Source organism: Podarcis bocagei (assembly GCF_964188305.1).
Source record: "Podarcis bocagei genome assembly, chromosome: 8".
Classification (NCBI taxonomy): domain Eukaryota; kingdom Metazoa; phylum Chordata; class Lepidosauria; order Squamata; family Lacertidae; genus Podarcis; species Podarcis bocagei.
Window position 1 is genome coordinate 89,581,407 of NC_138133.1, and position 60,905 is coordinate 89,642,311.

At 46.5% G+C, this 60,905-nt stretch overlaps 3 protein-coding genes across 3 annotated transcripts; all 3 read left to right on the plus strand.

The window, feature by feature from the left end:
* The first annotated feature begins 1,815 nt into the window (after nucleotides 1-1,815).
* Nucleotides 1,816-11,203, plus strand: PSCA (prostate stem cell antigen). Its single transcript, XM_081205307.1, has 4 exons — nucleotides 1,816-1,956; nucleotides 4,954-5,083; nucleotides 9,298-9,405; nucleotides 10,909-11,203. Exons 2-4 carry the CDS (start codon nucleotides 5,032-5,034, stop codon nucleotides 11,121-11,123), a joined length of 375 nt encoding a protein of 124 aa, XP_081061433.1. The 5' UTR covers nucleotides 1,816-1,956; nucleotides 4,954-5,031; the 3' UTR covers nucleotides 11,124-11,203.
* A 17,975-nt stretch (nucleotides 11,204-29,178) lies between these two features.
* On the plus strand, nucleotides 29,179-35,309 carry LOC308593073 (ly6/PLAUR domain-containing protein 2-like). The gene is made up of 3 exons (XM_081205302.1): nucleotides 29,179-29,394; nucleotides 32,311-32,430; nucleotides 35,040-35,309. Exons 1-3 carry the CDS (start codon nucleotides 29,343-29,345, stop codon nucleotides 35,249-35,251), a joined length of 384 nt encoding a protein of 127 aa, XP_081061428.1. The 5' UTR covers nucleotides 29,179-29,342; the 3' UTR covers nucleotides 35,252-35,309.
* Nucleotides 35,310-37,514: 2,205 nt separating this feature from the next.
* On the plus strand, nucleotides 37,515-55,390 carry THEM6 (thioesterase superfamily member 6). Its single transcript, XM_081205232.1, has 2 exons — nucleotides 37,515-38,314; nucleotides 53,110-55,390. The coding sequence occupies exons 1-2, from the start codon at nucleotides 37,805-37,807 to the stop codon at nucleotides 53,221-53,223; spliced, it is 624 nt and encodes a 207-aa protein (XP_081061358.1). The 5' UTR covers nucleotides 37,515-37,804; the 3' UTR covers nucleotides 53,224-55,390.
* Nucleotides 55,391-60,905: the final 5,515 nt, after the last annotated feature.

Here is a 60,905-nt window from a genome sequence, read left to right on the forward strand (position 1 = left end):
TTAAGCTGTATAGAAAGCTATGAAGCGGCGTATAAATTAAATAATGTTGCTGGCACCCGTCTGTCTCAGGAGGCGGGAGAGGAGAGCACCTTTGAGGGTACAGTCATACTGCTGAAAGTCAAACTGTCTCTTTCGTATTGGTCTCTACAGCCGCAGCTTAGCCATGCAAAGTTTTATAGACATCTGTCATGTCACTTTTATAGACTTCTGTCATGTCATTTCTTCCTCATATTTTTTCTGAACTAGGAACTCCCAATTGCTACAACCTTTCCACATGGAGGAAAATGCTTTGACCATTTGGCTTGCCCCTTTCTGAATTCAGAATATGCCAGAATGACAGAATCCATTTTTAAAAATTCAAAAAGAGAGAACCAAATGGATACTCCTAAGAGTCTTGAGGAACAAGAGCTAAGAAAAAGTGAGACAAAAACAAGACAACTCCATCAATAAAACTAAGCTAAAAAAAACCACCTAAACTAAACTAAACAAGTTAGAATATCCAATTTATCCAAATAGCCTAGTCAAACTGTTAAGTTGTGGGTGAACATATCAGACGACACAGCGATTCTTCAAACAGCTCTTGTTTATTCACAGGCCAGAACAGAACTGAACTGAAGGGTTCAGTCAGCCTGCTTATATAGAGCTCCAGTACAACGTAACTGTAACAAATTTCTAAAACTATACAATCACTGAACGTCACTTTCGATCCCTTATTTGCATAACTATCTACAGTATCCCCCTGCTGGCCCAGGGTGAGAACTTCAGTACATAACACAAACGAACAGGACCTCCAACAGATTAAGTAAAGAAAATAGATATAGCTCCCACCCCATCTTTTGTGTGGTGAGTTCCCGACACCCCCAGGTGGAAATAATGACACATGACAAAATTATTAAGGTTAATGGGCGAAAAAAGGCCACAACTTTATTGGTTACAAGTGATGAGCAGTATTGGCTTAGGCATTGGTCCTAACCGACTATATCCGACTCCAGCCTATCCGCTTGAAGTCCTGAAAGGGTTAACCACCAGTAGGGGGAGTCCTGCTGATGCACATCAACTAGGAACTCCCCCGGGGTCACCGCTAGGGGGCGTGCCTTAGGCCCTCACCTCCTTAGGCTTCGGACAGGGCCACGCCCCTCAGAATCCTTTAACGGACTACCTCTTCCATCTACAGAATGATACCAATGCCTACCCGCCAATACCAAGAAAGTTGTAATGATTTGCTATGAGGTAGGCAAAAACCGTGGCTGGTGCCAATTTGCCAAGTGGGAAAATTCCTAGCAGGTCCCTCAACGGTAACCGACTGAGGTCCATGGCAAGGTCAAGGAACGAAAACCTTATAGGGTGGGAGGGTGGAGAAAACAGGAACAGCTGGAGGCAGCAAAAGAGGGAGATCCCCGGCCGCGTCCTGCTTTAAATAGGGCAGGCCACGCCCCCAGAGCCAGCTGATTGGCCGACCAGGGGGTGATGCGGCCAGGAATTCCCCCAATCGCGCGGGGCTGGCCTCCACCCACCGTGCGCATGGAGGGGCCGTGAAGCGCACAACCCCACCTCCTCCTAAGGCAGAAGTGACTTTACCTGAAGCAGTGAAACTTCTCCACAGAGACAGGAATACATATCTCATTTTGAATGCTGCTCTGCTGCTTAATTCCTTATTTCTTTTCTTTTTTGAGAAAAGCAGAGAAATTTAATAGTGGGCCAAACAAAGAACTATGGAATTGGGGGTGACTCAGTGTCGATGTTGTCATAGATTCACACTTTTGCACACAGTGAAAAGTGGACCAGGCTAACCGGGCAGCACCTGTGCCCTGGCTGCCTGATGATACAGATAGCAAGTATTTATGACACTTCACCCAGCGCTGATGTCAAATCCTAGCAGGCTGCTGAACCAATAGGACTCAAAGCCCAAGAAGGACCCTCCTTTGCAAGACAGACAAGCCACCCAATGTGTGCCCAGTAAGTTGGCTGGATTCGGCCGTAGTTCAGTGGTAGAGTCCCTGCTTCTCCATGTGGATGGTCTGTGGTTGAATCCCTTGTCTCTCCAGTTCAAGGATCAGGGCCAAAAAAACAAACCTTCTCTGGCTCACTAAAGGAGGATAGTATAAGGGGCAGTATTGTAAAACTTGCTTTCCTGTAATCTCTGCATTGCTGTTCTGAGTTACAGGCAGCTGCAGCAACCTCCAGGTCTGGGTGTGAGTTCAGGAAGCCCCCGGTTCAGATCTTACCACACGAGGCTCGGCCTTCCATCTGTAAAATGGGCGCAACGTTGCCAAATTTACAGGGCTGTGTTGCAAAACATAATGAAATTTGAAATAGACTATGGGAATTGATGCTGTTGGTGATGATAGCTCATCCACACAGGTCTGCCACACACAAGAGCAGCTGCAACAGAAGGACTATTACTGCCTCTACAGTGGTACCTCAGGTTAAGTACTTAATTCGTTCCAGAGGTCCGTTCTTAACCTGAAACTGTTTTTAACCTGAAGCACCACTTTAGCTAATGGGGCCTCCTGTTGCCGCCGCGCCGCCAGAGCACGATTTCTGTTCTCATCCTGAAGCAAAGTTCTTAACCTGAAGCACTATTTCTGGGTTAGCGGAGTCTGTAACCTGAAGCGTATGTAACCCGAGGTACCACTGTATTATTGTTTGCATTGCATAAATATGGACTCTGTGTTCTCAAAAGCCAAAGTGGTGTTTACAGCTATGAGCATAGAACGTCGTCAAAATCCTTCACCAAGGGAGACCCAAATTTGGCAGTAAGGGAAAAAAAACGGATCTCCGTAACACATACAAATTGAGCGAATGCACATAATTTCACTCATTTCACATAATTTGCTCGACAAATTTGCAACATTCATTCAGTTCTATGGTATTAATAATAATAATAATAATAATAATAATAATAATAATAATAATAATAATAATAATAATTTATTTGTACCCTGCCCAGCTGGGCGGCTCCCAACAGAATATTAAAAGCACAATCAAACATGAAAAACTTCCCTAAACAGGTCCGCCTTCAGATGTCTTCTAAAAGTCAGATAGTTGTTTATCTATTTGACATCTGGTGGGAGGGCATTCCTCAGGGTGGGTGCCACCACCGAGAAAGGCCCTCTGCCTTGTTCCCTGTAGCTTTGCAGGGAGGGAGCCGCCAGAAGGCCCTCGGTGGTGGACCTCAGTGTCCAGGAAGAACAATGGGGGTGGAGACGCTCCTTCAGGTATACTGGACTGAGGCCATTTAGGGCTTTAAAGGTCAGCACCAACACTTTGAATTGTGCTCGGAAATGTGAGTAGACCTGCATAGAATTGCACTGTCAATGCTAGAGTAACAGAGCAATTACCGTATTTTTCGCCTTATAGGACGCACTTTTTCCCCTCCAAAAATGAAGGGGAAATCTGGGTGCGTCCTATGGGGCGAATGCAGGCTCTTGCTGAAGCTTGGAGAGCGAGAGGGGTCGGTGCGCACCGACCCCTCTCACTCTCCAGGCTTCAGGAAGACATCCGCAGCCTAGGCAGGCTTCAGGAAGACATCCGCAGCGTGGGGAGCCCTGCAGGAGTTCCCCGCAAGTCTCCCCATGCTGCGGATAGCAGCCTGCTGCCCAGCGCGAGGGGTGCCCTGAAGCAGAGCGCCCCCCCCCCCGCGCTGGGCAGACATCCGCAGCGTGGGGAACCTTGCAGGAGTTCCCCGCGGGGCTCCCCACGCTACGGATAGCAGCCTGCCCCGGGCGGGGCGCCCTGATGCAGAGCGCCCCTCGCGCTGGGCAGACATGGGCCAGCCCCACAAGCTCGGGAAAGATGTCAAGTCCCGCAGGGCCCTAGTCTCTTGTGGCAGAGCGTTCCACCAGATCGGGGGAAAAGCAACTTCATCATAAAGTTTTGCCAAGCCCCTCCATTAAATATCTCCACAGTTGCTCCTTTCCTCAAGTACAGTGGTACCTCAGTTTTCGAACCTAATCCATTCCAGAAGACCTTTCTGAAACGTTCAAAAACAGAGGCACAAAAGGCGGTCCGCAAATTCAGTGGAGAAATTGGTGGGGGGGACTTCAGCCGTTCGACTTCCGGGGCACGTTGGAAAACAGAAGCATTTACTTCCAGGTTTTCAGCATTCGAAAACCGAAACGTTTGGCTTCCGAGACATTAGACAACCAAGGTACCCCTACTATAAACTTTATTTCTTTAAAGGAGAAAAAGAAAGTCTGAAACGGCCATTCTGCAGCAGCTGACCCCTGGCTCAAATCCTGTGGCTTTTTCAGTGTGTGTGGTGTCGTGGCAAACATGCCGTGATTCCACATGGTTTGTGGCAGGGAGTCTTCAGCTGGGCATTGCAGGGGGTTGGACTAGATGACCCCTGGAGCCCCTTTCAGCTCTACCGTCCTATGACTGTATGCAATCTTCCTCTTGAGTCCAACCAGTTCTTCCTCCGTCTCCTTTGGATACCAACTCCTGATGGCAGCATGTTAGCAGCAAGGCCTGTGGACTTTGCATTGCTTTAAGGTGTCTTAAGGTGTGGAAATAGCTTTCAGGTATAGATAAAGCTTAACCTGTTCTGACTTAGATGCCCTCAGGCATCCTCCAACCCTAAGCCCAGATTGAATTCGGCGGCTCATAATTGGCATCTATGAAAGCCAACAGACCAAGGTATGCAGGTCTGGGTGGATAAAGCGAGTGTCATAGCTTAGACATGTGAGCAGGAGAAATCTCACCCGCCCTGATCAAGGAGGGAAGGGACCATTTGCCCAAAAAAATAGCCACCGCACCCTATGCCCACCTCATTCTTCATCTGCTTAGTTCCACTGCTGTGCTCTGAGTTGCCTAAGGGCACCGCAAGGGCAGGCAGGGGAACTCCTGTTTAGAGAGGAGGGTTGGTGATGCCTCACATTCCTGGTGAGAAGAAGCCCCATTGGTCCTGCCAGAAGCTGGACATGACCCTCCCAGTCTCATGTGGGCCAACAGTTACTTTTCAGAGTATATAAAGCAGCCCCAAGACGTGAGGATGTTCCATTCCCCGCGTGACGAAGACATCCACCAGCGATGAAGGCCCTTCTGATCTTCGTGGTGGCTGGAAGCTTCTTCATGCAGCCAAGTAAGTCTTTCAGGTGGTTTTTCTTCATTCTGAGCGTATTTCTTCTAGGAAACTCAGCTCTGTGAGCTGTCAAAACCTTAATTCGTCCTTCAGAAGCCAACCAGAGCCAGTGGAGTGGAGTGGAGTGGTTAAAGCGTTAGACTAAGACCTGGGAGTTGTTGTTTAGTCGTTTAGTCGTGTCCGACTCTTCGTGACCCCCTGGACCAGAGCACGCCAGGCACTCCTGTCTTCCACTGCCTCCCACAGTTTGGTCAAACTCATGCTGGTAACTTTGAAAACACTGTCCAACCATCTCGTCCTCTGTCGTCCCCTTCTTCTTCTTCCCAACATCAGCAGCTTTTCCAGGGAGTCTTCTCTTTTCATGAGGTGTCCAAAGTCTTGGAGCCTCAGCTTCAGGATCTGTCCTTCCAGTGAGCACTCAGGGCTGATTTCCTTCAGAATGGAGAGGTTTTATCTTCTTGCAGTCCATGGGACTCTCAAGAGTCTCCTCCAGCACCAGAATTCAAAAGCATCCATTCTTCGGTGACCAGTCTTCTTTATGGTCCAGCTCTCACCTGGGAGACCAGGGTTCGAATCCTCACTCTGCTATGAAGCTCAGTGGGTGACCTTGGGCTGGTCACTGCCTCTCTGCCTAACCTACCTCACAGGGTTGTTGTGGAGATTAAATAAGGAGCGGTAGAACAGTGTTTCCCAACCACTGTTCCGCGGCACACTAGTGTGCCGCGAGATGTTGCCTGGTGTGCCACGAGATGTTGCCTGGAGGGAGGCGGGCGAGTCGGGCGGCAAGAGGCGGGGCGGTGGCGGCGAGGAGAGGCCGCCCAGCGCGGGGCTCTCGTCGTCTGCCTGCCTGGCTGCCTGCGAGCTCGGCGGGCAGCGTCTCCGTCCGCAGCGCCCGCCTCGCGGCTCTCATTCCCTGCCCCTGCCAAAGCTCACCCAGCCAAGCCGCGCTCTCCTTCCTGCCTCACTTTGCTGCCTCCTCCCCCCCACCCCCAAAGCTTGGAGGTTCCCCGGCAAGGGGGAGGGGAAAAAATTGAAACTTACACTTTCGTGCGTCCCTCCCAGCGTGACGCTGCGCGCTGACGTCACGGGGCTGTAATGGTGGTGTGCCTCGAGATTTTTTTCATCAAACAAGTGTGCCTTTGCCCAAAAAAGGTTGGGAAACACTGCGGTAGAACTATGTACACCACCTCTAACTCCTTGGAGGAAAAGGTGGGATATAAGTGCAATAAATAAATGGATTGATCAATTGATCGATTGATTGCATTGCATTTATACCCCCTTTTTTTCCCTCCAAGGAGATCAAAGTGGCAAAAATTGTTCTCAACCTCCCTATTTAATTCCAACAGCAACTCTGTGAGGTGATTTGGGTTGGGAGACACGGACTGGAACCCAAGGTCACCCAGTGAGTTTCACAATGCCCAAGTAAGGATTGAAACTCTGGTCTCTGGCACTTGGAAGTTAAAGACCTCCAAAACATAACTTAAACGAGTTTGCTCCCACAGCCCTTATTAGGGTTATTTCCTGTTAAGATTCCCCAAGCATTCTCTGAAACTTTGACTCTTAATCAAACCTTCGAGACGGGAATTTTACAAATGCCTCAAATGTCAATATTTGCCAGAGTTTTATCGCTGGCGTGCAATGGAATTTAGCATGTTACGGTTTTTTATATTTGGCATGCCAGATACTGTCGTTTGAAATTACTGTGTTAGATACTTGGCACCAGAGATGGGGTAAGAATTCAATCCGGTTCACGTTGAAAGGAGAACCTAACTAATTTGCAGTTTCTGAAACAATCTGTGGATGGGAATAGAGCCGTCCTTCAAAATCTGGAGAAATGCAGTTTTCCAGCCAAACGATACGTTTTTAAAAAAAACCAGACTAGGGCAAGGTGTGCATAAAAATGGATATATACAGGAATTTGGGAGGGAGGATTGGGCTATCCTGCTTGCTCTGAGTGCCACAATATCTCCCCACCCCAGGCCTCCCTATTTCTCACCAACAGCTCCCCTCAAAAATGACAATTGTATCTCTTCTCCTCAACTTCTGAACCCACAAAGGGTTCTGATATCTTCTGCAGCCTCACCCCCTGGCCACCCTCTCTCCCACCCAGAGTTTTCCCCAAAGGACAATGATGTCTGCAGTCTCTCTCTCTCTCTCTCTCTCTCTCTCTCTCTCTCTCTCTCTCTCTCTTTCACACACACACACACACACACACACACACGCACACGCACACGCACACACACACACACACGCCTTCCTCAGCACCAGCAGAAAGAGAGGGAGGAGAGCCCCCCTTCTAGCTGCTCACGGCCGCACCTCTTCTTCCTCCCGAGGTGACCCATTCAAGCTCTGAGGTATATCCTTGCAAGAGCCTGCTTCTAAGTCTCAGCTCAGGCCTTGCGCCTCTTGCCCCTCCTGGTGGCTCAGACTGTCATTACAGCATGACAACGATCTAGTGCAAACATAGTATAGAGGGAAGCGATATTCAGACATTCATTCTATTGGGGGGAATTGGTTTGAAAACCTATGTGTGCTAAGCTTAAAATTGCATTGTGAAATGTGCGTATTTTGGCAGAGGCGTCCAGTGCCCTAACACACAGGAGCCGAGCCAAAGAACTTGTTGACTGGTTTACCCCTGCTTCCCCTTAACTGTGTCATTTCCCCTGGTTTATTTTTTGATTATAAGATTGTCAAGGGACGCTCCTATCCTCTTGTACTCACGCAAAGCACTGGGAACACTGATAGGCTATGTATCAATTAATAAATACTAAGGTTCCAGGGAGGATGTAAGATTGTTCTTGAACTCTCTCCAACATATTAGATATGGAAACTGACAGCAGTCTGATTTTGATGGCCCGTAACCTTAAAACAGTTTACAAAAAAAGCGGGATAAAACAATCATTAAGAAAAATTGACAACAGTAATTGAAGACTTTTGAAAAGTGAACATAACAATAGAGGGGGAAACAGCTTAAAACTTGCACCAGTTTCCTAAACCTCTGGTAGACTTGCCCAGTGCTTTCTTTTTCTGGGAGGAACACAGGGTACGCATACCCCTAAACATTTTGTGAATCTAACTTTGGCCTCATTAAATTTTCAATATGAGTTGGAAAAGGAGAGTACCCCTAAACTTTTTCCTTTTTTTTAAGCACTGGACTTGCCTAAACAAAAAAAGTTTTTAACAGGTTTCAAAAAGAGTACAGTGAAGGCACTTGCCTGGTATTATTAGTGAGCACAGATCCCTAGCATGAATCTTACTTACATATTCTGTTGAAAAATATTAGCTGACAGAGACTATTACGAAACAGTAGTATCATTCCGGAGACACTGTCCTTTTGAGGCTTTTGAGACGTCTTCCGCTGAAACTGTTGAAAGACTCTTGAGAGATTTAGGAAGCTTTCGAAAGACTATTGTGAGATTGTCCTTAGACATCTGTTTTGAGTACACAGCTTGGCGGTCCTCGCTACCACTCTGTTATATTGTGCATATGAACTCTGATTGGCTTATTCCTATAACTTGAATGATATCATTATTCAATTATATATTCTCAACTAACTATTAGGCTACGTGTTGTGTTTGTATTGTTGTGATTGGTTCTTGTCAAAATTACAAATACCTAAATACAGACGGTCATTTACCCTCGCTAGATTCAACTTGCTGCCATCTGCCTTATTGCAGGGCAGATTTGAGGGTAAACCATACGCGGAACGAGTCTGCCCCTGCAGCTTGATGGAGGTAGAAACTGTCTCTCATGCAAAAATCTCCAAATGAATCCAAACTTCAGTGTCTAAAATCCCTGGTAGAGGACAAGGATCCTGAGATCACGTTAAGGGTAGCCAAATTCTGTGTGATTGCCATAAAACTTAGGGAACAAGCTGCGCTATCATAATGATTAAGATTTTAAATGATAATTTTAGGTTATATGTTAGTGACTAAGTTTTAATTTATACATTTTTTGACTGTTGCTATATCTGTATTGTCCCTGTTATACCTGATTGCAAATTCAAATGTATCTCTATCGTGTTTGAAGACTTCCTTGATATTATATGTGGGCTGGAACTGGTCTGTGACTGAAATAATAAAATTCAAGATTCAAGGTTCTTATTGCAACACAGGGGGCTTTTTTTGCTATTAATAGGCAGGAATTTCCAAAGTGTAGCTTCTTCACTTTGTTCCTCCCCACCACCCCCATTAAACCATTTCCCTCTCTTATAGCTGGTTCACTGAAGTGCTACACCTGCAACACCCAGGTCAACAACAATAACTGCAAAGGACAGCAAAACTGTGATGGAATTGGACAAGTATGCAAAACAGATGTCATTGGTAAGACCATTTCTTAGGTGCCCTTCTTCTTCTGTTGGGTTTGTTATAACTTCCCCAATTCCTCAAATATCGGAACCAAGCTGTTAAAAAATCCTGCTTTCAAAATAAACCTTTATGCCCCCTTTTTTAATACAAAAGCGACAAGGCAATTCTTTCTCTGTGTCCTTTGATTTTCGCTATTCTTATTTTCGCAAATATATATATATATAGACACGGGTGGCGCTGGGGTCTAAACCACTGAGCCTAGGACTTGCCGATCAGAAGGTCAGTGGTTCGAATCCCCGCAACGGGGTGAGCTCCTGTTGCTCGGTCCCAGCTCCTGCCAACCTAGCAGTTCGAAAGCATGTCAGAGTGCAAGTAGATAAACAGGTACCGCTCCGGCAGGAAGGTAAACAGCATTTCCGTGTGCTGCTCTGGTTCGACAGAAGCAGCTTAGTCATGCTGGCCACATGACCTGGAAGCTGTACGCTGGCTTAAATAACTGTTGGAAATGATATGTTTAAAAAAATGTATTAAAAAAAAGTTCAACATTTTTGGGATTTCCTAAAAAAAAATATCGGGTGATTTCAGGGTGTCCTTTTTTTTACTTTTTGGACTATGGCAACCCTATGCTTGCAGGTTTCCCACTGTTTGGTGAGAACAGGATTTATTATTATTTTTATTATTATTATTTTTATTAATTTTTTAACATATAAATTCCAACAACCAGTTAACATAACTTCTTATCTTATACAGTATTTTAGACTTCCATCAACAACCTCTGAAGATTTTCCATTCTTTATCACTTGTTCTGCATTTCTTAATTTCTCTATCACTTTAAATTCTCCTTAACTAATCATTCTCTTCAAAGTCTTCCTTGCAATATTTCACAAAGTCCTCCTTACAGAACTTCTTGCAGTCCTACTAGCGTAATCTGTTTATCACAACTGCTTTTCAAATAGTTCAAGTATTTACTCCAGTCCTCTATTGAAATATACTCAGAGTCGAGAGTGGATTTCATGCTCTTTATTCAGCTCATAGTTGTGAGGAGGAATGAAAGTTCCCCCAAAATATCTGCTTCATATACATTATTTACACAATGGGCCCCACGTGATTGGCCAATTCCGGGATTCTCCTGTAGGCCAATCATGTTGCGGATTCACTTCCATCTGGAGCTGGATTGGGTGGCTCCTGCGGACCAATCAGACTGCTGCATTGTTCTAAGGCCAATCAGACTGCTGCATTCTGAATCCTATTGTTCTAGGACCAATCAGGCTGCTGCATTCTGAATCCTATTGTTCTAGGACCAATCAGACTGCTGCATTCTGAATCCTTTTCAACTCAGTACATAACACCTATGAATCTCTGATCCCGCAGGTTTCGAATCCTTCCTCTTAATTTATCTAATTCTGCACCGTGCATTAATTTCATTTGCCATTCTTCTTTCGTCGGTAATTCTTCTTGCTTCCATTTTTGTGCCAATAATATTCTTGCTGCTGTTGCTCCCGATCTTCTTCTTCCCAGGTGTCGTGGGCCTTTTCAACGTCATCTCGAAAGAATGTACCGCGTCCTGTGAGCCTTACTTCAGCGACTTCAAGGTGGGAAGAAGGAATGTCTCCTGCTGTTCCACCGACCTCTGCAACGTCAACGGAGCCTCTGACTTCAAGATGGGTTACGTCCAAGTGGCCTTGGCCCTTTCCGCCAGCCTTGCCTGCATCCTTCTCAGAAGCAGGCTCTGAGGAGAGGGCTGCCTGTGTAGCTGTACAGAAGAGAAACCAAATCTAGATTCTTTCCCACTAAAGTGACATTTGAAACCTTATAGATCTGTTGAACGGCACTGACGGGTCTCTGCTGCTGCAAACATGGATGTCTTTCTAGAGTGACATATTAGGGATTATGGGAGTTGCTGGGCACACCCAAACCCCATTCCGGTGTAGGGCGTAGATGCTGGCCAACTTGACGATACTTCAGGTGTCCTAGCAAAGTATTAGAAAATAGAATTGTAGAGTTGGAGGGTCATCTAATTCAACCCTCTTCAATGCAGGAATTACAGCTAAAGAACCCCTCTGTTTGGAAACCTCCAACGAAGGAAAGTCCATCACCTCCTGAGATCCATTCCACCGTCAGACAGCTCTGTCAGAAAGTTATTCCTTGTATTTAGTTGAAAATCTCCTTTAATTGCAATTTGAATCCATTTGTTTGAGTCCTACACTCCAGAGCAGCAGAAAACAAGCTTGCTGCGTCTTCCCTGTGACCGCCCCATAGATTTTTGAAGATGGTGATCATACTATATTTAAATCGATTTTGGCTGATGATGTCCCAGTTTTCTATAACAAGCAGGGCTGTCCCCAACCCTCTGCAGGCTCAAAAGCTAGGGGTTGTGCAATCAAGTTAAATGCAACTTCTGAGTGATGTTGACAGACAGGAGTATTTGAGAACCTTTCACTTGGGCAGAGATGATCTTACCTTCTGCTCACCTTGTGAGTGAGCATGTGGTCCAGCGACAGAGCTCTGTCAAAAGCTGGATTTTTAAAACGTCTTCTAAAAAAACTCCCAACAGCCTAGGAAGCAAATCAACATACCTAGATGTTGCGGCTCTAAGCTCTAAAATATTCAGAATCCGCTCCCCTCTAGCAAATTTCCCAATAGGATTAGGGTAGTAAACTCATTCGTGCGTGATCTCTGCCGCTTCATACTGCAGGAAGTTAGATGTTGAAATTGTTGAGTGAAACTGGGAACTGACTTGTCTGTTTTGAGTGTCGGATCCATCCTCTTCAGGAAATGCAATGGCGCCCAGCGCGCTTTCACTGCGCGGTGCTGAGTCGTTCCGCTTCTCCCGGCTATAGCAGAGTTTCTTCAGCAGCCATGTGTCTGTGTGTAAGGATTTATCAGCACGGCAGTACAGTGGTACCTCTGGATGCGAGCGGGATCCGTTCCGGAGCCCCGTTCACATCCTGAAGCAAACGCAACCCGCGTGCGCGGCTCGCGATTTGCCGCTTCCGCGCATGCGCGTGACGTCATGTTGAGCGCATGCGCGAGCAGCAAAACTCGGAAGTAACGCATTCCGTTACTTCCGGGTCGCCGCGGAGCGCAATCCGAAAACGCTTAACCTGAAGCATATTCAACCCGAGGTATGACTGTAAAACTCTCGTACACAGCTTCTTCTATTCTGCGAAGCTTTAATGGACAGCAGCAAAACAATAAGTCAGCCAGGTGAGAGCGACAATCGGGGGAACAGGACGTCATTTCCCTTGAGCTATTAACCCTGTAAGCTCTGGGATTCCTCACGGAAATGCCCCTTCATGAAGGATGAGAATTAAGAACATCAGGCCAGTGGTCCATTTAGTCCACCATCTTGTTCTCACAGTGACCAACCAGATGCCTCTATTGGGAATCCCAGAAGCAAGATCTGAACATAAGATCAACACTCAACTGGTGTTGGAATGCATTGCTATGTCTATGGAGGCAGAGCAACAGCTATTGTGGCTGCTAGCAGAGGTTCAGGACTCCTAAGTCCCATGGGGAATTCCCAGAATGGGATGGAAAGGGAAAATTGGGAATCAATATTTCACAACGGTGGTGATGGGGTTGAGGGTTTTAGGCAGCGGGGAGTCTGGGAAGGAAACGGGCAAGGCAGGGAGGGAAGGAGGAAAATAAAAAAGGAGGTGTGATTAGGGATGGGAGACGAATTCAATTCATTCTGGATTTCAAGGCAAACATACGTAATTTGCCCTTTTTGGAACAATATAGGAGCTGAAATACAGCCCGCCTTCAAAGGGAGCACTTTGCTGGATTTTGCAACGTAGGTGTCTAGCTCAGCAATGTTATACTGGGATTAATGTAATAGGGTGAGATGTCGATGCAAATGAATCTGTTGATGAAAATAACTTAAAAAATTGCAAGGCTGTGAAAACTGTTCTGCAAACACGTGAAAGTCACACTAAAAAGGCTTGTGAATTTCCATGAGGAATTATTGGTACAGTTGGGTTTAAGATTGGGAAAATGAGAAAGCGGGAGAAAGCGAAATTGACAGATTAACTGCTATCCCCACAGAATGGTGGGCTTCCTTGCACCCTTTTGGCAACCTCTACCCGAAACAAACAGGCCACCCTAGATAAGGAATAAGAAGAAATTAAGCTGTTTTCATATTATCAGGCTTGACTCCCTGCTTAGACATTACGGTTGTTCCTGTGTTGTGTTTCCTCCTTCTTTGCATTTGTATTCTAAGTTGCAAACTACCCAAAAGCATACTACCTTTATGAGTGGCGTAGAAAACCTTTGTTTAAAAAAGTAATAAAGAATAAGATTTTGAAGGATCTCTACACGCTGGAAGTCGTGACTATTTTCCTTCAACGTAATTTTTCCTCGAGGAGGGCCGACGTATCAAAAAAGATACACACCCTTCAACTGACTCACTGCTCCCAAAACTTTCACAGTGTTCCTATAAATTCAAAAGTTTGCTTTGAGCAATTTCACTACCTTTTCCCAAACTCATAGGTAGGCAAACTAAGACCCAGGGGCTGGATCCGGCCCAATCACCTTCTAAATGCGGCCCGCGGACGGTCCAGGAATCAGCATGTTTTTACATGAGTAGAATGTGTGCTTTTATTTAAAATGCATCTCTGGGCATAAGAATTCATTTATTTTTCCCCAAAATATAGTCTGCCCCCCCCCGCAAGGTCTGAGGGACAGTGGACCAGCCCCCTGCTGAAAAGGTTTGCTGACCCCTGCCCTAGCTGGAAGTTCTCAGCACTGAACACAATGTGATGAGACTAATAGTTAGAGAGACATTCCTGGCTATCTGGAGACTGTCTCCTACCATTAACTCCCACTGATGAACCATCAGCTGTCATCAAGCGATTGACCTTTGAAAGGATGGCCATCTAGCAGCCATAAAACCATTTGGCCTGTGATCATAAATAGCTGCAAAGGTGGGTGAATTGGGGGAGTGTGTTCCAGAAGACCAAGATGTTCTTCTTGAGGGCACTGGGTCAGCAACCTTCCTATTGCAGGAATTTAATGTTAGGATCCTTGAACTGGGTTCCAGAGTTTGATCTGGAAGCTCCACAAAACATCCCTTTTTTACTGGTTCTTAGAAGTGTGTCTCTTGCCGGGTGTACAATGCAGTCGGAACAAAGGAGGTCATGGTTGACACAAGCTTTATGGCTGTTGAAAGATACGTGCACACAGCTTAATGCAAGCAACAAAAGGATAAAATCACACAGGCATGTGAAGAATGAATAAGAGGAATTTCTTACGCAGCAGAGATTAAAAGTAGTAGGGGTGACCTGTCAGCCAAGGGTCTTACACATGGGTAGGCAAACTAAGGCCCGGGGGCCAGATCCGGCCCAATCACCTTCTAAATGCGGCCCGTGGACGGTCCAGGAATCAGCGTGTTTTTACATGAGTAGAATGTGTCCTTTTATTTAAAATGCATCTCTGGGTTATTTGTGGACGCAGATGGCGCTGTGGGTTAAACCACAGAGCTTAGGACTTGCCAGTCAGAAGGTTGGTAGTTCGAATCCCCACGACGGGGTGAGCTCCCGTTGCTCGGTCCCAGCTCCTGCCAACCTATCAGTTCGAAAGCACGTGAAAGTGCAAGTAGATAAATAGGTACCGCTCTGGCAGGAAGGTAAACGGTGTTTCCGTGCACTGCTCTGGTGTCACCAGAAGCGGCTTAGTCATGCTGGCCACATGACCCGGAAGCTGTACGCTGGCTCCCTCGGCCAGTAAAGCGAGATGAGCACCGCAACCCCAGAGTTGGTCACGACTGGACCTAATGGTCAGGGGTCCCTTTACCTTTAAGGAGTCTCAAAGCGGCTAACATTCTCCTTTCCCTTCCTTCCCCACAACAAACACTCTGTGAGGTGAGTGAGGCTGAGAGATTTCAGAGAAGTGTGACTGGCCCAAAGTCACCCAGCAGCTGCATGTGGAGGAGCGGAGACGCGAACCCGGTTCACCAGATTACAAGTCCACCGCTCTTAACCACTACACCACACTGGCTCTGTAATACACAACCCTCAAGCAGGTCCTGAGTGGAAGAGCCACTTTCTCCTCCTTTGACTTCCTGCAACTGGGATTCAGACGTGTTCCAGCCTCCAACCATGGAGGCAGAGAATAGCCACCGTGACTGGTAGCTGGTGAGACCTTCCCACTGGGATTCCTGCTGGAGATGCAGCTTGTGATCTTCTGCCTACAAAACAGGTGTTCTATCACTGCAAAGTCCCCAAGTTCCCCAGGAAAACCAGGACATCCCATAGATAGATAATTTATTATGGTCAAAGACCAGCTCACATAACACAATAAAAACAGTTTTTAATAACAATAATATATACAATCAGAGCAGATTGCAGCAATAGCTCATGAGTTAAAATTGAGATATATACATACACCAGCACAACTGAGATTTGGGCTACCATGAAAATTGACCCTGAGGCACCCCAAAGGGCGACTTCAGCATTTCCCTAGTCAGCTATTTTATTCTAGAGGATGATCTGTGCCTACAAATCTGGGCGCAGAATCTGGCTACCAGCCAGGTCGTCTTGCGATCTTTGCCTAAGACACCCCATATTTCCCCACAAGAGAACGGCTGCCATTTTGCTTCCCACGATCTTGCATGATTTCGTGGCGCAATTCCTCCCCGAGGAAAGCTTTTGGGGGGCTGCAATCTCATGTGGTGCCCCAAAAAAGAATGTGGGTGGCGCTGTGGTCTAAACCACTGAGCCTAGGGCTTGCCGATCAGAAGGTCAGCGGTTTGAATCCCCACAACCGGATGAGCTCCCGTTGCTTGGTCCCTGCTCCTGCCAACCTAGCAGTTCGAAAGCACAAAGTGCACGTAGATAAACAGGTACCACTCCAGTGGGAAGGTAAATGGCGTTTCTGTGCACTGCTCTGGTTCGCCAGAAGCGGCTTAGTCATGCTGGCCCCATGACCTGGGAGCTATACGCCGGCTCCCTCGGCCAATAAAGCGAGATGAGCGCCGCAACCCCAGAGTCATTCGAGACTGGACCTAACAGTCAGGGGTCCCTTTACCCTTTACCTAATCTCATGTGGTTCCCCAAAATGTGTGTTCTTGGGCATTGTGCCCCCCCAAAAAAAAAAACTTGGGAGGGGAACCACAGTGCGAGATCACAGCAACCCAAATGGCCGCCATGTTCTGGTGATAAAAAACGGGAAGATGGCACCCAGGAAGATGGCGTCCCGGATTTTGGCTTCAAAGTGTTGGCTGCGGTAGTCGATACTGATCCTGCACTGCAAGGGGCTGGACTAGATGATTACCGGGGTCCTTTCCAGCCCTGTGATTGTATGAGAGACAAATACTCTGACCTTGCATAAGGCAGCCTTTCTTCATTGCAGCTAAATTTATCTCACCTGTCAAAGCAAGATATTATTTCGTACGGCTTGTTACCCTTTAACATTTCCCCATGGCTCTTGATTAGTCACGCAGACACCCTGGATCAAGACTCCAGGGTCCAGTGACTTTGCCGCCTGGTGCAGAGTCTCAGCGGACGGTCTTACGCAAGTGCAGAGGGCTGCAGGCGTTCATGGGTGGCGATGCAGAGGGAGAGGCGACATTCTGCTTGGGCGGCTTGGAAAAACACCAGCCGGCCTGCAACACCCTGCCCCAGGGACTGTATCGTGGCCCCTGCCTCGTCACCCAAACAAGAGGAAGAAGGTTCTATTGTTCTGCATAATTCTCCCTGGCAGAAACCGAGAGCTGTTTTACGAACGCCTGGTGAAAAGAGAGCCCTGCCCTTTCGTTACGAAACCAAAGCACTCATGAATGCAAACATTAATACCCCCAGAGGGAACATTAAGTCCAGAGCTTTGTTTTCCCCCAGCCGGAACTCACCAGAACGCAGTTCTGGCACCTGTCAAGGTAGGCACCATTGGCATTGTAAGTGAAGAAGAGAGGCATTCATAGAGAGTTTTTGCACCTCTTTTTCTAGAAAAATAGCACTGGTTAAGTCCCTTTCCAAGTTCACATAGAGATATCACAGAAATATCGCTGCATTGAGTGGACAAGCCCAAGTGTTGGCCCAACGGTCAAGAAGGTGGTTTCTGCATGTGCTATTGTGATGGCCTGGGACTTGGGCTCGGACTTGGAACCAGAGGAGTCTCACACCGGATCCTTTGCCTCAGGCATCACCTGAACCAAGTCTGGGGCCTGATCCTGAAGAGTCCCAGTCTGCACAGGTTCCCCTGCAACAAGTACCAGCTGGGCTGAGTCAGGGGCCTGAGCCTGCCCTGGCTCCAGATGCGGGGATGACCTCGTTGCCTCCAGCTGGGCCATCACTCACAGTTGCTCCACTACCAGTTGGGTCAGGGTAGGCTGAGGCGGCCTCTGGGTCTAGTAACCCACCGATGTCTCCCAAGCTGCAGAGACTCAGGTCTGAGAGAAGGAGAGACCTGAGTACTCGCAGGAGGAGTGCTTGCCTTTGGGCAAAACAGGGAGGTGAGTCGCCGGGGGATCAGGACTGGCCACTACCCTGACAAAGATAAAAGGCTGTCGGACCTCGCCCCAGGTTGTGGGAGCAACATTGCTGTATGCTAGATCCTGCCTGAGATCCTGTACCTGTCCCTGCCTGGTTTCCTGCCTCGTGTCCTGGCTTGGCCCTGTCAGACTGACTCCTAGTGGAACCTTCAGCTTCTGGACCCATCCTGGACCACATTTCATGGGTTACCCCCGGGCCCAGCACAGCTATGGAGGGAAGTGAGGGGCAGGTGGAGCTTGTCAGCCTGGAAAAGGAGCCCATCTAGAAGAAGGAGAACTCTGGTCCTCAACCTCTGCTGCATTGTAGGGTATCTTCAGGAGAAGAAAAGGCTAAGGAGTAAACGCTGTACACATCCAGAGTGGACTCCTTAAGGCTGGGTGGCACCTTGTACGCCTCCTTCCAGCAACTCCTGCAGCCAAGCTGGTCCCAAACATTTGGCTCTGCTTTCCTTTGGACCACAACAGCAAGGTAGAGAGGGGTGGGGGTTTATCGCCTTGGCAGCCTAGGACCCCCACACACTCTGCCCACGCTTCGCCCTCAATGATGCACTCCATTGTCTTTTGAGTCAGACGGATGCCAACAATTGCTCTAGTTATCTCCTGCTTGGACTACTGCAATGCGCTCTACGTTGGGCTACCTTTGAAGGTGACCCGGAAACTACAACTAATCCAGAATGCGGCAGCTAGACTGGTAACTGGGAGTGGCTGCTGGGACCACATAACACTGGTCTTGAAAGACCTACATTGGCTCCCAGTACGTTCCTGAGCACAATTCAAAGTGTTGGTGCTGACCTTGAAAGCCCTAAAAGGCCTCGGTCCAGTATACCTGAAGGAGCGTCACCACCCCTATCGTCCAGCCCAGACACCGAGGTCCAGCGCTGAGGACCTTCTGGCAGTTCCCTCACTGCAAAAAGTGAAGGTACTGGAACTAGGCAGATGGCCTTCTCGGTGGTGGTGCCCGCCCTGTGGAACGCCCTCCCACCGGATGTCAAGGAAATAAACAACTATCTGACTTTTAGAAGACATCTGAAGGCAGACCTGTTTAGGGAAGTTTTTAATGTTTGATTGTGCTTTTAATATTCTGTTGGGAGCCGCCCAGAGTGGCTGGGGAAACCCAGCCAGATGGGTGGGGTATAAATAATAAATTAGTAGTAGTAGTAGTAGTAGTAGTAGTAGTAGTAGTACATCTTTTCACCTCTCTCTCCCTGTCCACCCACCACCACCCGAGACCCACCTTCAAAATTATGAGCAACCTTCAAAACCCCCAAAGTGGAAGATTCTGCCTTACATTCCCACAAACACACTGACGCAAATAAATGTGTCATTGTCATTCCTTTTGCTTCCAAGGTGGGAAGGGGGTTGCAGGTGGGAAGGGGGTTGCAATGGAGTATCCTGGTAGTGGGCAGGGCTGACGTCAGGAACGTCAGGCGGGAGCAATCCACATTAGAGCATGGTTTTATACTTTAAAAAGCTGGTGAGTCTTAGGTCAACCATGGATGCTGTTCCCATCATCACCTCTTCCCAATTCACAAGTACTGGGGCTGAAGGGGACATTCTGTTCTGGAAAAACACTAGCTGGACTTCTCCAATCCATAAATCACGGACTGACCTGAGTTTAATGGACCTGTTTCATAACTTTCCCTCAAGGCTGCTGAGATAAGGCAGGCGTTTCAGGACCCCAGGACCCGAGAAATTATTACCTCTGATAATTCAGGAGGGTGGTTTTTTCCTCCCAGAAGACAGGGTTTACGCGATTTCCATCACCAAATCTTTACAGAAGCCGCTTGCCTTGTGTGTTTGGATCGCCTGCTCAGCGCTCAACATACAAGTGAAACTCGGAAAATTAGAATATTGTGGAAAAGTTCATATATTTCAGTAATTCAACTTAAAAGGTGAAACTAATATATGAGGTAGACTCATGATATGCCAAGCCTTTGTTATAATTGTGATGATCACGGCGTACAGCTGATGAAAACCCCAAATTAACAATCTCAGAAAATTAGAATATTTAATGAAATCAGCAAAACAAGGACTGCAAATAGAGCAATATTGGACCTCTGAGATGTAGAAGCATGCATATATACACAGTACTTGGTTTGGGCCCTTTTTGCATCAATTACTGCCTCCATGTAGTGTGGCATGGATGCTATCAGCCTGTGGCACTGCTGAGGTGTTATGGAAGACCAGGATGCTTCAGTAGCAGCCTTCAGCTCTTCTGCATTGCGTTCCAATATTGCTCTATCAGCTGTACGCCATGATCATCACAATGATAACAAATAAAGGCTTGACACATCTCGCTTTCCATGTCATGAGTCCAGTGGCGTAGCGTGGGGGGTGCAGGGGGGGCCAGCCGCACCGGGCGCAACATCTGGGGGTTAGGGTTAGGGGGCGCAAATCCACGGGTTAGGGGGCGCAAATCCACGGGTTAGGGGGCGCAAATCCATGGGTTAGGGGGCGCAAATCCACGGGTTAGGGGGCACAAATTACTTGCCTTGCCCCAGGTGCTGACAACCCATGCTACACCACTGCATGAGTCTATCTCATATATTAGTTTCACCTTCAGCCATTTCTCACCTCCTCACCCCTTGCCTTTTCCTGTAAGACCTATTACAGTCGTTAAGAGTCGTCAACAGGCTCATCTCAGCTATCTGCCAATCTCCCATTCCCACCACCCTTCTGAGAAATACCCCTCCCCACCTTCTCTCTATATAGAAGGATCTGGCAACTTCTGTCTCAGTGTATCTGAAGAAGTGTGCATGCACACGAAAGCTCATACCAAGAACTAACTTAGTTGGTCTTTAAGGTGCTACTGGAAGGAATTTTTTTATTTTGACTATGGCAGACCAACACGGTTACCTATCTGTAATTAGTTTCACCTGTAAGAGCAAGAGAAGAGCCTGTCGGATCAGCCCAGCTTCCTGTTCTCAAAGTGAACAACCAGGTGCTTGCGTGGGAAACCAGCACGCAGGAGTCTAACCTGAGAGCAGAAATCTCCTTTCCTGTGGTTTCCAGCAACAGAAGTATTGTGGTGGCCCAGCAGAACCATCAAACTGCACAAAATGTGATGGATGCAAACATGCCTTTCAGCTGACTGTATACTGGATGTTTTCTTCTGACTTGTTCTTGGTTTGGTAGGAATTATGGCCTATTCACGAATGTGTCCACCCACCTGTCAAATGTGGTCCATTGGGTGGGGTGGGTGGAGAAGGTAAAGATCTGGGTCACTGCCCAGATTCAGTCTCCCCAACCCTGGATTAAAGGGTTTAGTGAACGGCTCAAGCAGAAGAAGTTGGTTTTATTCATTTCAACCTCCGTGATCGAGCAGTGATGTGAAGCAGTCTTTGAGCTATCCCAGATCAAAGTTGCTAAGGACCTTGCAAATTAGTAGGTAAAGGTAAAGGGACCCCTGGCCATTAGGTCCAGTCGTGACCGACTCTGGGGTTGCAGCACTCATCTCGCTTTATTGGTCGAGGGAGCCAGCGTACAGCTTCCGGGTCATGTGGCCAGCATGACTAAGCCGCTTCTGGCGAACCAGAGCAGCGCACGGAAACGCCATTTACCTTCCCGCCGGAGCGGTACCTATTTATCTACTTGCACTTGATGTGCTTTCGGACTGCTAGGTTGGCAGGAGAAGGGACCGAGCAATGGGAGCTCATCCCGTCGCAGGGATTCAAACCGCTGACCTTCTGATCAGCAAGTCCTAGGCTCTGTGGTTTAACCCACAGTGCCACCTGCGTCCCTTACAAGTTGCTAAGGACATTGCAAATTAATACAAGACCCTTAAACTGGGCCAGGTAGCATATGGGCAGCCCATGGAAACATTTCAGAACCGGTCTCACACCCTCCAACATTTGGTCTTGCACTCTGGTGTGAGCCAACTGAGTTGCACCACAAGTCTGTACGAGAAAACACCTGACTTTTGGTCCTGCGCCTTGGTGCAGCCCAAGCATGGGAGCCAAAATGCAATCTCTGGGATTGCCATCCTAAACCGGGGAGGCTTCTGTCAATCCAGATTGCCCCCCTTAAAATGTGACAATTGTGTATTATGCTGTCTGCCCCCATCAACAATCCAGCCACAGTGTTTTGCAGCAGCTGTAGTCTCCAAGAGAGGACCCACCTAGAGCCCATTGCAGTAATCCAGCCTTGAGGTTACCGGAGGATGAATTGTGCATTTGAATGATTTGAAGGAAGAGAAAGAGGTCAAAGTCTTAGGAGGTAGTTTCAGGATTAGGGGTCAGCAAGGGAGAATGGGAGGTGTGGTATCAGAAATAATAATGATGATGATGATGTGTGTGGTATGGAAGCTGTACTACCCAGGACAGGATGGGGTTGTGCAGGGTTGTTAAGGCAGCAGAGAGCATTGTTGGCTGCCCACTCTCCACCTTAGAGCAGATTTATGCCACAAGGTGCCACAGGAAGGCACTGGACATAGTAAAAGATCCATCGCATCCTGGTCACTGTCTCTTCGAGCTCCTGCCGTCGGGACGGAGATACAGGACGATGAAGACAAGAACGAGTCGTCTTAAGAACAGCTTCTTCTCCAGAGCGATCTCGGCCCTGAATGGGAAGCCGGGACTTTGAAAGTCATCTAATCTCCCTTGCTGTATTATACTGTATTGTTTAATTAGTGTTTTTATAGAGCAGTCAAGTAATTTCGTTGTCCCCGAAGGGGGCAATGACAATAAAAATATGATGATGATGATGATGATGATGATGATATCCCGCCCTCCCCAGCCAAAGCCAGGTTCAGAGTGGCTAACAACAGTAAAAATAACACAGTTTACATAAAATCACAATCTATTAATTGAAATACATTCTAAAATCAATTCACTCTAAAATCAATTCAGAATCAAATTAATGGCAACCATTGGGCTAGAGTTCTGTGTGGATTACCGAAGGAGGGGGTCAGGCTGTGCCTCGGCCAAAAGCCTGGTGGAACAGCTCTGTCTTGCAGGCCCTGTGGAAAGATGTCAAGTCCCGCAGGACCCTAGTCTCTTGTGACAGAGCGTTCCGCCAAGTTGGGGCCACTTCTGAAAAGGCCCTGGCTCTGGTTGAGGCCAGCCTAACCTCCCTGTGGCCCGGGACCTCCAAGGTGTTTTTGTTTGAAGACCGTAAGCTCCTCTGTGGGACATACCAGGAGAGGAGGTCCCGTAGGTACGAGGGTCCTAGGCCATATAGGGCTTTAAACAGAGGTTCTTCCCGAGTTGGAGGAATGAAGCCAGGGGCATAGGGAGGGGGATGCGGTCCACCCCAGGTGTCATCCTTGAGGGGGATGACAAAATGGTACACCACAGGGGTCAGCACTTACCGTAGGGCCTGGCCTGCAGTGTGCCCGAGCCACACGTCTCTCCCAGGAGTGACATGGTGCCCAGGCGAACTCCATGGGCAGCTTGCCGCCTTGCCACTCTAGGCGGAGTACCACGGCACCCCAATGCGCGGATCGTCACAGCACCCTGGAGCACGAATCACCATGGTGCCCCGTGGGCGACTCGCCCCGCCCCCGCCGCTCCGGGTGCCAGAGCAACTAGCTACACCCCTGAGTGAAGGTTCCAGGCAGGGATATAACAGCATATCAGGGCAGGGAAATGTGAGGGGTGGGAGCAATGAATAGTGCTGGATACAGAAGGATCTACTTAATCTCAAGAACGCAGTAAGAGTTTGTTGAATCAGGCCAATGGGCCATCTAATCCTGTCCTCACAATGGCCGACCAGATACCTCTTTGGGGAAACCAGCAAGCAGGATTTGAACTCAAGAGCACTCTCCATACGGCTTCCACTTACCACTGTGCAATAGCTAAGATAAATTCCTGCAGGCTCCATGGGGTCTCGATTTATATTGATTATTCACAGTACAGCCATACCTCATGTTACGTCCGCTTCATGTTACGTTCTTTCAGGTTACGTCCCGTGGCGATCTGGAAGTACCAGAAAGGGTTACTTCCGGGTTTCACCGCTCGCACATGCACAGATGCACAAAATGACGTCATGCGCATGCACAGAAGCGGCGAGTCGCAACCCATGTGTGCGCAGACGCACTGCTGCGTGTTGCGTTCTTTTCATGTTGCAAATGAGCCTCTGGAACGGATCGCAGCCAGAGGTACCACTCTAGTGCAGTAATTTCCCTTCTACATCAGTCACAGCAGCAAACAGGGCCAACTTACCCATAGGTGCTAGGGGTGCGGGGCAGCCGGATGCCAGGCTCTCAGGGGCACCAGGCTGAGAGTCCAGGGCCAAGATTTGGAGTCCAGTGATGAAGAGCCAGGCCAGCCGACAGCCGCTGCCGAGTGGCGCAGAGCCCATCAGAACGCCGCAGGCTTTTCTGCTGCGGGCACTGAGGCCGCCGGCCGGCTCCGCCCTCCTGCGCGCCTGGGATTGGCAGACCGTCGAAAGGCCCGCATGCTGCTCACACAAGGCACGCAGCTTCCCTCCCAAGCCTCTGCAGGGATTGCTCTCCACCTGTAGCGGCATGGGAGAGTGTTGCATTGTTGTTGTTGTTTAGTCGTTTAGTCATGTCCGACTCTTCGTGACCCCATAGACCAGAGCACGCCAGGCACTCCTGTCTTCCACTGCCTCCCGCAGTTGGGTCAGACTCATGCTGGTAGCTTCGAGAACACTGCCCAACCATCTCGTCCTCTGTTGTCCCCTTCTTCTTGTGCCCTCCATCTTTCCCAGCATCAGGGTCTTTTCCAGGGAGTCTTCTCTTCTCATGAGGTGGCCAAAGTCTTGGAGCTTCGGCTTCAGGGTCTGTCCTTCCAGCGAGCACTCAGGGCTGATTTCCTTCAGAATGGAGAGGTTTGATCTTCGTGCAGTCCATGGGACTCTCAAGAGTCTCCTCCAGCACCAGAATTCAAAAGCATCCATTCTTCGGCGATCAGCCTTCTTTATGGTCCAGCTCTCACTTCCATACATCACTACTGGGAAAACCATAGCTTTAACTGTACGGACCTTTGTTGGCAAGGTGATGTCTCTGCTTTTTAAGGTGTTCTCTTGGTTGTGTGCCTCCCCCCAAACAACTCTGAGCTGCCCCCCTAAAAGACACTCAACAACTTTGGCCTCCCCCCCAAAAAAATAAAATTGGGTGCACCGGGCAGTTTTTTGCACTCTGGCGCCGCATATGCTAAAGGCATATGGAGAAATGATCTTAACACTTTGAACTGAAGCAGACCTTGCATGGATGTGACTTGAATCTGTACCGTAAAGTATTTCCCAAGCCCATTTTGATGCCATGTGTACGACTGTATGCAAGACTTAACATCTGTACATGCATTCCTCCCAGAAGACGACACTTGGTTGCTCTTTTTCATTTTTATTTTTAAAATAAAGTTTGTTTGTTTTTTTTAATTTTTATTTTTTACCAACAATCAAAACACAAACAGTGAACCACCACCCCCCAGGCGGCTGATACATTGGGTATACATAATCAATAATAACATAGTCAAATCAGCCATATGTACAATTTTATATACGTTAACACTCCTCCCTCCACAAAGTTTATTTAACTTTTAACATTTTTATTACCCCAAATTGTTCACACCTACCCAAATAATTCAATATCTTCTCAAACCAATCCTCTTCTTTCTCTTTGACCTTAATCCCTTTCATTCTGTGTATCTTCACAGTTAGATATTCTAAAATTATAATATTATTCAGTTTTTTCCTCCATTGGTTCACCCCTAACTCACCCCTACTTGCTATAACCTATCTGGCTGCAGTTACCATCCATTTTGCCCATTTACATTCCTCTTTTGTTTTTAACTCGGTGCTACTCAGACTAATAAGAACCATTAATTTAGATATTCTCACTTTCCTACCAAAACAATTAAATTTGTAATGAAAATTGTAAAAAAATCTTGCAGGCTCTTTGCTGCTCTGCATATTTTCGGTGGAGATTGGATAAGAACTTGCTGCGGACTCCAGTCTGCTACACCCAGAGCCAATTACCTGTTGCTTTTGGGGACATGAATCACCGTGAATCGGCATAAGAACCTGCTGCGGACTCCAGTCTGGGGCCCATGAGCCAATTACCTGTTGCTTTTGGGGACATGAATTACCGTGAATCGGCATAAGAACCTGCTGCGGACTCCAGTCTGGGGCCCATGAGCCAATTACCTGTTGCTTTTGGGGACATGAATCACCATGAATCGGCACAAAAATTAGGCGTTTTACAAGGTCACCCAGAAGCGCTTGTAAAAATATTGAACCTCGTGAATCATTGTCCTCGTAGCGGCATGTCGCTTTGGGTTTAGGAGAGGCCGTTCACAGCAGATGAGCACCAAAGCCTTGACAAAAGGACAGGTATTTGTGAGAGAGGTGTGCCCCTCTCAGGTGGGGCCCTTATCCTCTATCTCTCCAGATCACCCTGCCCTCCCAAAAATGTACCCAAAAAAAGGAGTTTTTTCTGGCCTGAGGCCTAGGAAGGTGTGTCATTTCGAGACAAAACATTTCGAGAGAAACTCAGCCAAGAGCAAAGAATACTTTTCTTTTTATTCCCAGCGTCTCCCCATCTTGGCCCTTAAAGACTGACTAGCGCTTAGGATGGAGTGATTTATTACCGTACAACAAGGCTGGGAAAAACGAGCAGCGAAAAAATATAAAGCACCAGCAGAGTTTAAAGGCCCTGGGGAAATGGAATAAAAAGTCTGCTGTGCTTAAGGCTGCAGTCTTACTTACTCCTGGGAGCATGCTGCGTACAGCCACGTTGTTATCGTTAATAATAATAATAATAATAATAATATTTTATTTATATCCTGCCCTCCCCAGCCGAAGCCGGGCTCAGAGCGACTAACAACAATAAAAGTAACACAATTTACATAAAATCACAATCAATTAATTGAAATGCATTCTAAAATCAATTCAGAGTCAAATTAATGGCAACCATTGGGCTAGAGCTCCATGAGGATTACAGAAGGAGGGGGTCAGACAGTGCCTCGGCCAAAGGCCTGGTGGAACAGCTCCGTCTTGCGGGCCCTGCGGAAAAACGTCAAGTCCCACAGGGCCCTAGTCTCTTGTGACAGAGCGTTCCACCAGATCGGGGCCACAACCGAAAAGGCCCTGGCTCTGGTTGAGGCCAGCCTAACCTCCCTGTTGTTATTATTGTTGTTGCTGCTGCTACTGCTGTTGTTTATTGAATTTATATAGTGCCTTATACCCGCAGGTCTGAGCTGCCTCTGCCACAGTGGGAATCTGCCAATGGAAATTTCTCCTGGTTAACCAGCAGACTGCTAGGTTCTGTACACATGCAAAAAACGGTCGCCAAGCTGGAAGGCTTTAAAAGAGGATTTGGCGGATTCACGGAGGGGGAGGGGACTATTGCAGGGGGTTGGACTAAATGACCCTGGGTGTCCCTTCCAACTCTACAATTCTGTGATTGATGGCTACCAGCCCCAGTGGCTATGCTCTTGCCTCCACAGAAGGAGGCAGCAATACTTTGGAATCCCAGTTTCTGGCGAAAAAAGATATAAAACAAACTGTGTAATTAAATCAAGACAATAGAAAAAGTATAATGAGAACGATTGGAAGACTTTATTGGATAAGACATGATGTTGTATAAATATCTGGTGCTTTTAGTTGTTATTTTCTTTTTCTTTTCTAGTTACTTTTAAACTTTTTGATGCGGAGAATTCTTTTTTTCCCCTCCTTTCTTTTTTCTTCTTCTTTTCTTTTCTGTGCTTAACTTTGTTGTGCTTACCTTTATTGTAAGATTGTATTTTAAACCAATAAAGATGTATTTATAAAAAGAAAAGGGAATCCCAGTTTCTGGAATCCAGAGGAGCTGACAGATGCTTTTGTGCTTAGATTTTGCTTGGGGGTTTCCTCATCTGGCTAGCAGCTGTGAGAACAAGAGACAGCTCTTCTTGTGTTCTTATGTACACAGGCTCTGATTTTATACTGAATTGTCCCACCTGAGGGACGCGGGTGGCGCTGTGGGTTAAACCACAGAGCCTAGGACTTGCCGATCGCATGCCCGGCGGTTCGAATCCCCACAGCAGGGTGCTCTCCCATTGCTCGGTCCCAGCGCCTGCTAACCTAGCAGTTCGAAAGCACCTCCGGGTGCAAGTAGATAAATAGGGACCGCTTACCAGCGGGAAGGTAAACGGCATTCCGTGTGCTGCGCTGGCTCGCCAGATGCAGCTTGTCACGCTGGCCACGTGACCCAGAAGTGTCTGCGGACAGTGCTGGCTCCCGGCCTCTAGAGTGAGATGAGCGCACAACCCTAGAGTCTGGCAAGACTGGCCCGTACGGGCAGGGGTACCTTTACCTTTACCTTTGTCCCACCTGGGTGTTGCGTTCATCCCTTCGAGATACTTCTGCCACCAAAAGCCCACCTTTCCTCGCCAAACCCTCATCTCCACATTTCCATCCCTCGAGACTCGTCTACTGTACGAAGTCTCTGTGGGCTCTGATTTTGTACGAAACTGACCCATCTGCATTCACCACCTGGAATAATAATCTTAATGGGCCAATATTGTCAGAATATCGCCTCTACTCAGCATTAACAAGGCTGCCTTAATAGAGTGTCTCATTTCAGGGGCCGAAACTTAGCATTTGCAAATTTCTTCTTGCAAAACGTGCTTTGGGTTTCGAGGAATTCAAATCTGCTTTTATTTATTTATTGTGATTGCACAATATCTAGCTTGGTTTGACGAAGAAGCACAGAAACAGCTTTCGCAAAACAAAAGACTTTTACTTTTCTCTCCTTGAAATGTCAGGCGAAACCCTAAATATAGATCAATCAATCAGTAACAATACATAGCTGCAAGTACTGGGGCTATCATTTTCAATGGTATCTGTGCAATTTTACACACCAAGCAAAACAAAATTGCATTGATTTGACCTAAATAGGCCAAAGTCATGCTACCAGTTTTTCGCACCCCTCATTTGGGGAAGTGGAAAGGTGAAAAATTCACCGGTATCGATAACCCTCACCACAAATGGCTTTTGCACCATCAGAAGCCCAAGACCCCAGCAGACAAGAAGGTGCGTCAGAGATATAGCTGTCAATGTTTTCCTTTTTTTAAGGGAAATTCCATTATTCCGAATAGGATTCCTCACAAGAAAAGGGAAAAGCTGATAGCTATCATCAGAGAGGACTGTCTGCCCAGATTTCCAGCACTGAGCTCCAGATAACCCTTCAGGTCTACTTCTGTCCCAGATCAAGCCTGCGTCCTTTTTACTTTTCTTTTTTTCTGACTGACACCTCTCTGTTCCCTCTTGTTTGCTCCTGGGCATGTCCCTAGAAGAACTGGGTGGAGGATGGAGGAGGTGTGGCCGCAAATAAAGGCATATCTTCTTCTCATCGACTGAGAGAGCCCTTTCCCCTTGACAGCACAGCTGAGCGCAGGAGAGGAAAAGGGCTGTGGCCAGGTATATAATAAGGTCCCAGCAGAGCCCGGCAGGGACTGGGAACGGGCGCAGAGGAGCCTCCTGGGAGTGTTCAGAAGCCCTCCAGAGTTTGCCTGCGAGGATGAAAGCATTCCTGGCTGTTGCGCTGGCCTTCCTGGCATCCTTAAAACTTGGTAAGATTCAATTCTATCTCGGGGTGTTGCCGGTGGCTTGGCTGTGAAACTGGAATGATTGTGTGAAGGAAAGAGAAGTTGAACCCTTCCCTGAAGGAGGTGTCGTGGCCGGCTATGGCCACCCAAGGACTGAGAATCTGGAGCTGCACTCTGTACAATCTCAGGGGTGCTCTGCGATTTCTTAAATGGCGTTTCCGTGCGCTGCTCTGGTTTCACCAGAAGCGGCTTAGTCATGCTGGCCACATCACCCAGAAGCTGTACGCCGGCTCCCTCGGCCAGTAAAGCGAGATGAGCGCTGCAACCCCAGAGTCGGCCACGACTGGACCTAATGGTCTTTACCTTTACCTTTACGATTTCTTAGAAATCGTGGAATTGTAGAATTGGAAGGGAACCAACGGGTCTTCTAGCCCAGGGGTCAGCAACCTTTTTCAGCAGGGGGCCGGTCCGCTGTCCCTCAGACCATGTGGGAGGCCAGATATATTTTTTTTTGAGGGGGAAATAATGAACAAATTCCTATGCCCCACAAATAACCCAGAGATGCATTTTAAATAAAAGGACACGTTCTACTCATTTGAAAACACGCTGATTTCCAGACCGTCCGTGGGCTGGATTGAGAAAACAATTGGGCCACATCCAGCCCACAGGCCTTAGGTTGCCTACCCCTGTTCTAGCCTAATAATAATAATAATAATAATAATAATAATAATAATAATAATAATAATAAATTTTATTTATACCCCGCCCTCCCCGGCCAGAGCCGGGCTCAAGGCGGCTAACACAAGTAAAATTACAATAAAAACATAAAGGGGGGGGACCAATTTAAAATACAGGTTAAAATGCAATTTAAAATGCAGCCCAAGCACCGTCGATGCTGAAATCACAACTAAAGTGGGAGGGGTGGGTTGGTTACTGGTTTTGTCCCATCCTTGTTTTCATTATGTGTTTTGTGTTTTTTATCTTGTATTTCTGTTGATCTGTTGTATATCTGAGATCTACAGATATACAAATAATACAAATAATATTAATAATAACAACAACAATAGAATTGATAGGGCTCAGCCTTTTTTGTGAAGCTGTGGGGTCCTCATAAGTAAGTTCTTGATTGGCTTCTGTGACAGGGGAATTAACGGAATTAATTATTAGTAATAATAAGAACTTTCAGTCTGTAATTTGATAGAGGGAAAGAACATGGGGTTGTAGCCGGTGATAGTCCTACTCAGAGTAGACCCATTGGCATTAATGGATGTGATCCACCTGGAATTATTAGTTTCAGTGGTTCTACTCTGAGTAAGCCTCCATGGCATGAACCCATGGTTTCTTGGTGCTTGATGTCTCAGGATGAAAGACAAAGGAAAGCTTCAACTTACGACTCATGAATCAGGGCTCACTAGATAGATTTGTCCAGGACGCAGGTGGCGCTGCAATCTAAACCACTGAGCCTCTTGGGCTTCCTGATCGGAAGGTCAGCAGTTCGAATCCCTGCGACGGAGTGAGTTCCCGTTGCTCTGCCCCAGCTCCTGCCAACCTAGCAGTTCGAAAGCACGCCAGTGCAAGTAGATAAATAGATACCACCGTGGTGGGAAAGTAAATCATAGAATCATAGATTCATAGAATCATAGAGTTGGAATAGACCACAAGGGCCATCGAGTCCAACCCCCTGCCAAGCAGGAAACACCATCAGAGCACTCCTGACATATGGTTGTCAAGCCTCTGCTTAAAGACCTCCAAAGTAGGAGACTCCACCACACTCCTTGGCAGCAAATTCCACTGTCGAACAGCTCTTACTGTCAGGAAGTTCTTCCTAATGTTTAGGTGGAATCTTCTTTCTTGTAGTTTGGATCCATTGCTCCGTGTCCGCTTCTCTGGAGCAGCAGAAAACAACCTTTCTCCCTCCTCTATGTGACATCCTTTTATATATTTGAACATGGCTATCATATCACCCCTTAACCTCCTCTTCTCCAGGCTAAACATGCCCAGCTCCCTTAGCCGTTCCTCATAAGGCATCGTTTCCAGGCCTTTGACCATTTTGGTTGCCCTCCTCTGGACACGTTCCAGTTTGTCAGTGTCCTTCTTGAATTGTGGTGCCCAGAACTGGACACAGTACTCCAGGTGTGGTCTGACCAGAGCAGAATACAGTGGCACTATTACTTCCCTTGATCTAGATGCTATACTCCTATTGATGCAGCCCAGAATTGCATTGGCTTTTTTAGCTGCCGCGTCACACTGTTGGCTCATGTCAAGTTTGTGGTCAACCAAGACTCCTAGATCCTTTTCACATGTACTGCTCTCAAGCCAGGTGTCACCCATCTTGTATTTGTGCCTCTCATTTTTTTTGCCCAAGTGCAATACTTTACAATTCTCCCTGTTAAAATTCATCTTGTTTGTTTTGGCCCAGTTCTCTAATCTGTCAAGGTCGTTTTGAAGTGTGATCCTGTCCTCTGGGGTGTTAGCCACCCCACCCAGTTTGGTGTCATCTGCAAATTTGATCAGGATGCCCTTGAGTCCATCAACCAAGTCGTTGATAAAGATGTTGAATAAGACCGGGCCCAAGACAGAACCCTGTGGCATGTCAAAGTGCAAGTAGATAAATAGGTACCGCTCCGGCGGGAAGGTAAACGGCATTTCCATAAGCTGCTCTGGTTCGCCAGAAGCGGCTTAGTCATGCTGGCCACATGACCTGGAAGCTGTACGCCGGCTCCCTCGGCCAATAAAGCGAGACAAGCGCCGCAACCCCAGAGTCATCCGCGACTGGACCTAATGGTCAGGGGTCCCTTTACCTTTACCTTATGGCAGTTTCTGACAATCCTTGCAGCGATTTGGCACATTTAATGGTGTAGTGCAGACAGAACCAAAGTCACCAGAGGTGAAAACTAAGCTCCAGGGCTGAAACGCCAATTCCCTTTCCTTCTCTTACAGGGCTCTGTTTGCAGTGTTATACCTGCAAAGAACCCACCGACCTCAGCAACTGCCTGACTTTCATCAACTGCTCCGCAGACAGCACACACTGCAAGATAACGGTGCACTCGGTGGATTCAGGTAAGGACGTGGGGACGCAACCAAAACTCTGGATCAGCCCTCCGCTAAACAGGGGCACCCTGGTTTCGGACCGCAAATCCCATTTGGCCATTGGTTGCGCCGGCTCTTGCGGGTTGTAGCCCAGAACCCTGCGGAAGGGGCGCCAAGTTGGCAAAGGCTGGCCTAAAGTGACCCTTTCCTCTGTTCCTGCATTGGCCTTTTATAGAATCGTAGAGGTGGAAGGGACCTCCAAAGCTCATCTAGCCCAACCCGCTCCAAGCACAGTTAAAGAATCACTTTCATGATTAGCATTCAAAACCACTGGTACTTGGGGTTTCTTCCTTGATCCTGCAGCCATAGGCTGCATGCAAATGATCCACTCTGGGCGGGATCTGTTCATCTCAACAGAAGAGGGCAGTTTCATGAACTGTGTTGCCTCCCTCCACTGAAGGCAGTGGGGTGTAGTGGTTAGAGTGTCGGACTGGGACCTGGGAGGCGGGGGTTCATATCCCTGCTCACTGGGTGACCTTGGGCCAGTCATTGTCTCTCGGCTTAGCCTACCTTGGAGGAGAGTTGTGATATAAATGTAATGATGTTCATTACGACACTGGTTAAATAAGAAATCAAGATGGCAAACTTTTTATAAAAGAAATGGAAAATGGTTTATTGAATATTTACCAAAAAAAAGCCACCTGTAAACAGATAAGATCATTGGCAGGATTACTGTAACATAACAGTTATTATATATTATATATATTATATTATATATAATATAATATATATTATATATACTGTATATAATAACAGTTATTATATATTTAAAGCAGATGAATAAACCATCAAATTAAGTTAATTTGGATATGCGGAAAATATTAAAAATAAATTTAAGGAACCGCAGAAAGAAGGAAGTCAAGTTCTAAAATGTTAAAATGAAGGTAAAATTATTGAAATGTATAAAACTGAAAATCATAAATATAAAATAATTATGAGACTGGAGCACTACAGGAGCTCGTAACAGCGGTGTAAGAAGCGCTAAGTGATTAATTAATCAATTTATATATTTTAAGCCCACTTGTGATTTGCACCCCCTAATATTCAAGCTAGACACACATGGCCTTGGCAACTGAGCCAGCGCGCACCTGGGATGCTTCCGCCAACGCACCCTTATCTCAGTTTTTCTCTGCTTCCCCATTCCCAAGTGAGTGTCACCATCCCAAACTGTGGTGCGCGTTGCATTCCAAGGTTGCAGAGAGATTTCTAGCCATCAGGAGTTGCATCTCCTGTTTATTAGCGCCTGTTTATTAGCTGACCTCGGATAGGTCACATTTGGCAAGCCGTCAGCTAAACAAAGAACGGCCTCCCAACATCCCTAACAATAGGAACCAGGATATTTCATAAAATCACAGAATTGTAGAGTTGGAAGGGACAACATGGGTCATCCAGCCCAACCCTCTGCATGTCGAATGACTTTGTCAGATTATTATTTACAATCAATTTAGCTGTTTGGTCAGAATATATAGCTCTTATAGCCTTCATAAATGTGCCCTCTATCCCCATTGCCTCCATACTTTTTAACAAAAATTGACATGATACGTTGTCAAATGCTTTTTCTGCGTCAATAAATATTAACGCAGCTGGTATTTCGTTTTTAACTTCTAAATATTCTATAATATCTACAATATGTCTCACATTGTCTTTGAGCTATCTGTCCGGGAGAAACCCAGCTTGATCCTTGTGTATAAGATCTTTTAAACTTCTTTTCAGTCTGTTTGCCAAAATTTCTGTGAAAATTTTATAATCATTGTTTAACAATGAGATGGGTCTATAATTTTCAATATTTAGTCTGTCAGCTTCTGGTTTAGGAATCAAAGTTATGTGCACTTCTTTCCATGTTCTTGGTATATTTCCTCCTTGCAAAATGTTATTCATAACATCACACAATACAGGGGTTAGTTAGTCCTCTAAGATTTTATAATATTTTGCTGAAAGTCCGTCCAGGCCTGGGGCTTTACCTGTGTGGTGTAGTGGTTAAGAGCGGTAGTCACGTAATCTGGGAAACCGGGTTCGTGTCTCCACTCCTCCACATGCAGCTGCTGGGTGACCTTGGGCTAGTCGCACTTCTGTGAAGTCTCTCAGCCCCACTCACCTCACAGAGTGTTTGTTGTGGGGGAGGAAGGGAAAGGAGAATGTTAGCCGCTTTGAGACTCCTGAAGGGGAGTGAAAGGCGGGATATCAAATCCAAACTCCTCTTCTTCTTCTTCTTTTCATCTTTTTTATTGCACTTTGAATCTCTTCTTTTGTTATTGGTTTATTCAGTTGTTCTCTTTCTTCCTCTGTTATTTGTTTCCCTTTGTAATCTTCTAGATATTCTCCTATTTTACTTATCTCTTCATTCTCTTTCTTATATAGTTCTTCATAAAATTTCTGAAAGGTTTTCTTTATTTCCTTCTGATCTTCTATTTGGTGTTCTCCTACCCTATGCAGTGGAGGGATATTTTTGCCCAATATGAGGCTCAAACCCATGTCCCTGAGATTGAGAGTCTCACGCTCTACCAACTGAGCTACCTTGCTTTGAAGAACAGCATCACTGAAAAGCCTCCCTTCTCCACCTTCTCTCATTCTCCCTCCAGGATACCCCTTTTTCGGAAACATCACCGTCACCAAATCCTGCGCCAAAAACTGCGTGCCTTCGGAGCCAGATGGGATCGGTGAAACTCGCCCGGTCTACTGTTGTGACACCGAGCTCTGCAACGTTGGCTCCGGGCAACAGGCCAGAGCCACAATCTCCGCCACGGCTTTTATAGCTGCCCTCGCTTTCAGCCTCCTGTGGACCAGACTGTAAGGCTTCAGGAAGAGGGCGGGTGGATTTTGGAGGAACATCGCCCAGGAAACAGAAGAGGGGAAGGAGAAAAAAAAAACCTTGGCCATATAATCTAGAGCAGGAAAACTTCAGCAATTTCCAGGCTGTTTCCAAAGGTTTGTTGCCGTTCTCCCTTCAAACGGACATCAAGGGGTCAAGAAAACTTCGGGGAAATAATTGCACAAGAGAGTGGATATCAGGGCTGTATAATCACCACCCAGCACACCTTCAGCCTGTAACCTGCTTAGCAGTTAAAAACGCTAAAAATTATTTTAAGGCCTACCCTACCCTTGTTGCAAGGACGGGCCAGATCAGGATTGCAAAACCATTTTGCATGCCTAGAGTGCTAGATGTCCTTAGCAATAAATAAACAAGGGTGGTGATATGGATATAAATTTGCTTCCTCCCTAACCAAGTGGTGTGATTTAAATATCAATGGAAGGAAATGACCTTTTGCAATCTGATTTCTGGAAGAGAAGGATTTCTGAAATAGGAGGTTGTGACAGGGACGCTCCAGGTGTCCCTGAAAAGACATGGAAAAATTGTTTTACAGGGTGGGCTTGAGATGGCAGGACCCCTGAACCGCAAGTGGGGTCTGAGCACCTCAAGTACAGCGTCAGAGGGATCATTCAGGAGACAGGCGGTGCTTGAAAACTGAGAACGGTTTGCGAATAAATAAATATCTTTCTGCTTCTACAGCACTTGCCCCTTTCTTGTTGCAATGCTGTTAGCATTGTTTTAGCCTACCTTATTTGTTAGAATTGGCTGTTTTAGGGATTTAAATAAAAGTGTTTTTTAAAGAATCCCGTCTGTCGATCACATTATGTTCTGTATCCATCGTCACACACACACACACACAACACATTCAACATTCAAACATATTACTTAATGTAACCTCTCCACTGAGAAGATGGAGCTATTGATATAACAAGGTCTTGATTTTGGTCATTAACATTGTTAAAGAAAAGGGTCAACGTTTCTTCATTTCATTTCAATTCTTATATTTCCATGCAAACCTTATAGAGGCACAATTACTATTCCGTTTATGAAATCCTGTGTTTCAGAAACATGACTTTTCTTCCCCAGTCTTCAACAGGAGTGCTTTAGTAATACTTATAATTCTAGTTGTTTTAACCTGCTGTTCAGCGACTCTTGTCTCCCTGCTCTTATTCTGGCTTGTTCCAATAATTATTGTATCTTGTAAATTGTTGTATTTTTAGCTATTTTTTAACTGCTGGATTCTGACCGTAATAAACTGGTTGGTTGATTCTATTTCTATGCTGATTTTCACTCACACGAGTCACAAAGCAGCTTACATACAATGAATGATAACATCGTAGCACATCACAATCACAACATAAATCATATAAAACAATTAACAAATCATCAGTTAAAACAATGACAAGAATCATCAGTATTTATTTTTATTATTTGTTTGTTGAATTTATATACCTCCCTGTACCCAGGCGTCTCAGGGCGGTTCACAGAAAAGATTGCAATATATAAAATAAGAATAAAAACAATAACCCAATAACATTCCCCCCAAAAGAGCCACATTTTAAAAGGGTATAGGATTTCAATCAGGTCAACCAAAGGCCTGGTTAAAAAGGAACGCTTTTGCCTGGAGCGTAAAGGTGTATAATGAAGGCTCCAGGCAAACTTCCCTGGGGAGAGCATTCCACAGACAGGGAGCCACCACAGAGAAGGCCCTGCTCTTGTGTTGCCACCCTCTGGACCTCTCGAGGAGGCAGCACATGAAGAAGGGCCTCAGAAGATGATCTCAGGGTCGAGAACTTTAAAGCGTTAAGACCAGAAGGTGGAAAACATGAAAATAACGAGAAGAGGCAGGACTGAAGATTTGGAGATAGGCTTCAGAGGTCCAGACTTTGGGGATTCCCGAAAAATCAATAATTACAATTTGGATTACAATTTAGTCTTTTTTTAATTTTAGTTTCTTGTTTTTAATTGGATTATGATGTGGATATGTTGACTGGCTGTTTTTATTGGCAAATCAATAAAAATTATTTTTTTAAAAAAGAGGTGATCTCAGGGTCTGGGTAGTAAAACAATCACCTTCTATTAACAACATACGTAATAATAAAAAAGGCTAAACAGCAGAACCACAAGAAAAGGCATATGATAAATTCCACATATTATAAAATTCCTGGAAGGTGTCTCTTTGCATGGCATTTAACTGTTGAAAAAATAATAATAATGATTTTGCAGAGAGCTGGCGGCGCGCAAGGGGGAGCTGTCCAGCAAGGCTCGTGCAAGCGAGCAAGCAGCATCATCGTTACATAAGGCCGGCCGAGGAAGACGCTGAACCTGCGCAGGAAGCCGGAGAGGCGGCTCGGTGCGCAATGGAGGAGGAGGGCGGAAGACGGCAGAAGGAAGAGGAGGAGGAACCGTGCCGGTGACCTTCGCTCCCCGGCGCCGGCTTTGCAAGACGGCTGCAAGCGCCGCTTCCCACGCGCGCGTCAAGGGGTCCTCTGCAAGCACCGCCTCGACGGCGCGCCCAGCTCTTCCCTTTGCGCCATGGCGGAGCTGGCGTGGGCTCTGGGGGCCTTGGCCGCCCTGTTCGCCCTGCTGGACGGCTGGTACCTGCTGCGGGTGCCCGTGACGCTGCTGTACGCGCGCTGGGCGCTGCCCACGGTGTGGGACTTGCTGGAGGAGCAGAGCTTCGCCAGCCGGGTGCTGCCGTCGGACCTCGACTGCCTGGTGCACATGAACAACGCGCGCTACCCGCGCGAGGCGGACCTGGCGCGCCTGGCGCACCTCACCCGCTGCGGGCTGCTGCGCGCCGTCCGGGGCTTAGGCGCGCACACGGTGCTGGCCGCCTCGACGTGCCGCTACCGCCGCTCGCTGCACCTGCTCGAGCGCTTCGACGTGCGCACCAGGCTGCTGGGCTGGGACGCGCGCGCCTTCGTCCTGGAGCAGCGCTTCGTGCGCGCACGGGACGGATTCGTGTGCGCCGTGCTCCACGTCCGGCTGCACGTGGTGGGGGCCAGCCCCGCGCAAGCCGTCGAGATCCTCTGCCGCAGGAAGGTGAGTCGGAACCGGGCGGGGGAATGAGCTTAGCCCGGATTTGGGTTCTTGGGGGGCAGCCAAAGTTGCTGAGCTTCTTTTGGGGTTGAGGCAGAACCCCAGGTAAAGGTAGAGGGACCCCGGACCATTAGGTCCAGTCACGGAGGACTCTGGGGTTGCGGTGCTCATCTCGCTTTATTGGCCGAGGGAGCCGGCGTACAGCGACTAAGCCGCTTCTGGCAAACCAGAGCAGCGCACGGAAACGCTGTTTACCTTCCCGCCAGAGTGGTACCTATTTATCTACTTGCACTGGTGTGCTTTCGAACTGCTAGGTTGGCAGGAGCTGGAACCCAGCAACGGGAGCTCACCCCATCGCGGGGATTCGAACCGCCGACCTGCTGTCCGTCGTCCCTGAACCTCAGATAATGGGGTGCTTTTCAGTGATATTTGTGGATCTGCCCCCCAAACAAAATCCTGCAAACCCCGCTCCAAAAAAGAAAAAGAAATCCTGGCTACGCCCAAGGGCTAGGGCAGGCCGAGTGGGTGCAAAATTGTTCTTCAGATCCTAATAATTCACTAAACCTAAACATTTAGCACCGTTATTTGTTTGTTTGTTTGTCTTACTGAATTTATATACCACCCTTTCCCCCCAGGGGTCTCAGGGCAGTTCACAGAATAAGATCAAGATATAAAACCATAAAATACCTAATAAAAATGAAAAAAAACAGCCCACTAGCACTCCCCCATTAAAAAACACACACATTTTAAAAAGGCAAAGGATGTAAATCGGATCAACCAAAGGCCTGGTTAGAAAGGAATGTTTTGCCTAAGGCCTAAAGGTGTATAATGAGGGTGTCAGGTGAACTTCAATGGAGAGAGCATTCCACAGGCAGGGAGCCACTGCAGAGAAGGCCCCGCTCTCATGTTGCCACCCTCTGGACCTCACGAGGAGGCAGCACACGAAGAAGGGCCTCAGAGATGATCTCAGGGTCTGGGTATGTTATTACGGAAAGAGGCGGTCCTTGAGGTATTGCGGTCCTGAGTCGTTTAAGGCTTTACAGGTCAAAACCAGCACTTTGAATTGGGCCCAGAAACTAATTGGTAGCCAGTACAGTCGGACCAGGATCAGTGTAATACGCTCAAACCGTCTTGCCAGTCCGGTGAGCAACCCAGCTGCTGAATTCTGCACCAGCTGAAGTTTCCAAACTGTCTTCAGAGGCAGCCCTGCGTAGAACGCCTTGCAGTAGTTCTGCCACAGTATTTCCGTTGTTTCATTTGTTTTTTATATTGAATTATACTGTATTGCAATTTGGGATTCTGTGGAGTGCAAACTGCAATACGATACAGTGCAATCTATAAGAAATGGAAGTGTGATTAGAAATCGTACAACATCTGGAGCAGTGCATTACAATGGTAGGGAAATCAGCAGATTCCTAATTTCTTAAGCTCCTCCGCTTGGTCTTCTTTGGTGCACCTGAAGAAGTATATTGCAGGCCCCTAGAAATTCACTATTCAGGAAGACTTGGGGAATAGTAGGCCTGTTGGAATGGTTTTTACAGGCCCTCTAGGTGTCCCTATTTTCCAGGGACAGTCCTGGATTTACAGAAGCCGTCCTGGTTCCTGATCTGATCCCAGAATGCCCTGCTTTTCCTTAGGATGTCCCTATTTTCATCAGAGAAAATATTGGAGGGTATGGAATTATGCAACCCTTGAGCCAAGGAGAAAACAATACAATCTATATTGTTATATAAAAACATAAGAAAACATTAAAAATTAAATACGTTGGGAGCCACCCAGAGTGGCTCGTCAGAGGCGGGCGGGTTATAAATAATAAATTTATTATTATTATTATTATGGAATAGGATGTCCCAATTTTCATCAGATAAATGTCGGCCGGTACGTTTCTATGATTCAGAAGATCCCTTTGAGGTGCCAAATTTTGGCCTCCCACAGAGCACCATATTACGAAAGATTGCCACTTTTGGGCGGCTTCCAACTTAACATAAAAACATAATGTTATTATTTATTAAATTTGTACACCGCCCTATGCCTGCAGGTGTCAGGTGCAGTTCACAGGATAAAAGCACAGTATAAAAACACAAAATACATAAAATAAAAGCAGCCTGATAACTCTCCCCTTCCCCAACACATTTAACAAGGGGCGTTTGGTCGACCAAAGGCCTGGTTAAAGGTGAATGCTTTTGCCTGGCTTCATTACTGTATAAAGCTATACAGTGGTACCTCAGGTTACATACGCTTCAGGATTCCCTAACCCTGAAATATTACCTCGGGTTAAGAACTTTGCTTCAGGATGAGAACAGAAATCGTGCTCCGGCGGCACAACAGCAGCAGGAGGCCCCATTAGCTAAAGTGGTGCTTCAGGTTAAGAACAGACCTCTGGATCGAATTAAGTACTTAACCCGAGGTACCACTGTACAGATGTTTTCTAAAGATTCTAGAGTTACTTATATCCTTGGCTGAGGGGGTCACAGAACTCCACTGCTTTTTTCTGGTGGGATGCAAGGGTACGCATACCCCTAAACATTTTGTGAATCCAGTAAGTTTGGCCTCATTGAGAGGCAGTATTTCAATATGAGTAGGAAAATGAGAGTACCCCTAAACATTTTTTTAGAAAAAAGCACTGCATAACTCCATAACCTCCGACATATGCTGCCCAGGGTTGTAAAGACTGCGGAGAGAATAACTGGGTGCACTCTTCCCACCTTGGATCAAATCTACACTTCCAGGTGCCATAAGGAAGCTGCAGAGGTAGCGCAGGATAGTGCGCACCCCGGAAATTATCTCTTTCAGCTTCTGCCTTCTGGAAGAAGGTACAGGGTTATAAAGACTAGGACTAGTCGCCTGAGAAACAGTTTTTATCCAAATGTGATTTTGGTTTTAAACACAGTGTAAGGTAGTCTCTAGGGACACGGGGGGCACTGGGGGTTAAACCACAGAGCCTAGGACTTGCCGATCAGAAGGTTGGCAGTTTGAATCCCCGTGATGGGGTGAGCTCCCGTTGCTCGGTGTGGGAAAATGATTGCTTGTACATGAGAGCATGAGCAAAGTTCTTATTGTTGCAGGGTGATCTCATAGCTAGAAGCATCCTTGGAGCATGAATAGCGCGTGAACAGCTCGTGCTGTCCTATATGATTGGCTAACGTAGCATGGCCTGATCGCTCGCACGGTTTACGAAGGTCTTTATCTGCTGGCTAGAACAAATTGCTTGGCTTGTATTTTGTATCTTTCCTTGGCTTGTATCTTGCTATTTCACACAATAAAAGCTGTGCTGCATTAGCCCTAGGAGCTGCCATATTTGCCCTAGGAGCAGCCATATTTCGGAACCCCTCATGGTGTGAGACTGATTTTTCCCTGGATGCCGAGCTGCAACTCGACATTTGGTGCCCCGTGTGACTGCCTTCGGACTTCACGTTGTTTTTCATTATTCAGCACTCACCAACACGTCGTTCATCCACGTAGTGGATCCCTGGTGAGTGCTCCCGTGTGATTTCTTTCGGATTTCATGCTGTTTTACAACGTTCAGCTCTCACCTCGCCCCGCAAGGGCTGCAGACGCGTCGTTCATCCACGTAGTGGATCCCTGGTGAAAGCTCCCGTGTGAATGTGATTCTGGACTACGTTACGGACTTATCAGCACTTATCTTCGCCCGGACAGGGCAAAAAGGCGCCTCTCTCTCATCCTCCTAAGGATCCCTCGGTAAGTGCTCCCTGCTCTTTTTGCAACTTTGCAATCATGGGAAAATCTCTCTCTGCACCACAGAAAAATTTTTATAAAGACCTTAAATTCCTTTTGGCCAGTAACAACCTTGCTGTTCGGAAAGCTGACCTTAAGTCCCTTATAAAAGCCCTGGACATTCACTGCCCGTGGTTCCCCCAGGACGGAAATTGGCAGTTAGATGATTGGAAAAAAATTGGACACTTCTTTCAAAATCATCCCCAAATTGATGTCAAGGTTTTGCATGCCTGGAGTAACGTCTACAAAGCTATGTCGTGTTTAACTCCTTCAAACATTCTTCTGGCTGCTGCGACAGCTTCTTCGCCCGCCCTTCAGGTACCTGTTTTGCCTGCCTCAAACCTACCTCCTAAACCGCCGGACATTTTCCCTTCGGCTCCTCCTGTCCTCCCTTCCCTGCATTCTCCGCATTCTTCACTTCCTGCACCTCCCGTTACTACTCCTCTCCAAGAATCTTCGCATTCAGCACCCCCCACTCTTCCAACTCCTGCGCCCAAGGCCCTTGGCACCGCTGTTACTACTCCTCTCCAAGAATCTCTCCGTGCCGCTGCCCCATTGTTGGGTTTTGACTGTACAACTCCTAATCTCTTCCCTGTGATTGCTCCTGCCGCGCCAGGGGGAGGCCCAGCCCGGCACGAACAGTTTGATTTGAGATTCATAAAGGAACTGCATTCCTCTGTCAAGGACAATGGTTTACAATCTCCTTACACCCTGGGCTTGTTTGGCACTATTTTTCAACAAAATTTGATACCAGAGGATGTTAAGCTGTTGGCCCGCACTGTAATGCAGCCTCATCAAATGATTTTGTTTATACAAGCTTGGCACTGGGCCTGCCAACGTCGTGTTGATGGGATTCGGAATAATCTTAATAATGTAGCATTGGCTAATCATCAGGCTGCTTTGGCTGCTTTGGCTGCTGGTGCCGCCCCACCCCCAGCCCCCGTCATGTTAACCCAAGCTGATGTCCTCGATGGGCTGACGGGAGGAGGCAATTTTCTTACTGCTGCCCAACAGCTAACTCTCCAACCTCAGTATTGGGAGGCCACTACAACTGCTGCCCAAGAGGCTTTGGCCTCTGTCCCTGATGACAAAACTGAGCGCAATGGCCGATGGGGAAGCATCAGACAGGGCCTTGCAAAGCCCTATGGACAATTTGTTGATCGCTTGTACAATACCTTCAAGCGGCAAGTTCAGGACCTGGCAGCACAAGAACTGACTGTACGCCAGCTTGCAAATGAGAACTGTAAGCAAACGCTGCACCTTCTAATGGCAACATCAAATATAGCCATTGCTGATATGCTTAAAGCCTGCCAGTCAGTGGGCACTGCCAACCACGGCCTGCTAGCCACGGCTTGGTCCTCCGCCGTGTCCCAAATTCCTGCAAAGGCTACAACCTGTTGGATTGACAGTGGCTAAAGAAAAAATCCAGCGGACCTTACCTATTACGTACCTGGGACACAAGCTGACAGCATCTGCAGCCTTTCCAGTTACGCCTCAACTACAGTTCCCTGATCATGTTAAACTGGTGGATTTACAACGAATTCTTGGACAGCTGAATCGGATAAAGAGTTATTTGGACTTGCCCACCTCCACTCTGTTTCCACTATTTTCTGCCCTTAAAGGACATAAGGATCCAGCAGACAAGATCACAGTCACCTCTGCAATGGATAAAGTCACCTTCCACAGCTGTTCCAGTGTTTCCTGGCACGTTGAAAGGCCATCTTCATCCCTACTGCATTGGCCCCCCTTTTCCCTGGGAAGCCACTTCAACCACCAAACATCATTACAGTTTTGCTGCCTCTTGTTTGGGAAGTGAGCCTGGCTTTGAAGGATGCCCTCGCTGGATTGGCATCGCTTGGATTTTACCCCCCCAGATCTCTTCTTTTTTTCTCCTCCCTCAGGAGTCCTGCCTTATGATGTGTTCCCCTGAGCATGTACAGAGGGCTGTCTTGGAACTATTGTGGACTCTTGGCAAGGGAGGGGGTGAGGGGATTTTAGTGTGTTCCAGTTGTTTCATTTTTGTGCTTTGGCATGGTTCCCGGACAGAGAGCGGGTTGCAATGTGGTTCTTTAACAGGGCCTGGGAAGACAATGGGCTCTGTTCTCGACCTTGTTGCAATCTTTTTAGTTACAGCAAGCGGTATATGCTTGGCTAGTGCCCTTTAGTTGCTGAGAAAAATGATTTTAAAAAGCTTCTCAAAGCTTTCAGCCTTTTTTGGGTGGTGATATTCTAGCATTCCAATAAATGCTTCATTTAAGATTAGCAATAATATGAAGGACAATCGTATAAGTTTATCATCTGTGTTTTGTTGTTGCAGAAATAGTGATACCCCTGATATATAAAATAGATAAGCTCCCAGAGGTTTGTTTGCGTAACAGAAGGGAAGTATAATCACCTATTTCTCATTATACAGGAACAGCCATTTCTAGATCCCTTTTCCCTCTTTAGGTGTAGGGATGAATTACCGTGATTTGCATAGATTGGCAAATTGCACTGAAGCCTTGTTTAATTCTACTATCTTGGCTTTAAAAATGATTAACACAGAAATGTCAGAAATAAGAGAAGTTGTTTTATACACTTTTTATGCTTTAAATGTAATCTTTGCCTCTAAAGGTAGAATTTATGCCTTAATTCATTCTCATTATTGTATGTATATAACTGATCAATCGACCAATATCTCTGCTACTATTGATTATATGGAACAAATGATAGCTCATAATCCTTTGAATCCACCTGAAGGTTTTGATCCATGGGAGTGGTTGTCTTCTTGGTTGCCTAATGGATTATGGTTAAGAAAAATATTATTGATTGTAATTGCATGTATTGTTGGCTTCATTATGGTGTGTTGTTGCATTCAATGCATACCCTCTTTGATTTCCCAATGCACTGCATGGTGGTACCGACCACGGCCCACCACAGGGGTTACAAGAGGAATTTATGTTGCACAGTGTAGACGCTTAGGCAATGAAGTGTACTAATGGTCCCTCTTTTTTCCTCTAACAATATAATAAGAAAAGAGGACATGTGGGAAAATGATTGCTTGTACATGAGAGCATGAGCAAAGTTCTTATTGTTGCAGGGTGATCTCATAGCTAGAAGCATCCTTGGAGCATGAATAGCGCGTGAACAGCTCGTGCTGTCCTATATGATTGGCTAACGTAGCATGGCCTGATCGCTCGCACGGTTTACGAAGGTCTTTATCTGCTGGCTAGAACAAATTGCTTGGCTTGTATTTTGTATCTTTCCTTGGCTTGTATCTTGCTATTTCACACAATAAAAGCTGTGCTGCATTAGCCCGAGGAGCTGCCATAGCCCTAGGAGCAGCCATATTTCGGAACCTATCTTGGTGTGAGACTGATTTTTCCCTGGATGCAGCTCGGTCCCTGCTCCTGCCAACCTAGCAGTTCGAAACGATGTCAAAGTGCAAGTAGATAAATATGTATCGCTCCAGCGAGAAGGTAAACGGCGTTTCCGTGCGCTGCTGTGGTTTGCCAGAAGCGGCTTAGTCCTGCTGGCCACATGACCCAGAAGCTGTACGCCGGCTCCCTCGGCCAATAAAGCGAGATGAACGCTGCAACCCCAGAGTTGGCCACGACTGGACCTAATGGTCAGGGGTCCCTTTACCTTTACCCACCCCATTGGAAGGCGGTGGACTCTCTATGATCCTGTTCTCACACTGCCCCAAAAGGAAACCTGCAAGCAGGATTCAAGCACAAAAGCATTTTCTCTCCTCCTGTGACTTCCAACCACTCTTATTCAGGAGCCTTGCCGCCTCCGGCCTCTGGCAAATCTGAATGCTGGAAGATCTTTATCTCGGTTGGCTTCCGAACTGGATTCTAAACTACTTTTATTTTTACATATGAAAGCATTCTTAATTGTTCTAATTGTGGAACCGGGTAATTATCTTTTACTGCTGATGCTTTTTATTGCGAAACTGCCTCCAGATATTTTATGGAACGGGAGTCATAAATGGAATGAAATAAGGTTCAGGGTAAACAAGAGGAGGTTAATCTATGGAAATCTCATGCCACCAATTCGTAAGGCATGTGCGAGCAAATTCAGCTGAGCCGGGCCGGACTGTCTAATTTAAGGTTTCCATCGATCTCCTCAGACAATTCAACATGCATGGGGAAATAAGAAGAATTCTTCTCTGTGAATTTGTCTAGCCCTCTTTCAAATTCTGGTGGCCAGCATTGTCCCTTGTGGCAGGGAGTTCCATGGATAAAACTATGGAAACACTTTGTGCTGATTCCTCTACAGTGAGCAGGAGCAGGGACCTCACCTCGTCTCAGGTTTCTCACCGCCGACCTTCCAGTCGGCAAGTCCTAGGCTCTGTAGTTTAACCCACAGCGCCACCCGTGTCCCTAGAGACTACCTTAAAGGTACCCCTGCCCGAACGGGCCAGTCTTGACAGACTCTGGGGTTTGTGCGCCCATCTCACATCTATTGGCCGGGGGCCAGCGCTGTCCGGAGACACTTCCGGGTCACGTGGCCAGCGTGACAAAGCTGCATCTGGCGAGCCAGCGCAGCACACGGAACGCCGTTTACCTTCCCGCTGGTAAGCGGTACCTATTTATCTACTTGCACCCGGGGGTGCTTTCGAACTGCTAGGTTGGCAGGCGCTGGGACCGAGCAGCGGGAGCGCACCCCGCCGCGGGGATTCGAACCGCCGACCTTTCGATCGGCAAGCCCTAGGCGCTGAGGCTTTAGCCCACAGCGCCACCCGCGTCCCAGAGACTACCTTACACTGTGTTTAAAAGCAAAATCACATTTGGATACCCATCCCCAATGGGAAGGGTAGAGAGGCCATAATTATACCCACTATGACAAACGCAGCTGCGCCATTAGGATCCAAACATGCCAAAATCCTGCTGGCCTTTTTTTTAATGTATACAGTCGTATCTTGGAAGTCGAACAGAATATTTATGTATGCAACTACAGCAGCAAGGTTATTGATTGCCAAAAATTGGAAAAGCAGCAGCGTCCCAACTAAAACAGACTGGTTATCTAAAATGATGGAATACTTCCATATTGCCGAACTAACAGGGAGTATAAGAGGAGATATGGTACAAAAAGTGAATAAGGAGTGGGCTATCTTTAAGGAATACATCAAAATTTGTGTGGAAAAAGTAGAATTTCTGACAGATACTGAGTGAATCCAGAAAAGGATTAGAGTGAAAGGAGAGTAAAGTTAAGAAGAGATTAAGGAAATAATGAAATGCGTTTAAGCTAGTTGGAAAAATAAAGTAGCGTAACAGGAACGGCTGGAAGTCAAGTCACTTGGTGGGTGTCTGTGTGGGGTAGGTGTGTAGGTATGTTAAAATGTACAGTATAGGTAGGTATTATATAGAGTAATGTAGTAATGTATTATATAGAGTAATGTAGTAATGTTTTATGTTATGAAAATTAGGTAGTGTGTTGTGTATGTGTATTGTGTAAATGTATATGTATGTGTTTTATATGTTAATTTTTTTAAAAAAAAAATATTTAAGGAAGTCGAATGGAATCCATTCCGGAAGTCTGTTCGACTTCCAAAACGTTCGGAAACCAAAGCGCAGCTTCCGATTGGCTGCAGGAGGCTCCCACAGCCAATCAGAAGCCCCGTCGGATGTTTGGATTCCAAAGAACATTCACAAACCGGAACAGCGGCTGATTTTTAATTGGAACATTTTCAGGGAAGCGTGTCCTTGACACCTGATTCCATCAGCATTTATAACGCACTTATTACGTTTTGTGTAACATCTTAGAGGTTTTGATCAGGGGTCGACAAGGCTTACTGGGCAAAGGCCGGATCACTCCCGTGGAGATCCTCCGTGAGCCGGGCCGACGAGCGTGACACCGGAAATTGCTTCTGCGCATGCCCAGACCTTGGAAATCGTGCCTGCGCAGGAGCAATTTTTGGCATCTGGGCATGTGCAGAAGCGATTTCCGGTGCTGCGGACGTGCGTAGATGCGATTTCCAGTGTCTGGGCATGCACAGAAGTGATTTCCGGAGCCGCGTAAGAGAGCCCCCGTGCCACGCTGCAACAGTTTAGTGCAGCACGCGGGGACTCACTGAACGGGCAGCTCAGGGGCCGCTTCCGGCCCATGGGCCTTAGGTTGCCGACCTGTGTGTGTGTGTGTGTGTGTGTGTGTGTGTATTTAAAATAAATACAATTATGAAAAAACAGACGGACAAACAAGTAAACAAACATACAATCAAACAAACAAATAACAGAAGAATCAAACAAACCACCACACTATAAGATACAACAAGATTAATATAACTATCATCATATATACTCCTGGTACTGAAAACAATTATAAAACTTATAGAGAAGAAAATTAAAAATGACTTCCAATTAATCTCACTGTACTTTATCCATTACTTTATACCGCACAGTTACATATTTCTTATATAGTTTCTTTTTACCTCCCTACGAACTTCTATTTATACAATACAGGGACCAGTCTAATTCTGCCAAGATGTTTCCTTTTAGTCCATAGTTTTTTAAAGATTCTCCAATCCTTATAGACTTTTTGTTTTGGCTGGCCTCTTACTCTTCCTTTTGCTTTCGCCAGCTGCAGATATTCTACCATTAGGATCTGCCAATCTTCGGTGTTTTTCCAATTTCTTGCTGCTAAAATTCTGGCCGCCGTTATTCCATACATGAAAAATGTTCTTTTGCTGACCTCTGCTTTTGACGACGAAGCATTGCGTAAACCCTGTATAATTAAATATTAAAATTCCGCCACCCGTGAATGCCTTTCACCTAGAAAGCTAGCATGTCAGGGACAAACCGTGAGCTCCCTGATATCACCATGAGCAGAAAAGCAGAATACATAGGAGAAGACAAACAACCTTCTAATCACCAGTAGTTAACAAATGAGCCAGCAATGTAATTTACAGAGCTTCTGGCAAGGAGAAATTGCATTAATAAGGTTCTTGGAAGATGCTCAGGGGAGAATACCATTGCATGCTCACTCTCATGCGCATGTCCCTGTTCTACCCATATGTGAGTTGCTGTGTCCCAGTGGATTGACAGGAATCTGCAACATAGGATTATAGAAACAGCAAACAGTTTTTGTTGTTGTTGTTTAGTCGTTTAGTCGTGTCCGACTCTTCGTGACCCCATGGACCAGAGCACGCCAGGCACTCCTGTCTTCCACTGCCTCCCGCAGTTTGGTCAAACTCATGTTAGTAGCTTCGAGAACATTGTCCCACCATCTCGTCCTCTGTCGTCCCCTTCTCCTTGTGCCCTCCATCTTTCCCAACATCAGGGTCTTTTCCAGAGAGTCTTCTCTTCTCCTGAGGTGGCCAAAGTCTTGGAGCCTCAGCTTCAGGATCTGTCCTTCCAGTGAGCACTCAGGGCTGATTTCCTTCAGAATGGAGAGGTTGGATCTTCTTGCAGTCCATGGGACTCTCAAGAGTCTCCTCCAGCACCAGAATTCAAAAGCATCCATTCTTCAGCGATCAGCCTTCTTTATGATCCAGCTCTCACTTTCATACTTAAAATGTTGGTGGACTCAAGGCTGCCTTGTCAGTTTCTTGAAGTGATCTGTTAGCTGGCAGGTATATAAGGGAGAAAATCTTGAGCGGAACGGCAGTGAGTTGCAAAAATTAGTGAGTGGCTGCGGTGGTGCAGTGGTTAGAGAGAGGTTCCCAAACTTATATGGCCTCTTGCCACGTTTCCAGAAAAAAATTACTCGGCGCCCCCCTGGAAATCTGCCTCCTTTAAGCGAACAAACAGATAGAGTTCCAAATCTGCATTATTTTAAGTATCTGTATTTATAACTACGTCTGACAACATTGGCCAAATCCTGGTACGCTCTGCGGAGGACCTTTAGGTCCACAAATAATAACATTTTGGAGGTCCCAGGTCACAAGGTAGTTACATTGGTCTCAACTAGGGCCAGGGCCTTTTCAGCACTGGCCCCGACTTGATGGAACGCTCTGTCACGAAAGACTAGGGCCCTGCTGGACTTGACAGCTTTCTGCAGGGCCTGCAAGACAGAGCTGTTCTGCCTGGCCTTTGGTTTGGACTCAGTCTGACCATTATGTTTTCCCTCCCCTTATGGTCTTGATTTATCGGCTACTTTTAAAATGAGGCTGTATTTTAAATTGCATTTTAGCCTGTATTTTAAATTGGGTGGTTTTTTTCCCCTACCATGTTTTTTACTGGTGTTAGCCGCCCTGAGCCCGGCTCTGGCCGGGGAGAGCGGGGTATAAATTATTATTATTATTATTATTATTATTATTATTATTATTATTATTATTAAATAGACAGGCAAGTTGTGATCCATTTCCTGGACCTGTGGAAGCTGTAAAGGGTTTCCCCAAACCTGAGAAAACCCCTCGCCTCCAGTACAACGGCCAGATCCAGGGGAAATCTATGTCCCCGTCCCACATGGTTAGCATCATTACGCAACCAAACTTGGCTCTTTTTTCACATTTAGAAATCAGATTTTGAGAACTGGATTGCTTTTTCTTTTTTTCCCACATGAAAACCAGCTTTTGTTCCTCGGATTCATATTGGATTCCGCCACCCCTTGCCCCCTAGGCCTAGTTCATCTTTCTCTGCTCTTTTTTTATCTCTATTAATTTAAATTACACACTTATACAAAGAATTTACAATCTCATACTACAAAAAGAAAATTAAAGAAAAAACAATTAAGAGAAAAGAATAGAAAAAGCAAATTTACGTACATAAAAAACCCCTTATTCTTCCTAATTAATACTTAATTAAACACTTAAATAAAAAAGACTTGGCTGTCAACGTTTCCCTTTTTTAAGGGAAATTCCCTTATTCCGAATAGGATTCCTCGCAAGAAAAGGGAAAAGTTGACAGCTATGAATTCTCATTGTACTGTTTATACTTTCGTTTTTTCCACACAGTTTTATATTCTTTAATATTGTTCCCGTCTATTCCACAAACGGTATTTGTTGTGTTTACAAGTATCACTCAAGTTCTGCTAATATGGTGTGGTTGGTACAATATGATCTTACATAATCCTTAAATATTCTCCATTCTCCAAATATTTTCTGGTTCAATACTCCTCTAACTCTTCCCGTCAGTTTTGCTAGTTGTAAATATTCTAACATGAGTATCTGCCAATCTGTAATTGTCGTTACTATTTTGTTTTTCCACTTCCTTGCCACAAGAATTCTTGCTTCTGTGGGGGCATACACGAACAGCGGTCTTATGTCTTTCTTAATTTCTAATGGTAAAATGCCTAAAATAAAGATCTTGGGGGGGGGGAGGGGGTTAAAGGTAAGTCTGGTTAATTTCTTAAATTCATTATAGATATTATCCCAGAATTCCCTAATGATTGCACAAGTCCACCATGTCTGGTAGTATGACTCCACATCTATTTTACATCTCCAACAAATCGGTGGCCCTCTTTTATGCATTTTTGCTAGTTTCAAGGAGGTAAATTCACAGCACGCTATAACCTTAGGGAGATCATGAAGATGTTATATACCATATTTTTTGCACCATAACACTCACTTTTTTCCTCCTAAAAAGTAAGGGGAAATGTCTGTGCGTGTAGTGGTTAAGAGCAGTAGTCACGTAATCTGGGAAACCGGGTTCGCGTCTCCGCTCCTCCACATGCAGCTGCTGGGTGACCTTGGGCCAGTCACACTTCTTTGAAGTCTCTCAGCCCCACTCACCTCACAGAGTGTTTGTTGTGGGGGAGGAAGGGAAAGGAGATTGTTAGCCGCTTTGAGACTCCTGAAGGGGAGTGAAAGGCGGGATATCAAATCCAAACTCTTCTCTTCTTCTTCTTCTTATGGAGGGAATGCCTACGGATGGCAGGGGGATCTGCTGCAGTCGTGAGCAGAGGATCCATGGTTCTCCTTCCTTCCCTCCTCCGTGGCTCGCTTTGAAACAGCAAAGCGGGAGAAGAGCCGCTGAGTGGGGAGGAGAGAGGGACAGAGAGCCTGCTTGCTTTAAAGGAGCAAAGCGGGAGTGTAAGCGGTGCAAGAACCTTATTCATAGAATCATAGAATCCTAGAGTTGGAAGAGACCACAAGGGCCATCGAGTCCAACCCCCTGCCAAGCAGGAAACACCATCAGAGCACTCCTGACATATGGTTGTCAAGCCTCTGCTTAAAGACCTCCAAAGTAGGAGACTCCACCACACTCCTTGGCAGCAAATTCCACTGTCGAACAGCTCTTACTGTCAGGAAGTTCTTGCTAATGTTTAGGTGGAATCTTCTTTCTTGTAGTTTGGATCCATTGCTCCGCGTCCGCTTCTCTGGAGCAGCAGAAAACAACCTTTCTCCCTCCTCTATGTGACATCCTTTTATATATTTGAACATGGCTATCATATCACCCCTTAACCTCCTCTTCTCCAGGCTAAACATGCCCAGCTCCCTTAGCCGTTCCTCATAAGGCATCGTTTCCAGGCCTTTGACCATTTTGGTTGCCCTCCTCTGGACACGTTCCAGTTTGTCAGTGTCCTTCTTGAACTGTGGTGCCCAGAACTGGACACAGTACTCCAGGTGAGGTCTTTAAGCGGCTCCTGTCCAGTTGGCTCCTTTAAAGCAAGCAGGCTCTCTGTCCCTCTCTCCTCCCCACTCAGCTCGCTAAATAGCATTATTAGCAGCATCCTTCTCCACACACCCCATGCGTGCTCCTTGTCCCTTGCTTTACCTTCCCTCCCCACTTAAAACGTGGTTGCAAAGCACGGATCCACATGGATCCTCAGGATTTTTGCACTGGGTCACCCCAAATTCACCCTCAGATCACATAGCATGTCCATGGCTACATCTTGCACCCAAAAAATCACACACCCACTGTTGCCTAGGGTCGCAGTGGTGCAAAAACGTGGTTACAAAGCATGGATCCACATGGATCCTCAGGATTTTTGCATTGGGCTACTCCAAACTCACTGTCAGATCACATGTCTGTGGCCACAGCATGAACCACAAAAATCATACATCCACTGTTTCGTTCAGAATATTTTTTTTTCTTGTTTTCCTCCTCTAAAAACTACGTGCATGTTATGGTCTGGTGCGTGTTATAGAGCGAAAAATACGGTATATGGCATAATATCCCCTTCTTTCTCTGCTCTTATAGGTGGAGTCCCCTGAACTTCCTGAGGAAATACTACACTGGTTGAAATACAATGAAGTCAACAGCCAAAAGTTACGGGCAGAGAGCAATTTGCAGGAAAACAACAAGGAAGAGTAATGGGATACCTCAAACTCGTTATGACCTCAGTGCAGGATCCTTCCTTCGGAATCGCTGAGGATTATTAAGACTCCCCTTTTCAGCTACCGTGAGAAATATAAAGTTCTTGCACCGCAGCAACAACAAAGCCAGCCAATTTGATAGTCAGCCCCAAAGGATTGGGACCATGCGGAGCAATCTTGTGGTTCCACCCTGTCAGCAGCCATACACAGGGAAATAAGGTCACGCCAACCCAACTGTAGTATAGCACTGGATTTAGTCGCGATCCTGTCCTTATCCACTGGGCATTACTTGAGAACAGGAATGCCGTCCCCCTGTTCTTAACCTGTTCTTGTTTACGAAAGCCAGCCCTGATAGTTCTGTGATGACCATCACAGCCCAGAAAACTTAGGAGAGATGTGTTTTGGGTCTAAGAAAGGGGAACCCAGTTGACGTCTTGATTTGAGATCACCACAGATCCAGGGCTCTGCAGAAACCAAAGTATAAACGGGCAACCTAAGTCTTGCGGGGAAGCCTGGGTTGTCGTCTGCTTACAAACTGGAGCCAGTGATGTTGCTCTCCAGATGTTGTTGAACTAAAGCACGCCTCGTTGGCCAGGCTGATGAGGGTTGGAGTCCACAACATCTGCAGAGCATTTTGGCTATCCCGATCTACTGTGACGAATCTGCTGCCATTGCTCATTCGCACACGGCTGGCTTCATGCAAATGCTTGAAATCGGAGGTGGGGGACCTGTGGCCCTCCAGATGTTCCTGGGACTACATCTCCCATCATCCCAGGCCATTGTGGCTGGGGCGGATGGGAGTTGGAGCTCCAAACAAGATCTGGAAGGCCACAGGTTCCACATCCCTCCAGTGTTTAATGGAAACAGGTGTACATCCATCAGAGTCCAGGTGGACCACACAAGACCTTCAACTCTTTCTGCTGGAAGGTCTTGTAGGCCTCCTAGCAGAAAGAGTTGTTCCAGGCAGGCCCCACCCGTGGCCAGCTGATTTTCCTTGAAGTGGGGGACATTCCAGTATTAGGACTTAGCTCAGGCTTCCTCTAACTCAGCCCTCCAGATGTTTTGGGACTACAACTCCCATGATCCCTAGCTAGCAGGACCAGTGGTCAGGGATGATGGGAATTGTAGTCTCAGAACATCTGGAGGGCCAAGGTTGAGGAAGCCTGGCTTAGCTGAAAGGGGATTCCATGTAGCACATCCGATTCCCACAGCCTTGCATGAGCTAGCACCCATTTAATACAGCAGAGACAATCAGGGTTTGATGTTCACAGCACCAAATTTACAAAACAGGCACAGACTTATTTCATTCTACATGGTTCTTCTGTTCCAGAGAGATTTTTTTCCCCGTACTTCTGGTGAACCAGGAGGAAACCAGCGCGGTTTAAAATAGCTTTGAGGAAAAATTGTTGTATGTTCTTTATTGTTACTGTATTTAATTATTCGGTGCTGAAGATTGATTGGTGGTTTTCAAAAGGGGTTGTTTTTTTAAAAAAGTTAATCCAGTGGAATAGAAAGATCAACCATTTTGCACAGGAGGGAATCAGCACTGTCTTCAAGTCTTATTTATTTAACTTATTTTCTTTTGCACTGATACGTTGCTTTTTTCCATTTGAGGCAGTTTGCAGTCTTGAAGCGAGAGCTTGCAGCCCGGCAGCAGGAGGAAAACAGAAAGGAACATGATAAAAATTGGGTACCAGTTCCCGCACAATTTAATCAATTCCATACTGACCACAGAGGGAGCCATGTTTGGGAGGAGAGGGGTGAAATTGCAGTTGGACCAGTCTCACCTGCATAGATTTATGTGGGCAGGTGAAAGTTAGGCATCAAGTTACACCAAGGATGGCTAATGTTGCCCTGCAGATATTGCGCTATAACTCCCCATTACTCCTGACCAGCCGCCATGTTGGCTGGGGGCTGATGGGAGCTTGGAGCAAGGCTAGGGAACACAGTTTGGTACAGCTGAGTTAGAAAATACAACTTCAGGCATGTTTTCCCAAGCATATCTTCAATTGACTTGCAAATGACCTGAGATCTCCCCACAAAAAAGTATTCCATTTTAAAAAATGTTCCTTGCCAGTCCCCCTCCTACTGTGGTACCTTCAACGAACAGTGGTAAATTTTACATGTAACATAAATGCAGCTAAATAAATATGGGCTGGTGCTACCGTGTTTGTCTTCTTTGTTCCTATTTTGGGGGGTTTCTGGGGCAAATTTGACCATGTTTCATCCATTTGCACAATGCGCCTTTTTGGTTCTCATCAGGTTTGTGGAGTTAAACTATGGAACTCCCTCCCATAGGATGCAGTGATGGGGCCCCCGGCGTGGGTGGCTTTAAAAGAGGATTGGAACGAATCTGGAGTGGAGTCCAACCTTGTACAGTGGTACCTCAGGTTACATACTCTGGGCGGCTTCCAACAAAATATTAAAATACAGTGGTGCCTCGCAAGACGAAATTAATTCGTTCCGCGAGTTTTGTCGCCTTGCGATTTTTTTCGTCTTGCGAAGCACGGTGTCGGGAAAGTTTTGGAAAAGCTTCAAAAATCACCAAAGTCTTTAAAAACCTCAAAAAAGGCTACCACACCGCGTTCTATGAGTTGCTCCTCGAAGTCAAGTCGCAACTGTATTAACGGTGTTAAGAAAAAGGAAACAAACTTGCAAGACATTTCCGTCTTGCGAAGCAAGCCCATAGGGAAAATCGTCTTGCGAAGCAGCTCAAAAAACCCTTTCGTCTAGCGAGTTTTTTGTCTTGCGAGGCATTCGTCTTGCGAGGTAACACTGTACAGTAATGCACCAAACATTAAAAGCTTCCCTAAACAGGGCTGCCTTCAGATGTCTTCTAAAAGTCTGGAACTTGTTTTGCTCTTTGACATCTGGTGGGAGGGCGTTCCACAGGGTGGGTGCCACTACCGAGAAGGCCCTCTGCCTGATTCTTGTAACTTGGCTTCTTGTAGTGAGGGAACCGCCAGAAGGCCCTTGGAGCTGGACCTTGGAGGGAACCGCCAGAAGGCCCTTGGAGCCAGGCAGAACGATGGGGGTGGAGACGCTCCCCCCCCACCAGGTGCACGGCACGGCCGCCGCTCCGGGCACCGGTGAAGCTAGCTTCACCACTGTACGGAATTCGCAACCATAGGATAGCTTGGGTGGCTTTAGAAGGGAAATAGACCATTTGTGGCAATAGATGGAAAGGAGACTGCTTTGAGACTCAAGTGGTGAGAAGTGGGGTACACCAATTAAAATAAATAACAAGTGCCTACTAGCTGTAATTTTTATTCTTTGCCTCCGCAGATGGCGACCGTAGGCCTCCGAGTCCTGGTTACTGGGGAAACACAGGTGGAGAGAGGGCTGTCATTGCATTTTAAATAAAAGCACACATTCTACTCATGCAAAAACACACTGATTCCCGGACTGTCCGTGGGCTGGATTTAGAAGGTGATTGGGCCAGATCCAGCCCCTGGGTCTTAGTTTGCCTACCCATGCCTTAGTTCAGGGGTCAGCAAACTTTTTCAGCAGGGGGCCGGTCCACCGTCCCACAGACCATGTGGGGGGCCGGACTATATTTGGGGGGGGGATTGAACAAATTCCTATGCCCCACAAATAACCCAGAGATGCATGCTAAATAAACGCACAGAGTCTACTCATGTAAAAACACGCTAATTCCCGGACCGTCCGTGGGCTGGATTTAGAAGGTGATTGGGCCGGAATTGGCCCCCGGGCCTTAGTTTGCCTACCCATGGTCTAAATGGAGTAAATTAATAGGGCAGGCAAGGAGAGTTTTTGGAGAGAAAGTGTGGCTCAGACTGCCTCTGCAAAGCCCCATGGTGCTGCATTAATTTGATTGCGATGATAACTTGGAGAACACGCTGCCTAAGCTACCTGCGTTCTTTAGGAGGGGTGAGTGCTTCGCTTTGCAGCCCAATAACCACTAGAGGGAGAAACTCGCAGCCGCAGTTTGAATGCCAGAGACCTCTGCGCTCCCTCTCTGGCATGCACAGGAATGCGCAAAGGCAACGTGAGATGCGGCAGGAGAAAAAGACCTCGCTGCATTTGAAGCTACAGTGGTACCTCGGGTTAAGTACTTAATTCGTTCCAGAGGTCCATTCTTAACCTGAAACTGTTCTTAACCTGAAGCACCACTTTAGCTAATGGGGCCTCCTGCTGCTGCCGTGCCGCCAGAGCATGATTTCTGTTCTCAACCTGAAGCAAAGTTCTTAACCTGAAGCACTATTTCTGGGTTAGCGGAGTCTGTAACCTGAAGCGTATGTAACCTGAGGTACCACTGTACTCATGTAGACACAGCCTAAACGTGAAGAGCCAGGATTATTGAGTTCCTGCATGAACCTCCCAACAGGGGTTTCTAGGAATGAGCAAAAGGTGCTTTTGCAGGAATGATTCAAGCGCACAACTGGAAAATTAGTTTTGCGTCACTGAAGTGGGTTGTGTCGGCTTAGTGCAACAAATCCGCTTTTTCAAAGGACTTTTCTGCAGCTGGGAAAGTGACTGAAATGCCCTGAGAAGCGTGAGAGGAACAGATAACATCATATGTGGGAAGATGTATAAACACAGCACAAGGAAATAAGGATGAATGCTCAATGTTGTATAACCTGCCCATAACCGCAAGCAAACAGATGCGCAGCAAAGGCGTAGTCCCACCTGAAGCAGAGCAGGATAAATGCTCAATAAATTGGTTGTTTGGGTGAGTCCAGAAACACACCCTGCATTTCCAATGTGCTCTTAGTGGGGTTTCCACTGTATTTGATCTGGAAACTGCAGTTAGTGCAGGATGCTGCAGAAATTATTATTATTATTATTATTATTATTATTATTATTATTATTATTATTATTATTATTTGAATTTATATACCACCCTATACCTGGAGGTCTCAAGGCAGTTCACAGAACAAAATCAAAATATAAAACCACAAAATATAGAATCAAAAACAACAACCCAATAACGCCCCCCCAAAAAACCCAAATTTTACAAGGGCATCAACCAAAGGCCTGGTTAAAAAGGAACGTTTTTGCCTGGTGCCTAAAGGCCCCCAAAAAAATTAAAAGGGGGGGAAACTAGATGTACATCTCCAAAATATAAGATAAAAACCAGATAAAATAAAACCTACATACAAGCAACCGTGTTTTGTGTTGTGTAGGCTCCTATGATGTAAGTGATGGACCCCCAATCATTTTAAGTTAGAGTTTAATAATTATTTCACTATTAATATACTCCTTCTTAATTGTATTTCACTATTAATATACTTCTTCTTAATTGTATTTCAGTTCAACAATTACTTTGATAAAATACGTATTTTATTATGTACAAATGGCTTTAGATACCTATTAGGTCCATAAATGACCACATAGCATATATTCAACACAAAAAAACAGCTACAATTTGTTGTTGACAAAGGACAGCTGGACATAGAAAGGGCCCCATTACCTTCAGTAGCTGAGGGCCGCACCAAACCTCAATCCGGCCCTGGTCCCTTGCTTTGTTGTTTTGCACCGAGAACTTCAACAACAGCTGCAAAAGTTGAAGTCCCAATAAATAAACTTCCTAACAAGGAAGCTTTTCTGCACCCACAAATGTTCACTGCCCTCACCTGAGCTCTTGCAGGTGGGGCGGTCTGTCAGACCAAGCAATGCAAATAGAAGGTTGGTCCACAAATGTGCAAATGCTCTTTCACAAAGCTTAATCCTCTGTTTCTTTGGTGGATTTAAATGCACATACTTCTGTCATTAGACACCGGAGGAAGAGCTGGGACTACCAAAAGGACAGTTATAAAAGAAAGCTTAGCAGAGGGTGAGAACGACACGCTTGAGGCAGCAAGAATAACTGCTGTAATAAACGAAAATCTGCCCTTATTCCCTTATGGGGGACACAAGAGCCCTTATAGAGTCCTTTACAGGTTTGCCATCGGTCAGAGAAAATAAGAGAGGCCAACCAGAGAATATTGAGAAGCAAAGCAGCTAGTAAGCCTTATCTTTATTAAACTGTTGCAACAGGGTGCCCCCTTCACACGCAGGAGGAGGACAACCCCGAACAAAGGTGTGCCAGCCCTTATATAGACATTTTAAATTGCCAGCCCTGGAGTCCAAGACCACCCCCAGAAATATCAAACATACATCACAGAAAGGGCGGTCTACAACAGAAATCTGAGTGCGTTGTTTACCTCCTGTCTGGCAGGTTACCTATTAATGCTTACTTGATTGGATACCCTGGGGAGCCTGGGTAAATACTTAGTTCCTGAGCCAGGTCACAGGCTCACCCTATTCATACACAGACATACCCTTAAGACAGGATTTGTGAATGAAAATGAAAAGACAATGGGGAGGCTTTTCCATTTTCCTTGACCTTGCAGAGAAATCATTTGGTCAGTTTGAGAGACAAAATGGTTTCAGGGCTGCTTCAGACATGTGGTTTATATATTTATGTACGTGTTTGCTTGGTACATTTATGAACATTATATATATATATATATATATATATATATATATATATATATATATATGTAGGTTTTGGTGTCTTCGGGTGTCTTCCCGTGTAAGAGTTGGGGTGTCTAGGCGACGTTTCGACGAGGTCTCACTCGTCATCTACATTCCTGTACCCGTGAAAAACCTACATTCCTGTACCCGTGAAAATCTACGAAAGCAAATATCTCACCTCTACGGGGAGGAAACCTTCCAGCTGAAGATGACGAGTGAGACCTCGTCGAAACGTCGCCTAGACACCCCAACTCTTACACGGGAAGACACCCGAAGACACCAAAACCTACATTCCTGTACCCGTGAAAATCTACGAAAGCATATATATATATATATATATATATATATATATATATATATATATATATATATATATATATTTGCTTTCGTAGATTTTCACGGGTACAGGAATGCAGGTTTTGGTGTCTTCGGGTGTCTTCCCGTGTAAGAGTTGGGGTGTCTAGGCGACGTTTCGACGAGGTCTCACTCGTCATCTTCAGGCTGGTGCTTTCGGCTTCTTGTTACTAGAACAGAGCAGGATCTCAGTGTTTGAGTTCCTATAAATACTGTTGAGGGGGTGTGGTGTATAGCCTCCAACGTTCTGGGCAGAGAGGGAGTTCCCAGGTTAGTGTGCCTTTTCTTCTTTTGTTCCTTAATTACTTGAGGGATATCTTGAGTGATTTCTTGAGTGATATTCTGAGTACCACTTAGGAGGGTCATTAGGTGTGGATTAGTTGCTAAAGCTTTCGTGTCTTGACCTCTTGAGCTTGTGAAAAGTTTTTATGAGAAGATGGCTGTACTGCACTTAGTTGTGCTCTGGCTTGGCTTCGTGTATAGGGGCGAGCTGTGGTTTTGTGCCCTGTGCCAGCCAGATCTGTGTAGGGATTGCAGGGGGGTGCAGCATCCGGAGGTGCCACTATGGTTTGGCTACTGGATGGTGTCTGTACTTTATCTGTGGAGAGGGTCTGGGTTTGGGTCTGGTGTGGTTGATTGGAGATGGCGTTCTGTGTGTCTCTGGTTCTGGTGTCGGTTTTTGTGGGGAGGGCTAATTTTCAGATGTCTGGCAGGCGGGACGTGTCGTCACGCTTGTTCATGTTGTGAGGGTGTTTCTCTATCTCGATGGCTTCCATGATTATTCTCTTGTGGTGATGTTCCATGTTAAAGAGCAATTTGGAATCTGCAAAATTAATTTCGTGTCCT

Bases quoted from the DNA above. Each gene is read 5' to 3' on its own strand.
- PSCA (XM_081205307.1), top strand. From the start codon at position 5,032: ATGAAGGCCCTTCTGATCTTCGTGGTGGCTGGAAGCTTCTTCATGCAG. The intron at 5,084-9,297 runs GTAAGTCTTTCA...CCTCTCTTATAG, and splicing joins AAGCTTCTTCATGCAGCCAA to CTGGTTCACTGAAGTGCTAC. The intron at 9,406-10,908 runs GTAAGACCATTT...TCTTCTTCCCAG, and splicing joins ATGCAAAACAGATGTCATTG to GTGTCGTGGGCCTTTTCAAC.
- LOC308593073 (XM_081205302.1), top strand. From the start codon at position 29,343: ATGAAAGCATTCCTGGCTGTTGCGCTGGCCTTCCTGGCATCCTTAAAA. The intron at 29,395-32,310 runs GTAAGATTCAAT...CTTCTCTTACAG, and splicing joins CCTGGCATCCTTAAAACTTG to GGCTCTGTTTGCAGTGTTAT. The intron at 32,431-35,039 runs GTAAGGACGTGG...TTCTCCCTCCAG, and splicing joins GGTGCACTCGGTGGATTCAG to GATACCCCTTTTTCGGAAAC.
- THEM6 (XM_081205232.1), top strand. From the start codon at position 37,805: ATGGCGGAGCTGGCGTGGGCTCTGGGGGCCTTGGCCGCCCTGTTCGCC. The intron at 38,315-53,109 runs GTGAGTCGGAAC...CTGCTCTTATAG, and splicing joins AGATCCTCTGCCGCAGGAAG to GTGGAGTCCCCTGAACTTCC.